This window comes from Setaria viridis, chromosome 4, assembly GCF_005286985.2.
Source record: "Setaria viridis chromosome 4, Setaria_viridis_v4.0, whole genome shotgun sequence".
NCBI classification, from domain to species: Eukaryota; Viridiplantae; Streptophyta; class Magnoliopsida; order Poales; family Poaceae; genus Setaria; species Setaria viridis.
In genome coordinates this window covers 2,995,173-3,067,073 of record NC_048266.2, presented here as the reverse complement: position 1 = coordinate 3,067,073, position 71,901 = coordinate 2,995,173, and the positions used below count along the sequence as shown (strand labels likewise).

General features: G+C 44.3%; 3 protein-coding genes and 2 pseudogenes across 3 annotated transcripts; 1 reads left to right on the top strand and 4 right to left on the bottom strand.

Moving 5' to 3' along the window:
- Positions 1 to 22,202: 22,202 nt before the first annotated feature.
- On the bottom strand, positions 22,203 to 23,105 carry LOC117852777 (uncharacterized). Its single transcript, XM_034735026.2, has 3 exons — positions 22,830 to 23,105; positions 22,603 to 22,727; positions 22,203 to 22,498 (listed from the first exon to the last, which is right to left on the bottom strand). Exons 1-3 carry the CDS (start codon positions 22,989 to 22,991, stop codon positions 22,435 to 22,437), a joined length of 351 nt encoding a protein of 116 aa, XP_034590917.1. The 5' UTR covers positions 22,992 to 23,105; the 3' UTR covers positions 22,203 to 22,434.
- Positions 23,106 to 24,682: 1,577 nt separating this feature from the next.
- On the bottom strand, positions 24,683 to 29,774 carry LOC117852776 (uncharacterized). Its single transcript, XM_034735025.2, has 9 exons — positions 29,567 to 29,774; positions 27,151 to 27,900; positions 26,948 to 27,040; positions 26,757 to 26,852; positions 26,485 to 26,643; positions 26,295 to 26,360; positions 25,684 to 25,749; positions 25,518 to 25,586; positions 24,683 to 25,265 (listed from the first exon to the last, which is right to left on the bottom strand). The coding sequence occupies exons 2-9, from the start codon at positions 27,805 to 27,807 to the stop codon at positions 25,029 to 25,031; spliced, it is 1,443 nt and encodes a 480-aa protein (XP_034590916.1). The 5' UTR covers positions 27,808 to 27,900; positions 29,567 to 29,774; the 3' UTR covers positions 24,683 to 25,028.
- Positions 29,775 to 33,788: 4,014 nt separating this feature from the next.
- Positions 33,789 to 34,489, bottom strand: LOC140222485 (uncharacterized; annotated as a pseudogene).
- Position 34,490: 1 nt separating this feature from the next.
- Positions 34,491 to 35,293, bottom strand: LOC140222484 (uncharacterized; annotated as a pseudogene).
- An 11,677-nt stretch (positions 35,294 to 46,970) lies between these two features.
- LOC117853147 (ethylene-responsive transcription factor 1) lies at positions 46,971 to 49,296 on the top strand. Its single transcript, XM_034735519.2, has 3 exons — positions 46,971 to 47,367; positions 48,005 to 48,832; positions 48,920 to 49,296. The coding sequence occupies exons 1-2, from the start codon at positions 47,115 to 47,117 to the stop codon at positions 48,790 to 48,792; spliced, it is 1,041 nt and encodes a 346-aa protein (XP_034591410.1). The 5' UTR covers positions 46,971 to 47,114; the 3' UTR covers positions 48,793 to 48,832; positions 48,920 to 49,296.
- Positions 49,297 to 71,901: the final 22,605 nt, after the last annotated feature.

The following is a 71,901-nucleotide window of genomic DNA, read 5'->3' as shown; positions in this document are numbered from 1 at the left end:
CAGAAGGTTTGGACAGTCCCAATACAGGGCTGGACACCGGGACGTATTTAACATGGAGGCTATGGCGCAAGACGCGTAGTCTACATGGCAAGATAGGAACTAGTCGAGGATTAGGAAAAGTACTCGTAGCAATCAGAGTAGGACTTGCCTAATCGAATCCGACTAGTATTCTTGTAAATCAACCGACCTGTAACCCTGCCCGAACCTGTCTAAATTGTGTGTTTGTGTTCACCTTCGAGTTCCTAATCTTAGCGAGCCCCACAAATCAAACACTACCTCGGGCACCCCCCGGTAGGTTGCTGGATCTAAACACCGACAACGACTTCAAGCCTCGCACGAGCCTTCCTTACCATCTCACCTACACATCACATGTGATGGAGGTAGATATGCTTTCCTTTTGAAGTAACCCGTGGAGAGACCTTTATTACTGGGTCATAACACCACCCGGTATTAAAAGTTCTAGGACCTTTAGTACCAGGTTATAACACCACTCGGTACTAAAAGTGACCCTTTAGTACCGGGTGGTGTTATAACCTGGTACTAAAAATGACCCTTTAGTACCAGGTGGTGTTATGACCAGGTACTAAAAGGCCTCCGAGGCCTCCCCAATTTGGACTCGGTACTAATGTCGGGTCAAAATGCAACCAGCACTAAGATCGAGGACGAATGCTCATATGTCTAGTAGTGCCTACTACCAAGGATCAAACCTTAGGTTTGACATCCAATTGTATTCTCATTGATACGACTACTTTTCAGTGGAATACAACATGCTTATTGCCAATGAGACGCTAGTTCTTTTTCTCGTAGAAAAAATAGTTGAACTTTAAATGGGAAAAATCATAATGTCCGAATAATACCAGAAAACTGGCCAAAATTTCAGAATAACATTAAATGACCAAAAGCAAGCCTAAGACAATGCGTTTCACATCAAACCCCTCCATATAAAAATAGAGATCATTTGGTGAAACTATTATTGAGATTTCTATATTACTGTCCTTATAAAGAAAAAGAAAAGAAATACTCTACAAGATGTCGCAATAGGAATGGAATAGTTTTGAACATTTGTGAAACTAAACGAGGGAAGGAAGTTAGGGGACCTCGCACGAAAGATCCAAGGGGACAAACTCTTACTTTAAAAATGTGCTATTACTATAACTAACTGCAGAAGTATAAAGCCATCTAATTCACTAGAAATCTGTGTGCTGTTGGTACTTGGTAGTCTTAAGTCTCAGAGGAATTCATCCTAAAGGGTGCTTATACATAATGTGTTGTCGTCCATTCTCAAGCTGGTGGATGTCACTAGTCCTATGAAGAACATGAAAACAAACTTTTTTGCCTTCTCCATGGCTGTTCTCAACTTAAACAAGCAACTAAACTGACCTATCCTCTCCCTTCAATTCATATGCAAAGCAAAGCATATGTAAAAGGTGTGACAGTACGACTTCGCCTAGTAACACCTACGGTTTGTGTAGAACAGCTGATTATTTACACGCACACGAGGCTGGTGAGATCGGCACACGCGCTAACATGGCTTGTAACATCTAGTACTGCGTGTGCAACGGCCAACAAGTACAGCCAAATAAGCTAGGTGCAAATGCTTATTGTGAGTTACTACTAGACAGTGACCAGTCCGACCTGCTGCTGAACCTTTTTTCGCATGTGCTTAACCATGATTCCATGGCCTAACAGAAATCTGAATGCCATATACTTCCAACCTATTTATAAATGCATGGATGCACGCCTTTGTCTCTCCCTCAATTGGTGGATCCGCACGATGCAGCATCTGGCCGGTTCTCCAGTTCTCCTTGCGACGTGATGGATGCATCAGAAGCTTCGAAATGAGTGGCATCGAGAAATTACATGGCTATAGCACTCGAACCGTCGAACGGAACAACAGCGCCCACAGCCCACAGGTACGACCAGTGGCTCGGCACCACCGTACCTTCTCGTCACCTATGACAAGTTGTACTCGGAGTCTAGCCTGGTGAGAGATACCCGGTCCAAGTTGTTACCGTGCTCGGAACTCCAGGGTGTATTTGAGTAATTTGATACATCATGGCGTGGATCCGTGATCTGCGTGAAATAATTCGAATAACTCTCTATTTGGAATTGTCTTAAGCTGTTAAGGTCAGGCATGATCATTTGCATCTGGAACTGTAAATTTGTTATGCTAACTTTATTATGCCCCGCATCTCAACAGGAAAAGGAAAAAAAAAACATTCCATCTTTGCAGCTCATGGTTCCCTTCACGCTCTATTGCTCCAACGGTACGTGATCAGGGATTGTGGAGTGACAAGGGGATTGTGACGTGCTCGTCACATCTGAGGTCTGTAATGGTTTCCATGATCTCTGAAGGGGCACGATCTTCAACTGCGTGTAGTTGTAGGTCTGGATGTGTACGAGGGGTGAGTGTGAGTATGTACATATGGTGTAAAAAAAACATAAAAGCAGTATTAGGTCCCTGTTTGGAAGCACATGATTTTTTTTCTTGTTCACGTGGGAGTGGAACTATTTACTTATAAAAATTCCGTACAATAATATATATTTCTCTGCTCTCCTTCAAATGAAGAATTTGAGTGATTTAGAGATGGAGTTGGTACAAATCCTAGAAATACTAACTCTTGCTGAAGTCCAAAAATACTTTCTTCGTTAAGCTGATAATTGGCACTAACAAGGTTATAGTTATCAAGACCGATTCAGACAGGCAGTCCGATTAGGAAAAAAAAAACAGAACTGTAGAGTGGAGACTCCGCTGGTCCAGTCTGGTTAAACACACTGGGCATGCAATCGAATCGAACTGATGAAAACCAGACGGCTTCATAGAGAACCAAGATTACTGGTGGTCTGACCGGAAAGGGAAAAATTGTGAAAATGAAGGGAAAAATCAAACCCAAAAATTCAAGTGTTATTCATATATGGTCAGAAGAGGGCATGAGGCAACATGACGATATCCAACTCTGTTGCTGCGAGCAAAAAATAAAAAATAAAAGAAGAAAAACGGTGCGTCTAATGTGATGACTAATGGAGGACTGAATACAGCCAGCTACACGCAAGCCTATTGTGAGTTACTCGCGAGTGGCGAGCCAGACACACCTGCTCGTCAACTTCTTGCCATGTGCTGCACTATATGTGACTCCGTAGCCCAACATAATGTTTTTATCAATGCTCGTCACATTTCCACCATATATTTATGCACATTTGCCTCCCGTGAGCTTCTCACTCACCATGTGCAGTTGTTCATCTATATTCTTGTCGCCAAGATTGTGCAAAGGCTTGGGTCGTTGCCATCCATAACCATAAGATCACACATGTACTGTGTGATCAAAGTATGAACCGCTTGGAATGCGTGGCACCCGGAAATCTAACATGGCGACACCAGAACCTTGCTCAGCCGGCTGTGGGGCGTCTGGTGCGGAATGGCACTGTCGACTTCCTTCTTTGAGTTTAGGTTAGGATTATGTAATTTTTTAAAAGATTATCACCGTCGCCTCATGGCTCAAATTGACGGTGATAATCAACATTATCGCAACCAACCTAAATCCAAATTCCCCTCTTGGGCCTCTCCCCTCCAAAAAAAAAATGGTGGTAAAGGGGGATTTGGACCCAGCAGTGATAAGACTGTGTGGAATAGTGTTTGTACGATTGTGCTGCTTTTTCTCTAATGTGTATTTATCATATCGAAGATTCAACTTTGAGAGCGATTCTACGATGTGTTTTGCTGCAGAAGCATGTTCTTATCACGGAACATGTTCTCAATTTTGAGCATAAAACAAAGGAACTCAAATGGAAAAAATAAATTGACTTTGGATTGAACGGCAATGCAATACGGACGCTTCTTCTGGTGTTCCATACAAGCTACACGCCTATATAGCCAGCAATTTGAACACCAAAATTACTACTCAAGTATTCAACAACTGGTATTAGAGAATTTAAAACTGACCAAAATTTCAGAATAAAATAACTAAACTGGCCAAAAGCAAAGCCAACGACCACATATTTTCCGGCAAACCAATTTTGATGTTCGTATGAAGACTGCAATAGTTATGAGGTGTGGGAAATGACACCAATTTCGCAGAAAAGGAGGGAGGGAAGTTAGATTACATATAAGTGCTTAGTGTGAAGGGTGGTATTCTCAAACGGAACATATTCGAATTTAAAATGTGCATATTTTCAAAACTCGAATTACAAGTAACCGCAAGATAATTATACAGCAATCTGATTGCTGAAATTCAGTGCATTGTAGTCCATCTTCAATCTCAAACAGCTTCATCCATGAGTGCTTGTGCAGAATGCAGTCCATTCTCTCATGCTCGCCGATGTCACTAGTTTCTTGAACAAACATGAAACAACTTTTATTGGTCTATCCATAGCTACTCAACTCAAGACAAGCAACTAAACTTATTTCTCTTTTCTCCTTCATATGCAAAGTGATGAACAGGTCTGACGACATAACTTCACTTGGAGGCTGCAGCACCTTTCACAGTTTGTGTACCTTTAATGGACCCATATGTATGCAATGAGATAGGCCCACATATGTGTAACAACTAACATGACGAGTTACTGCTAGCCAGTGGCCAGCCAGACTACTGAGAACCTTCTGGCATAATACATGTGATGCACCATGACTCCGAGGCCCTAACACTTCCACCCTATTTATACATGCGCCTCCTTATTTGTCTCCCCTCCAAACTTCTCCCTCGCGTCCAATCGTTCAACTCCTTCCTTTTTTTTAAGGTTTCTGGCGTACCATTTCTTTATGGGCAACCATGTCCAGCCGCCGCCTCCTTTGACGCCGTTGCCGAAGCTTTCTATCGGTGGATCCACATCGTGTAATGACTGATTGATCGCATGAGCTGCTGCTTCGGAATGCGCGGCATTGGGAAGTCAGATACGACGTGAACGTCTTCTGAAGTGAAACTGCAGCCGCAGCCTACAAGCACGGCAACGAGTGGCTCGGCACCGCCTTCGTATCCTGTGGCAAGTCCAATAACTGTAACTTCGTTGACACCTGCGAGTTGATGCAGATGTGCAAGAAAGAACTGTCAGCGATAAGTTGCCGCGTTAGCTGAGGTTCAATGTCTAATTGTGTAACGCGCATCATGGCTGTACCTCACGGTTGCGCTCTGTCTTCTCGCTCGAATCAGAATTTCAATTGGAACTGTAAGGACGCTCCGTTTAGAATTGAAGAGTCATCATGACCTGTTTGCACCTCTCTCTCAGTAGGCATTTGGCGTGAAGATTGAATCATTGACTTATGAAACTCTCCTCCAACTAAAGAACGTGAGTGACTAGGAGATGGGGTTTATAGTCTATGCTAGAGGCCGAGCGACTTGCTTCTTTAAGCTAACTAGTCCATCAATCCGTGCGGAGGCTAATATTTTTGGAAGCTATTGCATATAAAAATTATTTAAAAATTAAACTCTTAGCTAATAATTAAAATTGTTTACCTAATACTCTCTTATTTTCCAATACTTCAACATAATAATTATATAGATATGTACCTATCTTTGTCCAATTGTGATTGCTTTTTAATCAATAATTACTCTATGTACTTTTTCATCCATATTCATACTTTTTCCATTTTGTACCACACCTCCAATCCTTCATACATTATGTTTAGCATACAAATCAATATTTTTCATCGATTCCTCACATACATGTATAAATGGTCTAAATGGTGGCACTCATCATGTGTATATACTTTAACTTAGTATTTTTATATTAACAATGACATAGATAGGTAATTTAGAATCATATATTAATTTTCTTTTTGACATTTCTGTATGATGCACATGAAAATAATTAGATTAAGATTTAGGTGTCTACTTTAGGTTATTTTTAATATTGACGTACGTGGGTAACATAGATAAAATTTTAGAATGATTGCTTTATAATGATGTGTATTAGTAAATTGGATGAAGATTATGAGGTTACTTTATATTATTTTTATAATAGCTGAGCTCGGTAATTTAGATATAGGTTTAGAGCTTATTTTTTAATATTTTCACCATGATAGTGGCAGGTAACTTTTTAGAAAATATAATAGATCAATGGCTATGATTATTAGAGTTTACATGATTGATGTTTGATGTTTTTAATTTTTATGAGAATTTCTCTCTTTTTTATAGCTTGTCTCGTGGGAACTAATGTGGAGTCTCCAATGGAAAAAAATGTAGGGTTACCTCATATTATTTTTAATAATAGCATGTGTGGGTAATATAGATGCAAATTTAAGGGGTTACTTAAAATTAAGTAATAGTGGTAGGCAATTCAGTTGCAAATTAGGGGGTTATTTTAAATATTGTTTATAATGGCATAAGTGGGTAATTTTGATGAAGATTAGGGGGTTACTTGAATTAATTTTATATAATGGCAGAGGTGAGTAATTTATATATAGATTTAGGGGGTTACTTTAGTCTATTTTCATAATGGCATAGGTGGGTAATTTTTTTAAAACATAATAGATCCAATGGCTATAATGATTTGAATCTATCGATCAATGGTCAGATGTTTTGCTTTTTTGTGAGAATTTCTAGGATTTCTCTCTTTTTCTAGAGTGTCCACCTAAGAATCCTAGGTGGCTTCACCTGGAGGCTTTAAAAGGAACCTCCAATTAGTAATAGTAAGATAATTGATGTTGACAAGGTATCAAGGGATAATGGGATGGTCTGCGAGTGCCTCCGGTGATGTCGACATGCACAAAAGCCCTCCAGCAGCTTCAGGACCACACATGACCACATGAGACATTAGAGAGTTGCATTAACAAAAGGTCTGCAATTTGTATCAATATAATGCATTTCACATTCCCACCCTATTTATACATTTCGCGCTACCATGAGCTTCTCCCTCACCAATGTCCAATTGTTGGATTATCTCTCTTCCTGTCGCTTAGTTTTTGCAAAGGCTTCGGCCGTGCCATCCATCAGATCACACATAGCATATTTTCCCTCCATCTACGATACATCATCCAACCCAACCGATCGACTTCTTTACCATAGCCGAAGCTTTCAACCGGTAGACCAACACAACAAACACAAGCATCACAGTGCTATCTCCAAGTGACCACGCAACGAGTTCTTGGAATGCGTGGCATCTGGGAATCAGACATGTCGACAGTGGAACCTTGCACGGGTGGCCGTGGGGCGATCGGTGCAGAAGCCGCCCGCTGGGAAGCAGTGCACTCGTGTGAGTACAGGAACAGCAGGCCGGGCACAACTCCAAAAGGGCACGTAGGCTGATTAGATGTACAAAATTGGCTTAAGACCTATAGTGAGGCGGCCAAGTTCTCCCCATGGAGGTGATCGTCTATGAAGCCTGGCAGCGTGGTCAGCCTTCCTGGTAGCCGAATCCTCATTAGTGGTAGAAATGGAGGCTTTCTATAACAAAAGGCTTTGTAAAAGTATAAATAATAAAATATAAAAATTGGCCAAAAGCAAGCTGACGACAATATAGTTATGGAAACGGTGATAGTTAACAAAAATTCCATTATCCAGTCCCAACGAAAAAAAAAGAATCTACATGCCCGTTATTCCCATAGAGACTGCAGTAGTTACGAACAAGTGTGAAATGAAATGAACTTTTGCACGAAACGAGGGAGGAAGTTAGATTACATATTAGTACATAGTGTCGTCATGTCTGATTCCCGCGTCCTCTCTCTCTCTCTTTCCCCGAGCTAAGCGGTGAAAGCATGGTGCCGAAACGGACGCTACGTGTACCAAGCCCAGGTTGACAGCTTTGTGAGCGGCAATGTTCAGTGGAGGACCGGCAGGCAGAAGAGCACGGTGAGCTCCACCTTCCACCGCCGGTCACCACCCCGGTCCGGCGTCCACACACTCACCATCGCCGGTGACCACCCCGGTCCCGGCGTCCACTGCCTCCCGGCGACGACCACCTCGACCCCGCTGGCCACCGTTCCCCTCCCCCAACCTTTCACTGATGTTTGAACCAGCTCTGCTGAAGCGATGGCCTCCTCCTCAAGAAACATCTCCCCAAGTCAGTGCATTCTTCTCCGAGTTGGCAGCGAAGATTCTTTATCTATCCTCGCTAGGTGATGAATAAGCCTCTCTGATTCATCATGGATGTCTTCTCTAACCCCCCTGCTGGGATTGTTTGAGCACCCCACGTCTTTTTCTTGATCTTTGGCCTTCCCCCCTATGGACTTCTCTAAGCTGGACTTTGAATTGGGAAAGAACTTCAGTGCAAAATTATTTGCTCTTCTGGGTGTTCGAATCAATGATGATGGAAACTCAACAGATATGGGTTTTTCCCTGCTAGTGTCTTTCAGCCGAAATAGATTCCGATTGACGGAGGAATCAGTCAATATATGTCTACAATCAGTTTTGGGTGGTTTGGCCACAAAATTCATGGTAGAGCAGCTGGAGGATCAAATATTCAAATTTAAAGTTCATTCTTGGCAAGTGGGCTTTCTGATTTCTGATCTCTATTCTGCTGAATGTGAGTTTTACAAACTGGCTTTCTTCCTGTATAATGATGAGGTTTTCAAAAGGCTCTCAAATTCGCCAAAATGGACTCTGGCCCAGCTTATGCTTGGGAATTTCCTCGCTCTAGGAATTCTAAAGCCTCTTATGCCAATGTTGTTAAATCTGTTCTTGCACCCCTCTCAGGTGCTAACAGAATTCCTCTAGGAAAAAGAGTTTATCAACCCATCAGCAAAGCAGCAACCAATATTCTGGGCAATCATAACTCAAACAGCTCGGTGTTCTCAAGATTGCAATTTTCCCGTAAATCGGTATTTGAAAGGATGAGTCCTAATCCAGTATTGCCGGATCAATTCAAATTCAGGAAGGATCAAAGAGCTACATTGGACGCTGGATCGGAAGGCCCAACTTTTTCGAAGCCCCACTGTAGCAGGCTTTTTCATTAACTGCAGGCGCTGCTTATCCCCCAACCACCCTTTAACCGCGTGCTCAAATCAGATCAGGTGCTGGTGTTGCAATCAAGAAGGCCACGTCTTTAGGATGTGTGCCGCTTTTCACAGTCTTCAATGTTTTACGGCGCGGTTTAACTCTGTCACCAACTGTAACTTCTCTTCAGTAGTTCCAACCACTGCTTGGTCTTCGGACGTTGGGCTTCATTGGTTCAGGGAGAGGAATCAGTAGCATGCCCGGCCCAACAACCAAGGCCCACCAGTCTTCCCTTCCCTAGAGGCGCTTGGGCGAGCAGTTCAGAGAGCACAAATTGTTCCCGACCCTTCAGCTACCTCGCCCCCTCTGTTTCCACTCCCAACAGCGCAAAAAACCCCCATTTCCACTATAGAGAGCGACGCCGGTGATACCCACGAGCAAGGTGGCATGGCCTTCCTCAACGTTGACCTTGCACCATTGATACTGCCAGGATTCGCCAGGGTGCTCATCTAGGGGAGGCCCAAGTACACAAGGGTGGTCAATTAGAGGACAACACCGGCTAATGAGGACCTGGCGATCGTCACCATCACCGACCTTCCCCCTGGTGAGATCCCACTTGCTGAAGTCGGGAATATCATCCTTGGTCTTTTTGAGGGGCAATATGAACTCCGAGTGATGGACATTCAGAGATGCCCATTCCATAGGGCACAAGCTTATGTTCGCATGAATAGGGTCACTAACAGAGATGCATTAGTACACCATAATCCGCATCAGTTCTAGAATCTCAGTATAAAGGTGGTCAATCATAATAGGGGTCCGAATGCTCGGAGGGTCCTCTTTAACAAAGAATGATGGCTCATGCTTATTGGCTACCCGATTGATACAAGGAATGTAGAGGACATTTGTGATACGATCAGGTCCTTTGGAGGCTAATCTGCTGGTAGAAAGATAGCATACTGGCTAGAGTTATCATGAAAGCTAGGGTCACAGATTTGGAAGACGGCCCTCACTACATTGTGCTATCAGAAAGGGATGATTTTGAGGGGGTTTCCATCACTGTTCAGTGTGAGATCATTTAGCAGAACCTGCTAGGAGGGCAGCTTCAAGACGAGGATATCCCACTGCCGGGCTTTGAGGATAATTTCATCTTCCCAGGGATTGGTTCAATGCAAGTAGAGCACCAACAGCAACAGCTTCAGCAAGATGATCACATTCAGCATATTCAGGCTGCAGAGCTCATTCCTGATCTCAATGAAGACCCAATTGAAGAGGCCTAGGAACAAGCTCATCAGGGTCTGAACCAGGCTGCAGAGCCAATGGATGAAGATGGTAATGAAGATCAACAAGAGGAAATGGATCTTGAACTGAGCCTCTCAGCACCACGAGCTTCACATTCAACTTCAGAGAATAGCAGTGCATCCCAGGCTTCTAAAGCCAGTGTAGTTTAGAAGGCCCACGGGTAGGCCATCCAAGCCTAGTAGGAGCTAAACCCAGTACAGGGGGATAACCAGGCCGCTCCAATTGTTAATGATGACATGGACCAGGAAGATTAGCAAATGGCTCTACAACAGGTGGAGAATGATGAAGAGATTAACATGGTGGTTGACCAGGAGTACTTGCCTAACTTTCTTCCAGCCCTCCAGCAGCACAACATCAATGAGGGCCCTATCAATGTTAACCTCAACATCAACATGGCCTTAACAAGTATGAGTAGCAACACAAGGGCTGATCCAGGTTGGACTGATAGGATGACTCAGAAGCAAAGCTGTAACCAAACTTATCCTGATGTTTACAGACTATGGGCTAGATATTTCTCTCCAGTTGGGAAGCCTGACCAGGTCATTCAGATCCCAACAGATTGGGAAGCTTTCTTTGTAATGATGCTCATGTCACTAGCACACTTCGAATGGGCCAAGAACTTCCTGAACTCCCATGCCTGGAGATTTATGCTCTCATGCTCCACCACTTTCTCTTCGCTGTCTTTTGCTCTCCCAGCTTCCTGCCTAGTCAGCCAAGACGTCTAATGCCTCTCGTACACTGATAGCAGCACAATGGGCAGGTCTAGCTCCACCCCTGGCTCCTCTCAAGATAAGCCTAAAAGCACTACACCACATATTGAAACTGAGGCTAGGAGAAGCCCCAGAATCAGAAGCTGTAATGAAGGCTTCAAGCATTCAAGCTGTGCCAACAGGAACTGTCTTGCTTGTGCTGCCACCCCCCTACCATATCCACCAAAACCATAAAGAAGATTGGATCTGATCTATGCAAGTTTAGCAATGAAGCTGTGTCAGACAATACTCTCACCAGCAAAGGCAAAGGCAAAGAGGTGATTGGCAGCCCCAAGCTCACAAGAAAAGTCATCAGTTCCAAAAAGGAGAAAGCCAAGGGAAAGATGGAGGAGGCTGAGTCCCAGGAGCTGATCAAGAAGCCCAAGTATTAGTAGATCATGTCTACTAACCTTCCTTCAACTTATCTTTATTTCTTAATGGTTGTTATGGAACTATGGTCGTTTTGTAATGTTCTGGGGGTGTGGACTATTTTAACACTCCGCAGCACTGTTGGGTTGGTTTTTGTGGATCCCCCGATACTTCTCTGGTTGGTCAATTGTGATATCATGGGGTTGGATGTTGATTTAGCTCCCCTTTTATCTCCCTGGTTATTTATGATCAATGCCTATCACATTACCTGAGCTGCTCCTCTTGGTTGGGTTCCAATACCGGGGAATTTCGCGGGGAGGACTATCTACATTATGATGCAACCAATCTGTTTTGCTCCCAAACAAAGGCAATGAATCAAGATCAATACAAAAGAACTTGGAATATTCTATTCTTGAATATTAGAGGGATTAACGCCACAGAAAAGTGGGATGCGGTTAAAAGTAAAATTTATGAGTCCAAATGCGACATCCTTTGTCTGCAAGAAACCAAAAAGGAGTTCTTCGACGTTGCTACCATCAAAAAGTTTTGTCCCCCATATTTGAATGATTTTGTGTTCCTACCCTCAATTGGGAATTCTGGAGGCAGCATAATTATCTAGAACTCCTCCAAATTTGCTAGTGCTTTGGAGTTCGAAAACTAATTTGCTAAGTCAGTCAGACTCTCATGCACCTTGACAGGAAGTAATTGGATACTAACAAACATCTATGTGCCATGTACATCAGAAGGCCAGATGATGAAAAATGGCTTATTGTTGGGGATTTCAACCTAATGAGAAAGCCGGAAGATAGAATAAGCCAGGAGGCAATATCCAAGAAATGTTGGTCTTTAACTCAACTATTAGCAGTCTAAAACTAGTTGAACTGCCACTAAAGGGATGCAAATTCACATGGACAAATAAATAGCAAAATCCCCTCCTAGAGAGACTCAATTGGTTCTTCACCAACAATTCTTGAACTACTGAACTTCCAAACTCCTTTGCATCAGCTTTATCTAGAGATACCTCAGATCATACACCATATCTTATCTCAGCAAGTACCAATGTCCCAAGACCAAAAATCTTCAGATTCGACAATTTCTGGTTGCAGCACGATAACTTCATCCTTGTAATGAACCATGCATGGAATCTACCAAATTTGCATAAGGACAGTGCTAAGAGAATAACTGCAAAATTCAAGAATCTGCGAAGGGTTTTAAATGCTTGGAAGGCACAACTACCAAACCTGGCTGCTACAATCAGAAATTGTAAGGATTTGATACAACTTCTTGATATTATGGAAGAAACTAGGGATCTGATGCTAGAAGAATGGAATTTCAGACAAATAGTCACAACAAATCTCCAAAACCTATTACACCAACAAAGAATCTACTAAAAACAGAGGGGGACAATCAAATGGGTAAAATTGGGAGATGAGTGCACCCAATTCTTCCATGCTAATGCTTATATGAAAAATAGGAGGAACACAATCACTTCACTTATTGACACTTTTGGAACAGAAATCTTTGACCATGACACTAAAGCTACACTCCTCTGGAATAGCTACAAAGAGAGAATGGGAGTTTCAGATTTCACACATATGTACTTTGACCTCGATTCTTTGCTGAGGATTGATAACAATTTGGAGTGGCTGGAGAGCCCTTTCACCAAAGAGGAGATAGAAAGAATAATAGCAGAACTTCCAAATAACAAATCATCAGGGCCAGATGGTTTTAATGGAGAATTCCTCAAAAAATGTTGGAGTTTAATTTGTCAGGACTTTTATACACTCTATGAAGACTTCTATGAAGGAAACATATATCTCAGCAGTATTAATGCCTCGTTCATCACCCTCATCCCTAAAAAGGATTGCCCCGCAATGGTAGGGGATTACAGGCCAATCTCCCTTCTTAACTCTATAATCAAGCTTATTACCAAAATTCTAGCCGACAAATTGCAGCAGGTAATTCTGAGGCTCATTCACATAAACCAGTACGGCTTCATCAAAACAAGATCTATTCATGACTGTCTAGCATGGGCATTTGAGTACCTGCACATCTGTAAAACAACTAGGAAGGAACTTATGATCCTTAAACTCAATTTTGAAAAGGCTTTTGACAAAATTGAGCACCACGCCATTCTGTAGATCCTAAAGCACAAGGGCTTTGGAGAGAGATGGATCAAATGGATTCAGGCAATCTTAGGATCTGGGACATCATCAATTCTTCTAAATGGAGTGCCAGGTAAGTGTTCTATTGCAGAAGAGGAGTGAGACAAGGGGATCCACTCTCTCCCCTCTTATTTGTTCTGGTAGCCGACCTACTGCAATCCATCATTAACAATGCCAAGGATCAAGGTCTTCTTAAATTACCAATTCCAGAAAGAGCAGTAACCAACTTCCCAATCATCCAGTATGCAGTTGACACCCTCCTAGTGATGGAGGCTTGTCCAACTCAGCTCCTGCACCTCAAAGGCCTCCTGAACACTTTTGCAGCCTCCACTGGGTTGAAAGTTAATTATAGCAAATCAGTTATGGTGCCCATAAACATCTCTGAAGAAACCCTGCAACACCTGGCCACAGCCTTTGAATGCCAAAAAGGTTCCCTACCTTTCACTTATGTTGGCCTTCCCTTGGGCACCACTAAACCCAACATTGCTGACTTTTTGTCCCTTATTCACAAGATAGAGAAAAGGCTTGCTAGCACCTCAATCTTCCTAAGTCAAGGGGGAAAACTGGAGATGGTTAATTTAGTGTTCTCCTCATCAGCAGTCTTTTATGCAACCACATTAAAACTCCACAAGGGGGTGATACATCAATTCGATAAATATAGGAAACACTATTTGTGGAGAGGAGCAGACTTGCATTCTAAGAAACCACACAAGGTAGCCTGGACCATGGTTTCGGTTCCAAAGAAACAAGGTGGACTGAGAGTTACCAACCTATCCACACACAATGATGCCATGCTCCTCAAATTCCTACACAAATTTTAAACCAAAGCAGACATTCCCTGGGTGAAGCTTGTGTGGGATAATTACTATGACAATGGCAAACTGCCAGGACAACAAAGGAAGGGCTCCTTTTGGTGGAGGGACACAGTTAAATTGTTGGATACATACAAAGGAGCCTCTCCTATAATTGCTGATGGATCCATGATGCTTTTCTGGCATGACCTATGAAATGGTTCCGTACAATCACAAGCATGCCCTCACCTCTTCTCCTTTGCCAAAACTTCAACCTGCCCATTTCAATACAGGCGCACAATCAGCTAATCCCCCTGCAACAATCCATTGAACAAATGACGGTCCTCTAAGGAGATAATAGATGGGCCTACATTTGGGGCAACCTTGCATTCTCTACATCCAAGGCATATAAAGCTATGATTGGACATATGAATGTTCATCCAATTTTTTCGTGGCTATGGAGATCTAGGTGTTAGATGAAGCACAAGGTATTCTTTTGGCTACTGCTTAAGGATAGACTCAGCACACGTGATCTGTTGAGAAGGAGGCAAATGGACCTGGAATCATACGCATGTGAATTATGCATTCTACAAAAGATAGAACGAGTGAGATACCTTTTCCTCATATGCAACTTCGCAAAAGTCTGCTGGAACTCAATTGGCATCTTAGTTACCACCACAAGATCGGTTAACTTTATTTTCAGGCAAATCAAGGATAAGTTGGTAGTGCCCTTCTTCATGGAAATCATCATCTTGATGACCTGGTGTATTTGAACAACTAGGAATGACTGGATGCTTAATGGCATAGATCCATCAATCTAGCAATGCAAGAGGAAATTCATCTCTGAATTCTCCCTAGTTCTACATCAAGCGCGTCCGGCCCTAGTCTCCAGCATGAAAGTCTGGCTGCACACTCTGTAAATCTTTTCCTTTTCTTCTTTTCATCTTCCTCTTTCAGTTTTTCTTTCTATCCTTCTTCTTCTTCGGTTGTTTTTTTCTACTTATTCTGTTTTTGTACCCGTACTTTGTCGGTCCCTTTTTCTTTTAATATATAACCAATAGGGGATGCTCCCCCTCCTGCTTCTTCTAAAAAAACATAGTGTCGTAATTAGTGTGACTGTGTGATCGAGGAGTGGTATTCAACGAACATATCCATTGAATTCGAAATGTGCCATGCAAATTTTCCAAAACACCGATTGTAAGCAATCGCAAGAGAATTATGCAACAATCCGGTTGTTCAAATTCAATGTGTTATAGGTAGTTTTAAACGCAAAAATGGTTTGTCATCCTAGGGTGCTCGTGCAGGGTCGCTCGGCTTCAGCGGCTCGGGCGGCACCACCTCATGCTGCCACCAACCACCACTTCGGCCGCTCCTCCACCTTGCCGCTACCTGAGCGGGCTGTAGGAAGCCCGGCAGCTTCAAGGACGGAGGCAGCAAGGCCACAACTCCTTCTTTTTTTTCCTTTTCCCTTTCCCTCGCTCTCACATCTCACAACAAAACCTAGATCCAGTTGCGGCCGGCGGCGGTGCCAAGGGTGGCGGTGGCGGCCCGCGGCGGCATGGGCGATGGTGGCAGCCCGAGGTGGTGAGGGTGGCAGTTGCCTTACCGCGATGGACGGCCCCAGAGCTCCGGTCAGTTGGAGGCGCCGTGGCGGCCTCCACACGCGGGGCTCGTCGCCGGTTGCTAGAGATCGGATCCGTGCTTCCCCTGGCTGGATCTGCCTCCCACCGCCGAATCTACGTCCTTTCCATTTGTTGTTGCCTACCAGCGTCCGAGTCGGGGGGGGGGCATGGGATGCGCTGCCACCTCGCCATTGGCTAGGGGGCCGGCCCGGTTGGGCCTTGTCTCTGGTGGCAGCGCCCCTCTAACCTGCTGTCACCCTGCTGCCCCGACTCCTCTGGGTTGGCAGTGTGCTGTAGGGGATAGGTTGCAGGCGAAACCTTTTGCCGGTTTGCAGGCCCATGACGGCGACGCCCTAGGGCGCCGTTTACCTTCTTGAAGGTGTCATCTGTAGCTCCTATTCCCTCCTCTCCGGTGAGCTTTCCAGATGAAGACCTTGACTAGTTTGGTCGGACGATGGCGGCGCAGTGGTGTCGTCCTCTCCCTTGAGGCGTTGTCTTGGAGCTCTGCCGGTTGCCACTGCTATTGCTGGCACTTTTGGGTGGTTGTGGAGGTTGTTAAGAGGGTGTGATGTGAGATTGCTTGAGGCCATGATCGATATCAACTCGGTTTCGGTTCCTCCACGACATGGATTGACAAGCATCACGTGGCTATTTTACTGCAGGACGTTTCTAACATCCAGAGTTTCTAAGTAGACGAGTGCTGTGAAGATTTGTTGCTGCATGAGTACAAAACAAGTTCGAAGCAAGGACCTAGAAGAACTTCGAAACTTAGTCTTTGTAGCTTTCTTTCTTAGTCTTTTGTTTTTTCTCTTATTTGTTGGGTTTCTCAGTTTTGAGATTGGAGTGTGGATATAGAGGCCGGATGTTATCCATTATCTAAAAAGGGGTGCTCGTGCAGAATGCAGCCCGTTCTCGTGCTGGCCGATGTCACTAGTCCTGACCAAACATGAAAACATTTTTGTTGCCCTATCCATGGTTACTCATCGACTCAAGACAAGCATCTACTCTCCTATGTATGCAATAAAGCCGAGCAAAATGATGTACAGGTCTGAAGAAATAACTTCACCTGGAGGCTGCAGCACCTTTCACAGTTTCTGTACCTTCAATGGGCCCACATGTATGCAAGGGAGGCTTGTGAGATGGCCCCACATATCCTGAATTGTGTAGCAGCTAATATGACGAGTACAACCACCTAAGTGTGTTGGAGAGTTCATCCTACCATGTGCGAGTTACAGCTAGCCAGTGGCCAACCTAATTGCTAGTGCTCACCGAACGCCACACACTTCTACCTTATTTATACATGCATCTCTTTATTTGTCTCCCCCCTAAGCTTCTCCCCCGTGCGTTCCATTGTTCATCCCTGCTTGTTTTTTAGATTCTCCGAAGGTTTCGACCGTGTCATTTTCTTCCATGCTCCAGAGGTCTTCTTTTCTCGTGTGATGACTGGTTGAACACACGAGCTGGTGCTTCGGAATTTGGGAAGTCAGACACGACACTCTAGTCTTGTAAAACGAAACTGCAGCCCAGCATCACCCCCATGGCAAGGATGTCGGTATCTGCAATCCTACTGTGCTTACACTCTTGACGCAAATAGGCAAGGAGCTGCCGGTGACAAGTTGCCGCGTTAGATGCACTGAGAACGGACTGCAGTATGTTTACCATATCAAATATTTTCTTTTTGTTGCCCTCAAAAAAATATATTTCTTTTTATGAGTGCATTTCCATGGTTTAACGATGTTATTGCTGGCTAAGAAGAATTGGACAAACAAGAGTTCCTCACTGTCAGACGACGGAACATGATGATCTGCAACTCTCATGTGGCCATGCTCTGATTATTCAGATCTCTTTTGCTCGCTTTGTACCAGCAAAAGTAGGGTACAGGCCATCTCATCCTTGCAGAATTTTTTTTCCATTTCATAAGTATTAAACCGGGGAGAACAGTAATTCTGCTGAATCGCTGTGCTAATACAGCCAAATCAACCAAACTATATGTGTTCAGAGTTTAGAGTGCCACTGCAATGCCATATCTTCAATGCACGGCTTCAGTTCCTCTGCTCCATCCCCTTTCGAACTAGAGGGGAATGAAACCGGAAGACACATGTCCTGGAGTGTGTAACAACTAACATAACGAGTACATGCACCTAGCCAGTGGCCAGCCAGACTAACACTTGCACCCTATTTATACATGTGCCTCCTTATTTGTCTCCCCTCCTAACTTCTCCCTCGCGTCCAATCGTTCATCCTCTTCTTGTTTTTTAAGGTTTTCGAAAGGTTTGGGGCGTGCCGTTTCTTCATGGGAGTGTTTATCTTTCGCTCAGCGATCAACCAGGTCCAGCCACCTCTTCTTTGGTGCCGTTGCCGAAGCTTTCTACCGGTGGATCCAAGTTCATCGTGTAGTGACTGATTAATTGAACGCATGACCTGCTGCTTCGGAATGTGCGGCATTGGGAATTCAGGCACAACGTTCTTAGCTTGTCCAACGAAATTGCAGCTGCAGCCTACAAGCACGGCGACGAGTGTCTCGGCACCGCCTTCGTCTCCTGCGGGAAGGATTCCAAGATCTCTAATGGGGTAGGCTCGTCCGAGTTGACCCAAATGTTCAAGAAGGAGCAGTAGATCGACAAATCGCCGCGTTAGATGAGCTAATTGCGCAATTGCGCCCTGTCTTCTTGCTCGAATTGGAATTTTAGTTGGAATTACAACGACGCTTTGCTTAGAATTGCAGAATCATTATGCCCTGTTTGGCTTCACAGATTTGCTACTTGAATCGTTGACACATTGATTTCATTGTCATTTCCTCCCTTTTATTGATTTTTTATTTCTTTTTCCATTTACAAGCGCAGGAAATGACCAAAGTGCCCTTGGGACAGTCACACATTATCTGTCTGCTTCCTGGTTCGAGAAATCCTTCATCGCTGCATCTGATCGCTGCTCTTGAACAATTTCACCCAAATGTCTGGCCGTGCGCAATGCAATTGAGGTCACTGCATGCAGCAGTGAAATTGGATAAAATGTGCTGTATTGGCATGCTGGCATGGCTTCGAATGGAATTGGATAGTATGGTGTGACGTATACATTTCAGAAAGCATCTCTTTGTGCTATACAACCTGATCTAAAATCTGAGGCATAAATTTGGTGCCTGACACAACGATCAAATCCCTCGAACCACGATCACAAACCCCAGCCCTGCAGATTGGAGAGAGATGGGGAGAGAAGAGGGGGAGGGCATAGGAGGAGGAGGACCGGACCTGGCAGCGATAGCGCGAGGCGTCCTTGCCGGCGGCACAAGCGTTCACCATGCGAACCGTTCAATTCAAGTGACCCAATCCCAAGCAGGTACGTACAAATAAGTAAAGGGTGGTTTGGTCCTTTCCCCGTTTCCTGTGCTTGTAAATAAAAAAGAAATAGAAAATAGAAAATGGCAAGGAAATCAATGTGTTAATGATTCGAGCGATAATTTTACGAAACCAATCTTTACGGAGGCAATTATGCGAAGCCCATTATTTACGATGGCAAAAATCCAATTTTTTTCTCAAAGACGGAGTTTAGTCTTGGCTAAAGTGAGAGGAATCAGTACTCGTAGCCTAAAAAGGAGGGGTGAATTAGTCAACTTAAAAGCTAAACTTATGGCTTCCACTAGTTCCAACTAATCATGCTATCTAGATGTGCAAACTACGGTTGATCTAGTGCGAAACCCTCATCCTAAAACAAGTTTTGCAACCTATAGCCAAACCTATCAAGATACTACTCTGGGAAAGTAAAGACACATAAGTTGCAAGTATGAAATGCGGAAACATAAGGAGGAGATGAGGGGAAGCAAACTCTTAATACAAGGACTTATCCCGTGGTATCGGTAGGCACTAAGCTACCACTAGTCCACATTGTTGAAACAATCACACAAGAGTATTGTTTCCTGGTCACCAAGTCTCTCCCAATGTGCTCATTGACTTGCGATAAAGACTCGGCCACTAAGGCCCATGCCAAGTTCCTCGGTCATCTTGAGGCCGTCTTCACTAAAGAGCTTGTCCACGAAGGAAGGGGGTCCTCACGTCCCCCGCACAAGGTCGTCGACGCTGCTCCATACCAAGCCGGAGGGTCGAAGACTTTCCGGCGAGCCACCAAGGCTCCAAGGCGCCGACACACCTCTTGTACAGCGGTGGTTCACTCTAAAACCTGATCACAAGCTCGGCACACCTTGCACTCACTCCTCTCTAGGCCTGTCCTAGCACTAATCACTTTCCTAAACTTGTGCTAAGTCTTTGATGGATCACTTAAGCACTTTTGGTGGCATGGATGTGTTCTTGATGAGTCTTGGTCTTCAATGCATCCTTGGACACTCCTATAACTCCAAACAAGTGAGTGGTGGGGGTATAAATAGCCCCAAGGGCTCAAAGAGCTGTTGCTCCAACGGCTAGTGAAAAAGGATACCATCGGATGTTCCGATGGTCAATTTTTAGCCTGCATCAGAACATCATGTGCAATTAGCCGTTGGCTCCCCACACACAAGTTCCTCGGGAATTCATCCGACCCTTTATCCAATGCCCCCATCGGATCTCCGGTGTCACTGTTCACGTCACATAGCCATTGAATCCCCCTGACGTCATTGCTCCGACGTTTTCTCCGATGGAGCCGTCGGATCATTTGGTGCTGAAGGATTTTTGCCCAAAACCTCTCTGGAACTTCTCAAAGAGAATATACTTTGTCCAATGGTCAACTTCATATGGCATCAGAACATCATGTGCTATAGGGTTTCCTCTGCCTCCTTAGCGAATTGCTCTGACACTTGTAAAATTAACCCATCAGATCATCTGATGCACTTGAGATTTTTCCTTATTTTTCCCATTATACCAATTACTCCGATGGTTGCTCCGACGCTTCTCAAGTGGGTTATTGGAACATCCGATGGTACATTTTTCATTCCAATTCATCTGATGCAAGCGACACCAAAACCTTACAAACACCTTAGAACTTTTTGGTAGTGCTTACTACGGTTGGCTAACGATTCAGCTCGGTTTGTTATGGCTTGTTTGGTTGCGAGCTAGCTCAGCTGGGCTCATTAAGGATTACAAGCTAAAAATTAAGTTTGATTCGGTTTGTTAGCAAAGTTCGAGCCGGCTCATTCGACTCATGAGCTGAGTATTGTTCAACATTAATATTAAGGTCAAATGAGATGTTAACTAATATAGTAATATATAATAATTTAATCATGTTTATAATATATAAAAATATTGAACATAAGTCAATAAATTAAAATGACATAGGCGTTTGGAGACTTAAAACAGACTTAATTACTACCATATTTGACTTAAAAGTTGAATAGCAAATTTATTTTAGCCAAATAATAATAATAATAATAATAAGATAAAATTTTGGTATTATTATAATTATTCAGCCTCATGAGTTAATCGAACACCTCACGAGCATTAAGAAAATGAGTTGAAATCAAGGTTTGGCTTGTTTAAGAAGTAGAGCTGAGTCGAGCCGAGACGAACCTCCATCAACGAGCTAAGTCGGCTCACGAGCCTTGAGTTTTTCTGCCAGCTAGTGCTCACCCTATGCCACACTTCCACCCTCAGGGGAGCCTACGTTGAGGGGAGTGAGGGCACAGGCCCTCGCTCAATTTTTTGATGCTGTAGTAATTAGCAAATTTCACCATGTTAAATCTTTCTTAATCTTGTTGCTCTCTTTTTCCTAGGTCCGCCCCTGTCCTCTGCTGTGCTTAGACTCGTCTGTGTTGGAATTGCAAAGTCATCATGCCCTGTCTGTTTGTACCTCATGGTCCTCTCTCCTCATATTAGGAATTTCGCTTAAAGTTCGAACTGTTTACTCATGAAATTCTCCTCCAAATTAAGAATTTGGGATACTCAAAGATGGGGTTCCTGCAAAGTTAGGAAAGTAAAATCTTTGCTAAAGGCCAAGAGCCCAAGAGACTATCTTCTTTAAGCTCATAACTGATGTTGACAAGGTATCAAAGGATACTGAGATGGCTGTGCCTCTGGTGATGTCGACATGCACAAAGGCCCTTCAGCTTCAAGACCACACATGTCCACATGAGACATGAGAGTTGCATTAACAACAGACTGCAGTATGTTGACCATATCAAATGGTTTCTTTTTGTGTGTGCATTTCCATTGTTTAACGATGTTATTGCTGGCTCAGATGCATTGGACAAACAAGAGTTCCGCTCTGTCAGATGAGGGAACATGATCATCTGCAACTCTCATGTGGACATGTGGCCATGCTCTGATTATTCAGATCTCTTTTGCTCGCTTTGTACCAACAAAAGTAGGGTACATACCATCTCATCCTTGCAGAAACTATATATGTAAATTGGGAAGATAAATGAACCAAACTATATATGTTCAGTCTACCGTGCTACTGCAATGCCATATCTTCAATACACGGCTTCAATTCCCCTGCTCCATCCCCTTTTGAGCTAGAGGGGAATGGAACAGGAGGAGCCATATAAGCAACCAAGTGCTACACCTTTGCAGTTATTTTTACACATCATCACTCTAGAGTCTAGATAACTATGCTTACATGATCAGCTCCATGTTCAGAGCTGGCTCTTGTGATCACTCTTGAAAAACAGGGAGCGTTGTAAGCTGGATGAAATCAGTGACCTGAACTCCCACAGGCCTACAATTTCACAACATAAGAAGGACAGTAGAATATCTAATCAGACAACACTCTTGCCAACATACGAAGTATGAAGAAGCAGTGTTCAGAATTCAGATTCTTACCATGGGAAGCAGGCCTTCTCCAGCAACTGCATTCCAAGCCTGGGGCCTTCGTCGTACCCTTCGCAGATCATCTCCCCCTTCTCATCTTTGTAGCATACTATGCCTCTCAACTGATCTTCAAACACCTACCAATTTGTAAAACAAATCAGAACAGCTGAACCAGAGCCCCTAGTTGCATACTTGCATACCTCCCTCGATCATGTTCTACTCTATGTGCATGTGCATACCTTCTTGTTGTCTGTTGCAGCAGCAAAGGAGAAGTGTGATGAAGAACTACTGCCATGAGCAGAGGTGCTGAGCCTTAAGGCTGGACTCCTTGTGCCAAATCTTGGACTGATCATGGCCATGGTGGAAGAAGGGTGGTGATACCAAGAGCTCCTGACTGCCATTGATTTGGGCTCTGGTGAGAAGAAAGGTGTCGGGGCCTCCACTATGCTGAAAAGAATGCATTTATAGGAAATGGACAGGGTAGAGGAAGGTCCATTACTTTATTGTACGACTCAATAAGGAAGGTGTTACTTATAAGTGCAATAAGAGTGTATTTTCGTTTAGACCTCAACATTGTACCCTCGGAAGAGTAATCTAAGCAGCTAATGGTTTTTTTGTCGCCGCATGACACATCTTGCCTCGTTGCGTTTCGTGGGCCCCGACCTTGACCTCATAGACATTATCATCATAGTATGTTAATGCTTTTTTTTTCCTTAATCGACCAGGCACCAATGACCACTTGGATATCCTATCTGGTGACGTGGACTCAGTAAACAATTGCTTGGCCATCCAATTTTCAACGGCCAATGATCAAAGCGAAGGGTGTGGCAAACTGGCAAACCTTTTTCACTTTGAGGACCTCTGCATTTTCTTGGTCACAAACAAACGTTGAGGCATGTCAAACATGAAAAGTTATTTGACATAGTTGGCTACAGCCCTACAATTCTATGGTTTATGCCGATTTACATGAAAAGAAAAAGATGTTGTTTGGCTTTAGGACTGTCTAATGCTGTAGCTTCTGGTCGGTTGGGAGACACTCCACGTAGTGGCAAATAGTTTTTTGACTTATTAGGAGAGACAAGTGATTGGAACTTTGAAAGTGACCTCCAATGCCCTCCTCTACTCTTCTTCTTCTTCCTCAATCTGGTTAACAACAAATTGCTTCTCCAACAGAATTTATAAGCTTGAGAGATGGGGGTTAAGCTTCATCGTGGAGAACGAAACAGCCCAGATCATCAGCTAAGCATCTGAGACAAGTTGTGTTATCTACTTATCTCGTCTCCTATAACAACACCCACAAACTGATTTTATGTATGGTGGCCAGTTTTGCAGAACTGTTCTACATTGTTCAGCAAGAAACTTGGTAGTTTTTATTGAGAAAAAGAAATGCACTCACTCCTGATGACTTGAGGCATGTCTTTATCATGCTGGCTGGCAGCTCAGCTTCAATAATCGGATGCTAGCTGCTACATGCCTGCGACGCTACGAGTAGCCGTGACACCATCACAGGAAATGGTCTTAATCTTTCATGCTCTTGTCAGGACATGTTGGCTGACGTGTCATGTCAGGCTCGGTCTGGCGCCTTAACCTTTCTGACTGACGGGGTGCCCTCAAAAAAAAACTTGTTCACTGTTTCAGTAAGCTGATCAGTCATCACTCATCAGTGCCTCTATGCCTTGATCACCATTCAGGCATTCACTACCCTGCAGTCTGCAGGCGTCGATTCTGAGCATCACATGGGTTCCTCATTGCAAGTCCATCATCACTCAACAGGTGCGCACCAAGCCAGACGCCATCATTTTCCAGGACAAGATTCCTGGAAAACCAAGCGTTCGCTGCCAAAACTTTACATCACATCATTTGGAACTGATGGCAGATGGCTACACCTAACAAACCGAGAGTGAAAGCCGGCCAAGAACTCACATTGGCAAGGAACCCACACGTACCGGCACAAAATCAGTCTGGTCCCGTTGTTCTGTGTGTCGCTCACCAGTCACCACCTTATGATGGCTCTGAAGATTCATGGTAGCACATGATCACCTGCAGCAACCACCAACACGCACTTCGGATATGTCTGGTCACAGTTGTCACATAGCAAAACTGAACCGGTAGATTTCGCATTTTGTATGCACAAAAGAGAAACTTGGTAGATCCAGATACAAACTTTCCAAACAGCAACTATCCCCTGTCCCTGTGCACCCTGAGTCCCTGATGCAATACGGCCAAAAAAGAAGAACAGCAGAAAGGGGAAAATTACACATCAACTGATGTGTAGCAGGTTCTTAGAAGCAGATTAGTAGATTAAGCCATGAACTGGAATTTGGTCAGACTAACTTCCTATCTTTGTACTCCATGGGGTATACTCGCGTCTTCAGCCGCTGAGTTTTGTCTCCAGCAGTTGTTTCCTCATGCTGATGGGAGGAGCATGTGTCTTCACTTCACCGTTCATGAGGGGTCGCAGCACCGGACGCGCCTTTCTGGGTGGATATGGCGGAAGCGAGAGCAACTGGCATCAGGCAGAGGCCCTTGTTCTGAAGGTACTGCATTGCGCTCGTGATGCTTGTTTCCATCAGCTTGACCACCTCTTCCTCGAAGGCTAAGGCATCTTCCAAGTCTTGTGTGTCCAGCAGTCCTTGTGCATTGGTTGCAGCTGACAGAGGTTGACCATGGCAACCCTACATGAGTCATGGCAGTGCATGGATGAGTGGATTTGAGTGAATTACTGGTATCCCAATGAAAAATCAGAAGGCAAATCTATATCAAATGCAACTACAATGCAAGTGGAACTATAGAACTGTTCATAGCGCAAGTTATTTGAGGCAGTGCAATTTGATATGCAAATGAAAAGATGTTAAGTCTGTAGTAGCAATTATAGAACAAGAATGCAAGGATTCATGGAAGTTGTAGAAAATAAAAAGGTTCGGCACCTCAGTTTGGGATTCTGCGAGAAGGGGAAGCACTGCTCCAGGAGCTCCAAGCCTACTCATGCTCAAGACCTGAAATCAAGCAATAGGAAAGAAGAATGTTCATCATCTGGAAATGGCAAAGCTACCAGTGCTTGTTTCAAACATCTGTTCACAATCACAACCATACCTTGACCTGAAGCTGAAGAAATTTCACATAATCAATTATTTCATCCAGCATGGATGCCTTGTCTGCCTGCTTGCATCAAAAAAAGATTTGTCACGTTATTTTATTCAACAATTATTTTCGAAGCAAAAGGTAAACTGTCATATTCTTTGGTATGTTATTTAATCCATATTAAACAAGTTCTGCATCAATAGCAACAGGGAGTTTGAATGGTGGTATTTTGTTGGAATGTAGCATTTAGTTCAACTCCAATGAAATACAACAAATATAAACATGCCCTAAACATCTATTTCTTTCAAGCTGCACCACATTGGATTGAACTAATGGCTAAACAGAAACAGGTAATGACTATTGTTGGCCTGAACAGATCAAAAGTTAGATCCAGTATGTTTGTAGAATTACAGACTTGAAACTATGTACTCCAGAAAGCACCTGGAATTCAATAGTTGCTTACTTCTATTGTCTTACTCTGTGGATTTTTCTTTTAACACGCAAGACAGTTGTGTGTCATTGTATTAAGAACATAGTATTAGCTCAATGACTAATTCTAATAACTTCAATTGTAGTTGCAATCTGAAAATTAATGGCAAGTTCAACAAAAACAAAAAATGTACCTTATTGGAATTAGGGACAAGGTCTTGCAGATTTTTCATCCTGTCTGAAATTTTTTCCCTGCGAAGCTGCAGCAAAATAAGAAATTGCAGTTACAAATTTAAGCTACAGATAGCGAGCAAAACAAACAATTCAAAAATATTACATATCTTTTCAATTTGTCCTGAGGTGTGATTTCATTAAAGAACTCACCCGTTCAGCAATACTGTGAGGATCAGTTGCCTGTCCTCGACGAGCCCTTACTCTTGGCTTCACACCAACACCATTTGCAGCTGAATTTGCTTGGTTTTGCACATCAGGAGGACGGCTAACAGGACACTCACTTTTATTTTCATTGACCCATGAAGGCATCTAAACATTGGCAAATAGGAACACCATGTCAGGTACAATCTGATAAAGGCAGCACAAAAGGAATACAGTGACTGAGGATAATGTTTATTTTTTCTAAGAGTAAAGGCAAAAACCTTTTGAGGAACCTGTGCTCCTTGTGTTGTGGTGACTGTCATCTGGTTACGAGCAGTGAAAGTAGGGATAGGCACATTACACATTGGATTTTGCTCCTGCAGTGTGGAAGTTGAGTTACTGGTACAGTTCAAATGAATTGTAAGATGCAGTTGAGATACTGTTCTTTAGTGGCACTGTTTGAAAATGAAACCTGCTTATGAATCTTGAAACCACTGGCAACTACGCTTGTTTCCTGGACATTAGCAAACGAGGGAAGCCTGCAACTGATGAACTCTTTGCTATCCTGTATTACGAAAAGAACCCAAAATTAACTGAATGAGATAGGTAAGGTAGCAGTTGTATATGTATGTTTTTCCCTTTTAAAGAAAAAGCCATTTCTGTAGTGAGCATTACCTGTGGTGATGCCAAGGCGGCGTTGTCAAATACTGAGATATTCCCATTGGGATGGCTTGTTTTGTTCAAAATAGCATCACTTTGTGCCCCTTGAAAACTGAAAGCTTCTAGATTCATTGGTTCCATGAATGAAGGATGATTTTGGAATGTGGGACACAAGGTTGATGCTGAAGAAACAGCATTGATATCAGCGAGAAAAGCAGAAACTTCACTGCTGTTACTATCAATTGAACTGGATAAGGCATGAGGCATTTCTGAAAGGCTTGTATTCAGTTGCTGATGAAACCCTCCCGGTGTTGAAGTGCGCTTTAGTACCCCTGGGTTCACTAAATTACTCTGCAGATTGCCATTGTTCTCCAGTCGTTGCAGCTCCAGAAGATTTTCAGGAAGCTTATCCCTAGATAGAAGCTCACCAGGTAACAGATCAGCATGTCCAGCACCCGTATAGGTCAATCGTTCATTTGTAAGCATAGCGGAATCCTGTTCATGCCCACTGAATTTTAAATTGTGATCTGATCTAGCTGTCATGAAATAGCTTGAAGGTGTCATGCTTCCTTCTCCTCCAAATGATTCCACTGAACCATCAGCCAAACTGTAGCCCTCAGAGGCAGAATTGACAGGCCATGTTGAGAAGTAGGAACCAGCAGAATAGTCCATGTTAATCAACACTAATGCTAGTCGCAACAAAATGTTCTTTATAAAATGGCTTCTAGAGACTTAAAGTATCCACAGTTGACAAGCTGGTCATGCCTACATTCAAAAAGAGAAAAAAAATCAGTTAATTATGAAAGACAATCTTAGATTGCCAGAATATTTCCTTTTATACAAAGGCAGCACATAATGATGCTAAAAGAACAGCTGTCAGCTATTCACAGATTGCATGCATGGACCAATAATGCAAAGATATAATCAAATGTTCCTTGGGAGCTTAAAGATCTTGAAGAAAACATATTATGGGCACATGCGTTAACCACTCAAGGAAGCTAGTATATTAAAATATGCCTGAATAATTTGAATTCTCTCGTGTTTTTTGCATACAGTTGACAGGTGCCCCTCAAAGCCCCTAAGGTCCTCAGCACACGTCACTGTCATGTTCATGACAGTCAAGCATACCTATGGATGGGTGATTGAATTCTTCAATATTTTGGAATTTTTCCATTGGAGCATGAAAAGTTTGGATGAACAGTCAAATCAAGCACATAGTACTTCATTACTATTAGGAAAGAGGAACAGAGGAATACAATTCTTCATTATAAAACAGATACTATATGACAAGTAAAAGCATAATTGCGGTTTCAGCAATCATGTTAAATAAATTGTTCTTTGATCGTGGTGCCAAGTGAACACAACTTCCCTGCTCTGTTCTGCAGTCAATTAGACATCGATTCCCTTGGAACAAAGCAACAAGTGACTACTGACTCAGACATTCACTCATTACAATAAAACGATAATTAGGCATTATTACCATTCATTTTGTTACTGTCTCACTGACACGACTGAATATATACGAGCTTATGATTGAACCCACTGAATGTATAGGCCAACTTTTGCTACCCTCAATTGCTCAAATGGTACTTCACATTCTGCTATATACTCATACCAGTTTATTTTCTCGTCGATCAGTAGTCAGAGAAAGTTAAACTGGCACAATAATCATTTATCTCTGACACTACAGTAACACTTTAAAGCCCCTGAATGTCCACCATGAAAACTCATAACTAGGCTATCAAGAAGCATTTATGTCTTCTGGCTACTGAGAAACAGAACGCTGTCAGCCAATAAACCGAGACATACAAACAAGAGTGGCTGACATCACGCGTTATACAACTAAACTGTAATTCCTCTCACATACAGTAAAAATTCATGACACAACACCCTTATTCATAATCGGAGACCACAAAATCGCTTCTTGTGTTCCCCTTTCCATTCTCTCCCCCTAAGATTTAACAGATACTGCAAATTTAAGCAGAGAAGAACAGGTCCTATGAACAAGAAGATATAATTTTCAGTTGGGAAGATAACCATCCTTATCCATCTACTACGAAGTTTTGAGAACTAGGAAAAACATCACGAACAAAGAAAACGAACCACGATCGGAACATTATGCCCGCATCAATCAACCCCAAGCGACCGTCCATCTCCATCTGGACCATCTCTGGCATTGTTCCTGCCCCTTCGCAGCACAACTAATAAACCCCAACTAAGAAACGGCAATCACCATGCCGCAACAGAGCGCACGCCCCACGGGCGACCAAAACCCCATCTAGAACAGAGGCGGTCGCGAAGAACAGAGGCAAGACGGAGCAGACGGAAAGCATGTAGCAGGGTCATACACGTGCAGTGAATCGCTATCGAAAGATCACGGTGGTACTGAAAGTAGGAGCGCCAAGGGGGGAGAAGCAGACTGAACACTTACCAGGGAGAAGAGGATCGGAATTGCGATGAGCGCAGCAGTGAAGCCGCCGGTGCGGGGACTTCTGGAGGAGGAAAGCGCGGAGGTGACTCGGGTGAGGAGAGGGGAGGGGACTGGGGAGGAGGAAGAGGAGGAGAGGAGGCGGGCGGTTTGGGCGGAGGAGAAAAAGGAGTGGCTTTTGCGGTCTTGCTTGCCAGGGGCGAAGACTGGAAGACGCGTTGGACTGCTGAATTTCTGACGCTCAGCCAGCGGGTGCAGTGCAGCGCAGCGCTAGCCGGAAAGCCACGGCATTTTTTTTTTTTTTGATAAAGGAAAGCCACGGCAGTTGGTGCTTGCTTCAGCCCTTTTTACTTATCAGTACCCCCTCTTTTTGTTTATTTCTGAAGGCATCCTTTTTTTTTTAGTGTTTTTGGGCTGGATGGATGGATTTAGTTGGGCGGAACACATTGACATGCGGTTTTTCCGTGTGTTATAGTCTCGCGCGAAACCACTTTATTGAGTTGCAAATTATAGAATTTTGTAACTATTTATAGTAAGCTGCTAATTTAATATGTCGGGATAGTTATTTATGATGTGTATTTTTTAAAAATGGTAGGGCATTTACCATAATTAGCAATATGAAAATAAGTTTAGTCGAAATAGACATGCTTATTGGGACGACGTTGCATATAAAAGGTAGCCAACAATATTGCTTCACACGTATAGCCAAAAATATGATCCTGTTTTCCCCTGTCACGGCGTGAGTCGAGCCGACGGCTGCTCTCCCTCTGTGTCTGCCTGTCTGACCAGGTTTCGGCCGCGCCGTCGCTGTGCTGGGTGGGCCCCCCAGTCAGCATCCCCTCCGGGCCCGCAGTTGTTGGCAGCACCTACGGTGCACAGTACGCTGTTCCGTTTTGTTCGGGGCCTAGCTGAGGAGAGGACCGGACAGCCTCGCTAATCATGCATGGTTCGGTTGCGGCAGGCAGCGGCAGGTCCCTGCAACTGCTCGTGCAGACTCTAGCTCCCCTACCCGAAAACAACAAACAAAGCCGCGCACCCGGACGTCCCATCACCAATTCATCATCATCGCCATTGCGCAACCAACCCCTAATCCCCCCGTCCCTTGATCAGCAATCCATCTCTGATCTCCAAACAATCCCACTGGGCCCCCGGGAGAAGAACCGGCACGAGAGGGAGGGAACGAAGGCGGTGGCTAAATTAAGCGCGGCCGTGACCCGAGTCCCGCCACGTGCCCGGCCGCCATTGGCCCCGAGCTGGCTGAAAAACGGGAGCTGGCTTTGACCCCGCCTTGGTTATTCCACGCGGCTTTGATTTGAAGCGGTAGTTGCTCGTCCCTGCTGCATGCGCGCGCGGTCACCTCGCCTCACCGCATTCTACCCCGGCAACCGCGGCGCTCGGTTGCCTTTGCCTGCGGGCTGCGGGGCGCTCGGTTGTTGCCTTTGCACCGCACCGGCCGGGTGAAAAAAACTCGCAGCGCCGGCCGCCCGGGAGACGCGGGCGTGTGGCCGGGAATCGTGGCCTGGGAACGGATGGGATGAGCTCGATCGCGCTGGGGATAAGCCGCTAAGACTAACTAACCACTTGGCTGTTGACTCGGCACGGTTGGGGGGGATTAGTTTAGCCTGGAGGGGCGGGTTCCGCGGCAAGTGGCGGCGGGCGGGCAGGCGGGGTGGATTGGGTTGGATGATGTCGAGTGGTTTGGGTCAGCTAATCACGCGGGAATTGCGATCGCAGCGCTTACAAGCAAAGCATTACCTAGCTATAGTCTTTCTTTTGTTTTCCTTTTCCCTACCGAGCGTACGAGCTGCGGCGTCAGCGATGGATAGATGTGTGATAAGTGTGTTTGGTCGTCTGATCCACTGACCATCATTCGGAGACGGGGGGGCCTAGGCCTAGGTGGCCGCATTGCGCTGTTGACCATCATGAAAATCAAGGGCTGTTCGCTTCAGCTTGTTCAGCCGGCTTATCAGCCACCAAAATAGTGTTTTCCTCTCACAATAAATCAGCCGTTTCAACTTTTCAGCCGGCTTATAAGCTGAAGCGAACAGGTCCAACACGGTGTGGGGTTTCGGTTTGGCCGCTGGCCCGAGTGGTCAGTTTGGACTTTAGAGCGGTTTCATTACGCTTGGCTTTGACAGCTCTCTTGGTTGGCGTGGACACGAGCAAGCGCAACGAATTTTTGTCCGCCTGGTGCAGCCACGTTAGGATTAGGTGTTCCGAGCTTTGAAGGCTGTTTTATATGGGCCTACTGGGTCCAAATTTTCTGTTGTACGGGCTTGGCTCTTGTATGATGGGCCTTCCTCCGCTTTCCTTTGCATTTTTTGACAATGGGCCGTTGGTTGGATTGGACGGGCCATATTGGACCGCTAAGGCTAGACGGTCAGCCCAGCACTCTCTGTTCTGTGTGTTCCCTTCCGAGAGCCTTTTTTTTTTGGCAGAAACCGTCCGTTCAGCATTACTTGAGTGGGCCGGCCCATTAATTAGTGCGGAATGCACATTTCTTTTCGAGTTTCACGGATGAAATGGTAGTGTTAGCATTAGCTAGAGCTACCTGGCTGACCCAAACGCACGCACACGCAGTTGCCTCACCACGGCAATGAAAATCCTAGAAGGAAACGGGGACCGGCCGCCCGGGGGATGCCACACCGGACGTGACGCTGAAGCTACCAGCGACGACGACAGTGACCTCCGTACAGTTTGTTGGGACACGCTGATTGATATATGTGGATGGATGGATCAATAGGTAATAGCTATCGAAGTTTGACAAGAAGTGCTGAGATATCCTATTCGCGTGTCCATCTTTCAGTATACTGTCCTAACAATCGAGAACTGTATATTGTGTGATAAATCGATTTATTGCTAAGGTCGGTTTTAGTGGAGATTTCATCAAGAATTTTATGACCATTAAATAACATGCTACCTTAGTAATTTTGCTGATGTGACATGATTATTATAAGGAGAGAGAAAAGTAAGTTTCTTTATACGTGAGAGAAGTTTTATCATCATAAAATCTATCCGTCACAGTTACCTGAAGCTCACCTAACTCCTCCTTCCTCTACTGCATACTAATCATTCGGCCTGCTGATTAGATATTAATGAATGAACGGATGAATCATTGAATCCACACGAAGAGCAGGGAGTATCTAGTGGAGTCCGATGTCTGTATCCGGTAGCTACTGCTGGCCTGCTGCGACGTCGACATCGATCGAGTCATCGACACACTCACACACCTGTCCAGCAGCCCATCATCATCGTCCCGTCAATGATATTGTATTGGAGATGCTTTCGGCATGACCGTATCATTGGCCCCGATCGCATAGGACGGGTCGAGGCGATGATCCACGTGACAGGCCCCCGACCCGTACGTCCTGAATCCTGAATAAAGATAAACTTTAATTAGTTTAAACTAATGGCTGACTGATGTTGCCTGCGGCGCCGCTCAGGCGCGTACACACGTCAGTACCTCGTCACGGCGCACACTGTTGGTAGTAAAAAACAGCGAGCAGGGCGTACCCAATCGCCAGTGGCTGTCTCCCTGCCCCTGGTGCGGTGGTGTGTCCGCGGGTGACAGCGGCCGATCAAAGAATCCAAGGCGATCTAGAACGCGCGGCGAGCCGGTCGAGCGCGGCGTCGGACGCCATCTTAACAGGACAGACACATGCATCCGTCAATGCATGTGCGGCATGTGCCGCCCTCCTGTGCCGCGCGCGCGCGCGCGCCAGGGTTCGCGCGGCCGTGACTTGCCGGCCCGTCCCCTGGTGGCCATCTCACTCCTAGTACTCGGCACCGTTCGTACTCGCTTGTTCATGGTCAGTGTCGAAGCTTGACCGAAATGGAGGGGTGCAAGAATAAAGAAGGGATAAATTTATCTATCAAATGGAAGAATTCCACAAACAATATTTATTATGACTTGGTGTGGCACTAACAAAATAATATTAACATCGGCAAAATACATCAATTTGACTTGACTTTAAGTCAATTTGACTTGACTTCAAGTCTTCAGCATCCTCAGCGATGTAACAATGCTGAAAAAACAAACAAAGATTGTGACTCAACTTCATTTTTTAAGAGAAAAAAATGAACCAATGAAAAAAAATACAATACATTACCTTTAATCTTCATTATCAAATCTACGACCTTCCATTTTCATGAAGCGATGAACCACGGTCTTATTGGTGACTTTCAACAACTCTTCCTTTCTCCAAATAGCAAATAAGACTATTGCTTATATATATATATATATATATATATATATATATATATATATATATATATGACCAATGCGATTGCGCAATTCTGTTTTCGCAATTTTCATAGCTAAGAAACACCTCTCAACTGTAGCGTAGCAACAGGTAGCACTAGCACAAGCTTCAAAAGTCGGTAAACCATTGGATAACGTTCGTGGTTTCTAGTCTTCACCATTCTTTGATAAAGCTCGGCAACAGCTTGTAGGTTGGAGAACCTTTCATCATTTCTTGCATCATACATGTAGAGGCCAAGTTCGTGGTTAAGATTCCTCAAATTCCCATAATCAAAATAATGTGGATAAAGTTTTGCTAGGCTCATCAAATTTTCTATACTAAAATCATGGAATGAGTCTCTTGGACTAAAAGCTGCTGAGCAAATAAGCAATTGAGAGCTTGTCTCATTGAAGCGGCTGCCAAGCTCTTGAAGTAGCCCATCAATAACATCATTAAAACAATCTGCTTGATAATAATAATGCTTGTTCGTAATTCCAAATTTATGCCTCCGCTTCTTTGGATCAATATATTCATCTTCCATTTTCAATTTGCAAATATCATTCTTGCCACAAAATCCATGCATATCATCTAATATTTTCCTCCACTTTTCTCTTCTAAGTTCATCCAATTGGCATTTAGTTGCTTTCACACATTTAATAGCATTCACTATGTCCTGATGCTTTACTCATTTCTTGAAGATTAATATCTCTAATCATATCCCTTCTCTTAGATGATCCACCCACCACATTCAATAAGATAGAAATCATAGTAAAAAATTCACTAACCCCTTATGCTTTCTCACAATGGCCACAAGAACTAATTGGAGTTGGTGAGCAAAACAGGGAAAATAATAAGCTGAACTATTTTCTCTCATGATCAATGATTGCAAGCCGTTGAACTCACCTCGCATATTGCTAGCACTATCATATCCTTAGCCTCTAACTTGCTTTAGGCTTAACTTAAGATCAGCAGTAGACTTGAGACTTGCAGAATTTGTTTCATTCACATGAACTAGACCAACAAATCTCTCTTTAATAATTCCACATTTATCTACATATCTTAAGGCCACTGCCATTTGTTCTTTCCAAGAAACATCTCTCGACTCATCACCTAGCAAGCAAAAAACATCATCCCCAATTTCTTCTAGAGTAGAGTGTAGCACTTCCTTTGCAAAATAATGCACAATATCCTTTTGTATTTCAGGAGAAATCAAAAGGCTATTATCCAATTTCTTTTTATCTACTGCCTTTCTTAAGGTCGGATTTTGCTCCTCTGCAAAATTACGAAATTCCCTAAAGTTCCCTTTATTTAAGGACTTCTTCGACTCGTCGTGGCCCCAAAACGGCAATCCTTGCTTCACCAATATTCTAGCAACATCAATAGACCCATTCAAACGAGTAAAATAGTTCTTCTTAGCAGATTCACTCACATCACGGAAAGCAACATCAATGTGCTGTTTTGTTTGTAAGAGATCATCACATTTCTTCATTGCCAGATAGTGTGGGCCACCAACATTACCAACATAATTTGTAGCCTTTTCTTTCAACGATAACCGTTTCAACCATTTTTAACAAATGCTTCATATCCGCCATCCTTCTTTTCTCTAAACAAGAAACAATAAGAGCAATATGCTCTACCTTTGGACTCACTATATTCAAGCCAACCTCCAAACTCATCGAACCCTTCTGGAACAAATCTTCTTGGAACTCCTCCAATCTCTGTCACAGGAAAATGAACTATGCGAGGTTGGCAAGGCCCATTCTCCAAGTACTTTCTTCTCACCCTCTCTCTAACATTAGGATGATAATCATCAATTTGTTTCCTTAATCCTGGATCAGACTTAATCTCCTCCTTCCAGTTGATATCATCCAAACATGAATTTCTAGCATTATTACTACTATTCGGCTCTGGTGCTTTCCTTTTATAAAATCATTCCATTAATTGACCTGCCATTAGTAACCTAATATTTAAGTATGTACTAATTTGCTGGTTGCATAGTTTAGGAATCAAGAACAGAACCTATGGGAAATTGGAAATAGGATGACATGCCAAATGTTTAAGTCTCACCTTTAAGGATTCAAGACTAAATTCTCTTGTGCGATCACTCCAATTCCCAAATTGAAACCCGGTTGTACCAATAAACCATACAGTATGAAAAAGAATACCCAATCATTAGGGCTTTCCGATTATGTATATAACAAATCAGATTAATTGAGAAAGAAATGATAAAAAAGAAACATTAATCATCTATTCATACACTGATCCTTGAGCCCCTAAAGATTGCGAGCAGCTGCCTGCACAACACAAATGCTTTGGTCTGGAGCCCCTGAACGTCAGCGTGCTGCTGTGCTGCGGAGCCAGGCGGCGGCCACTAGCTAGCACGAGCTGCCGTCCTGTTGGCGGCGAGATGTGCGCAAGAGGGTGAGGAGGAGAAGCGCGGTAGGCCAATCGACAACCGCTATAACCGTGAGACGAGAAAAATGAGCGGAGGTAATATGCTAGGCCTGCTCGTTTAGTCTTCCTGGCTTTCTCATGGACATATTTAGGGCGTGTTTGGCATGGCTCTGGAGCTGAATTTCAGCAACTCCAGCCAATTTTCCAGCCAAACACCCCATCTCCAAAACTCCATGGAGCTGCTAACTCCATAAAGTTGTAGTGCAAATGGGGGTGGAGTTTTGGAGCACCTCTTTTGCAGCTCCAAAACCACCCAATATGAACCTCCGCGTGGAGTTGGTGGGTAATTACCCACCAATACCATTGATTACACAAAAAATGGTTCGCTTCTTTCTCCCGAGAGACCCCCTCCCCACACGCGTCGTGACTCCCCTCCCTGCACCTCCTTCTGTTCACCCGCGGGCTGCCGCCGGTGGCTCCCGCTGGCCACCGACCCCCGCGGCCGTCCACCTCCCGCCACCTCTTCCCCGGCCCTAGCTGAACCCTTAACGCCGCCCAGATCCAGCTGCCCGACACCGCCCGCGCCAGGCTCGTCATCCCCCAACCTGATGCCACTTGCCCCAATATCGTTGCCCCGCTGCCCGACGCCACCCGCCCCAAGCTCGTCGCTCCGCTGCCCAATGCCGCCTGCCCCAAGCTCGTCGGTGCGATGCCCTAAGCTCGCTCCCTCCACTTCACCGGCAAAGTTTCGCTGGGTCCAAGCATGAGCTCACCTTGCCATGCTCTCGCCCCTCTCCTTCCTCCCCGCGACGGCCAAGCACTGGCCTCGAGACCCGGCCATGCGCCGCCGCTTGGCCGCCACAACCCCGTCCTGCTCGCAATTGGATAGCACCGCCACGTCTTGTGTCAAGCTCCACCGGGTTCAAGTGCAATCGGCATTCTGATGAAGAAGAAGATAGGGTGGAGAGGATGACATGTGGGGACGTGAGTTGGGAGTAATAATGACAATTCATCCTAAAAGTTGTCTTTTTTGGAGCTGAAGGTATCCTCTCAGCCAAACATCTCCATCAGATAGTTCCAACTCCACCCAGAGCCGGCTCCACCTGGAGTTTTGGAGTGGAGCAGCTCCACCTAGAGTTGGAGCCATGCCAAACAGGACCTTAATTGGGTTGCAGGCTGCTGGCTTGGGAAGCTGGGCCGTCGGGGTGCAGCTTGTTGGCCCAAGGGCGGTGCATAAAGGGCCAAGATGTGGGGGTAATCACTGAATTTTTTTAGGGGGTTCATCTGCATCCATGTCCTAGTACTGGGCTTCGCCCCGGCGCGTGTCGCCGCAGCGGGCCGTGTAGCGTGCGGCTTTTCCCATTTCTTGTTTCCTCCGCCGGACGGACGTGTCGATTCGGCGAATTGAATTAGCACCGCCGGACCCTGTCCCCTTGGTGCATGCACCATTCCACGCCCGACTCAAGGAACCCCGTCGTGCTCCTCGTGACGTCATTCGTTGCTTGCCAAGCCTCGTTGAGGCGAGGCCGCGAGAGTCACCACTCACCACGAATCATGGTGAAGCCACGCCCTGATCGGGTGACTAATATGAAGCCACTGCCGGGGAATCCACCTTCAGTACCAATCCCAAACCTTCCTTTAGTACCGGTTATGCAACCGGTACTGCTATATCGATATTAAAGATGGTCCTTTAGTACCGGGTCAAATAACCCGTACTAAACAGGTATTAAAAAAATTAAAAAAGAAATCCGTCGACCGGAGCCCCGGCCTCACCCCGCCGCTGTCCGCCCGAGTGTCGGATCCCCCGACCGCACCCCATCGCTGTCTGCCCGAGCGCCGGAGCTCCGGCCGCACAACACCCTGCACCGAAGAGAGAGAGAGAGAGAGAGAGAGAGAGAGAGAGAGAGAGCTGCCCTTCCTCCTTCTCACCGCTGGCCGCCCTTCCTCCTTGTCGGCCGAGCCTGGTCCCGGCCCTCGTCCCCGTAGCCTCGCCTCCCCCGCGACCCCTGCCAACTCCCTCTCCCGACCGGCTACCCTCGCGACACGCTCTGCTAGCCCCCTCGAACCGTCAGCCACCCTCGCCTAGGGAGAGAGAGAGAGAGAGAAGTGAGGCCACGCACCTTGTCCTACCGCGCCTCCACGCTCTCCTACCACGCCGCCCTGCAGATCCCGCTGCTCCACGCGCCATCGCCCGCTACTGCTCCACGCGCCGTCGCCCGCTGTAGCTCCTCGCGCCGTCGCCCGCCACTCCGCCTCTGCGCTCCCCTACCGCTATGCTGTCGCCTCACCTCGCCCCACCGTCGCTCCTCACCGGCGTCGCAGTGAGGGACGCGCGGAGGGGAGAGGGGAGGGGCAGTCATGAGGGAAGGGGAGGGCCGCGCCTGGAAGAATGGGAGGAAGAGAAGCGAGGCCGCCGTGAGGGGAGAATGGAGAGAGGAGGGCAGTTCAGGAGAGAGAGGGAGGCGTGCAGATAAGACGGTGAGAAGTGGACACGTGCGGTGGACTTCAATCTAGTGAAGTCCAAATTAGTACCAGGTGGAGGTTGCACCCGGTACTAAAGGTTGCACATTAGTGCCGGGTGAAGCCTCACTAACCTTCAGTACCGGATGGAGGTTTCACCCAGTACTAATGTGCAACCTTTAGTACCGGGTGAAGCCTCCACCCGGTACTAAAGGTTCACAGGGATCTTGTCGGAGACTAGCCGTTAGGTGTACTCACATTGATATCGGACCGGACGAATGTTCAGTTTCGCAGCAGTGACCCGCTGACGCTTCCAAGGAATTTAGGCGACCGATGTGGACAGCGCACGGCCATCATCAGATCATATCACACCCCGGCCACGGCCATCGGTCTTTCGAGATGCTTTCGGCAAGTCCATGTCCTCTGCGCCGTTATTGCAGGACGACGGGCGAGCGGATGACCCACGTGACGAAGCCCTCTCCCTACGTACTCGACCAAACAGTTCGAGAACCTACCACCTGCCACAGCGCGCCCTTCCCATCACCGTCTATCCCTCTCCCGTGTCCGTCCACGAAACCTCCATTACCTCAAGCCAGCGACCTGCCGATCTGGAACATCGCTGCAGGCCGCGAAAAGCACGGCGCGCACGTACGGCGCCCCGACGGTCGAGTCGACAGGTGGATCGGCTATCGATCGACCGAGAGCCCGCGCGCGGCGGGCTGCCACCGTGATACGGCATGGCATGGGCCGATGGGCGCGGCGGCCGGCAGGGTAGAGCACGTTTCGCGCGGTCGACCGCCGCGACCCGTGCGCCCGGGTCGTGCGTCGGCGCGCAGGCAGCAGGTTGGGTGTACGAATCGGCTGGGTTGTTTTTCCCGGCCCCTGCACGGTGCTATCCCAAGGAGTCAAGGACGATTGGCTGGGTGACCCGGGGAATCATCCCGTCCGCTTCTTGCAAGTTGCGACACCTGCAGACCGCTATCGTCTGCCGTTTTCACGGGACGGACACGAGTCCGCTTTCGACGCGTCGCTGGTACCAGACTGCACTGCCACCGGCACTGCTCACTGGCTTATCAGAGATCCTGTAGAAGGAGACGACAAAGGATGCGGATCCTGCTGGGAGGATCTCCTCCGATCTTCCCGTTCCTGCACGCTACTCCTAAGCACGAGTAAAAGTTCACGGTCGATTTCGCTTCCGCCACCGGCGGCACACGTCCACTCCGCGCGACGTGACAGTGGTGATCCTCACCGCTGGCAAGCTAAGCAGCAAGCTAATGACCGCGCGCTGCCGCGTCGCGAGTCGTGCCGAGATCGGCCCGGACCGGACCAGGATGGCGCGGGGCCCCGCTGGCCTGGACGGCGGCGGCAGCGGCACGTGGCCGCCACGCGAACCCGTACGTCACCTTGCAGGTTGCCGCCCTCGTCGCGCGCGCGCACCCGTGATAAGATGACTCATCAGATGAGCCCGGGTGCGCAGCTTTTCCTTGCTACCCCTGACGCCGCGGCACACCGCCGCCCCGGTCCCCTCGGTTCATGCACCTTCTTCGCTCGTTTTCTCCTGACCAAAGCCCGCGCGCGTGCCTGCCGAACCTGCCGTGTCGTCTGTCCCCTCCTCCTTCGTCACAACTTCAGGTCCAAGTCAATCCTACGATCTAGCGAGAGTTTGTCCCCCGGAATAATGTATATAAAAATAAAAGAAAGCCTGAGAAAGGGAGCGGATGAGCGAGCCGTGTCGCATTGTGTAACCACACGTTTTGTCGCCACCCAGCAGTCAGGTTCATCATGTTCATCCGACGCGCGCGCGTCGCTCCGGCCTCCGGCCACCGGCTGTTAAGAAAAAGATGGCCGAAGGAGCACGGGCCACCGGGCGGTCAGCTGCTGCATGCAGCCAAGACGCTTGTCGAAGTAGCAGCCGTCCGGCAGTCTCTTCAGTCGCCGAGCAGGAGCAGTGCAGTAAGGTCAGGAGTCAGGACGAATGCGGCGGCTGGAGGTGGAGTACAGCGTTCGGAGCAACAGTCTATTCCTGGGATTTTTAGCACCGCGTCCAGATATTTGTCTACAGCAGTCTGATTGGTGTACAAAATCATAACTATAGCCCCTATTATCAATACAATATGTTAATACTTAGATTGTGTCACAGAAAATGAAGTATTGAAACAGCAATTATTGGACAAAGTTTTACCCTGATGGAGCGAAATAAATTTCTATGTACGGCATACCTGGTTACTAGTACTAGTGCGCAGTGGCGGACCTAGGAGGCTGCAGCCTGGGTCCAAGGCCAAAATCCCAATGGTGATTTAGAAAAAATTAGTTAAATATCAAAGAACAAATACATACTCCATAAGTTTGTACTAAGCTGGGATCAGCCCCGGTCTTTGTCTGTTCCTGGGTCCGCCCCTGCTAGTGCGTGCTACCTTATTGTTTGTTGCATCAAGGCCTCGACCCTCGAGGGTGTTGGCTCGTGTCTACGGATTGTTTGCTGGCAGAGATGTCACGTCAGGAGCAAGGTGGGTAACTTGACGGGCCTGTCAGTCTCTGATTTTTGGGTGATCGAAAATCACAGGAGAACTTTTCTTCAATATAATGTTATCTAAAACCTCCTCAAAGACTTCAATTAAAGTGCTAATCAACCCTCTGTTGCAACTAACACATGATAGACTCCAAATATTGGATTCTCTCTTTCCCGGGACGCCTCCATTATTGGACTCATGTTGTCACCTGGCTGTCCCAACTTTTCAACTGACGGATCGATTGCCCATGATCAAATCCGGTGAACCTTCAGATTCATTGGGTTATTCCATGATCATGATGGAGCCGTCAAAGAATTTTCAAAGCCTACCAGCTCTGAGCTCTCTAGAGTTAAGGGCTTAAAAGGCACAGCTAAGAAATTCTGGGTGGCACTGGTGGTACAGCCAACTCCTAAACAACCCTCGCCTAACGCAGGAGGAAACTGATGCTAAGCGGCCCGTTTGACATATTTTGGAAGATGACGGGCTAGTTTATAGCTTGTGAAGGGCATGGTTGATTAAAAAGAAAGAAGAACATTTGCTTTTAGAAAATAAAACAAGGCAGAGGATTGGTAGCCTAGAATTTTGTGACACCAGAGGAACTCTTCCTGATGCCAAGAATCATGTACCTTCACCTGCAAAGTGCCAAGATCGATCAGGGAGCGGGAGGGTCCTCACGCCCACTAACGTGTGTACTCCTAGGCCTCAACGCAACCAGGCCCACCTGTCAGTGATGAGTCCCTCTATAGTAACCGTAGAGGAACCGTCTTCACAATCGTGGACCTACTTTTGCGTCCCTTTGAGAACGAGTTTCGCCACACAATTTGTTCGAGATCAAAGTTGTCATTGTCATTGCACACGATATATTATTTGGTCAAAATGCAAGTAGGCACTCTTTTTTGCAAACTTTAAGTTTCGTCACGTGTCTTATTTTTAAGGGGATAAATTCAGGAGATGTACATTTTCAACCGCATCATACACGAGTGCTCGGGTCCAATTGCGCTCCAAGCTCCACTTTAGATCACTTACCACGCAAAGAGGTTTGATGTTCAACACTTGTCAGAATTTTTTTTTATGAAACATAGTGCAGAAAAAACTATCATCAGAGGTTTGCGTCTCCAACAATTATAGTACTAGAGTCTTGGATTTGCTATATCTCCAACAGTAATGGCTGCTAGCCCATCAAGCAGTGTATCTCTTCACACAATAAGACAGGCATGTTTTTTAATTACCTTGGACCTCCCTTAGGTGCAATCATAGGTTCAAAGGCATTAATGGACCTTCTGATATTATTGACAAAATGTAGGAAAATCTTATACACTAAGAGATTCGAGGTATTATTTAAATATGTATTAGTGACCAAATCTAGGCAAATATTATGTCTCCAGCAATTATATCTTAGTTGGACCAATATTTTATAAGAACATCTCCAATAATTATTATAGCAGATCACAAATGGCTATAAAATATGCCACAATATTTATTAAAAATATTCTTATAGATAACATAAAAGATCTCTCTTCACACGGTCCGAGGCACATCTTTTATTGCCTTAGATGCACATATGTGCAATAAGGGCGTCTCCACATTGTAAGTTAGAACTAACTCTAAGTCGGCAAACGTGGAGGGGAGAGAGAGCACAACATACATCCTTGAATATCATGCTGTGAGAAAGTAGTGCATCGGGAAATAAGCGAGACTATCTCTCCACTCCACGCTAGTCTCTTATCTTTTACACTATTTAATGAGTAAAAAAATTGAGTATGTTAGCTTAGAGCTAGATTGTTGGAGACGCCTAAGAGGTTCAAATAAAGGCATTACTTGACCTCTCAATTGTGCACCAAAACTTTTTTTACTTGAAATTGTGCTATTTACTTCTTTGTTGCAACTTTGCTATGTTAGATTAGGAAAAAATCATATTGACCACCCTAGACAGATTGTTTTGGTGAAACATAGTACAAATGCATGCATGCACACAGCTTATCGTGAAAATCTACATGTTTCAAATAGCCTTGAGAGAATGTTGATATTATCTTTAGTTCTATGTCCTATTATTTTCGGTGAGAGACTAGTGGTAGACAGTTCTTTTGATACCATTGGGTCAAGAGCCCCTCTTCTTATCATACGTCCTTCTGACCGCCTTGTCATTCCCTTTGGCTATACACCTGTGCTTCTGACCGCCTTGTCATTCCCTTTGACTATACACCTGTGCTGATGGACCCTCTTGCTTACATCTACACCCTAGCTACATATATTTTGAGCCATTGTCTTTTTGGACTCCAACTGAGCACTCCTAATGCCAAGGCCTCCTGCCGCAATTTGGCGGTGGCACCACCCTCCTAAACCGCCACCAACACGAAGATTCTGCCAACTATATCCACTTTCCTTCTCAATCGCCTACCAGTTGTTTCCCACCACCACGGCGAGTAACAGCTTTGCTGCCTCACCCCTCTTTATCTCTTTCCTTCTTATCCTTTCCACTTATTCTTCAACCCTCAAATTCTTATTTTTACTCTTTTCTTCCTCCTAGACGGAGCTCCGCACCCCTCCACTTGCTCCTATCGCTCACCTCCCGCAACCCCTCCCATTCACTAGCCACTCCTTTTGCTCTCTTGCCACCAGCACCACCTATTGCCAATCCTCCACTACTTGTTGGTGGCACCCAATGGCAGAACTGGGGGTGGCCAGCAGGGGCCATGGCCACCCCAACAAAAATAAAAAAAAGTACTACCCTTTGCTAGTCAATGGTCAACAGGCCACAGAGGCCAAGCCCAACTGCCCAACACATACAACTGCCTGGAGCCGCTTGCTAAGATGCTAAGATCTTGTCCTCGCGATGTTTCGTTTTCAATCTCGCAGTCGCAACGGACTCAGTGCCAACGCCTAGCGCCGTACCGTGGACTCTAGCTCTGCGATGGTGTCATCATGCCAATGACGGCGGGCAGGTAGGTGGTCGCAGTCACGATGGAGGGCAACATCAACGACACGTCCTGCTCTTGATGTTCCTCCAACTCAAACCAATGTAAAGCGAGCTCTATTTCCCTAATCCATATCCCTAAACTGGTTCCGATTTAATTTCTTATCTGATATTGAGAGAGAGAGAGAGAGAGATTGCAATAAAGTTCATGACACAATCAGTTATTGATGATACAATGAAGAATACATAGTGAAATTTAAATGAACAAGATATATTGATCACTTTTGCAAGCTATTTGCTTTTGTGTATTGCCGTTGCATAATTAATTACTATAGTCATGGCTAGCTAGTGTATGTTTTGGTGAACAATAAAAATTAGAGTTAATTGTCAAATTCTTGAATCAACAAATGTTTGTCTGGTCCCCCTTAATTTTCTCGCCAGTTCCGCCACTGGTGGTGCCATAACCATGTGTCATCACATCGATCCGGCTTACCTCTTTGCATTTCTACTCCTACCCAAATCTCTGAAATCTTAGTCAAAAGTGTCCTTCTCCACCTTTGTAGCAACACAAGTGCGCTTTATATGATTTTTTGGATTTATACATATAATATCAAAAATTCATCAATTCTCTATCATAAGGGAATCGATGAACATTTTTGTGATCACAAGATGCCATAAAAAATTTCTTGATGATAATACATTGCAATCGAAATCCAACGAAGAACTGCAAATTCTCCAAAAGAAAATTTATTTTCTAGCCCTATCATGCCATAATCACTCGATCCTGGCTAGGCCCATCCCTGGATAGGTGTTGTTTTTGCGGCTGTGCAGGCTCCACCAAGTTCCATTGGTATAAAGCTATAGTAGGCTTCTTTTTTATTTTTTTGCATCCCAATTTGATTATTCAACACATATTGAATAATTTCTTTCATGGATGAAGGTAGGAGATTGGTTTGCCAATCAAAATCTGATCTGTCATTAGCTATGGCTCTGTGGCATGAGTGACCTCTGTCATTTGTTGGCATGTTGCCCCCTTTTCCGCTCTTGAACCTCATGGTTGCCTTTTAAGCCTCATAGGTCTTGCATGACCTTTGGAGTTTGTTGGTGGGTTTCCATTTTCTCTCTTGCTCCTTGCGTGGTTGCGTTGAAGCCTCTTGGATATTGCATGACCTCCGTCATTTGTTGGCATATTGCCATTTCCACTCTTGGCCTCATGGTTGCCCCAAAGCCTCCTGGGTGTTGCGTGACCACTGGTGCTTGTTGTCATGTTACACTTTCCAATCTTGCGTTTTGTCGTTGCCTTGATGCCTTGTGAGTCTTAGTGACCTCTAGTTTTTATTAGCATTTTGCCCTTTTTCGCTCTTGCACCTCGTGATTGCCGCAATGCATCTCAGGTCTTGCATGAGTTTTGGAGTTTATTAGCGTGTTGCTCTTTTCATTCTTGTGTATTATGACAGCCTTGAAGCCTCGGGGTTCTTGGTGACCTCTTTCGTTTCTTGGTGTTTTGTCCTTTTCCGCTCTTGGCCTCATGCTTGCTCCATAGCCTCCCAGGTGTTGTGTGATAGCTGGTGTTTGTTGGCGTGTTGCGCTTTTTGCTCTTTGCATCTCGTGGTTGCCTTGAGGCCTCGCGAGTCTTGGTGACCTGTGGCGTTTCTTGGCATTTTGCCTTCTCCGTTCTTGCGGCTCATGATTGCCACAAAGCATCCCGAGTCTTGTGTGACCTCTGGCGTTTGTTGGCGTGTTGCTTTTTCTGCTCTTTACGTCTCGTGGTTGCCTTGAAGCCTCGCGGGGCTTGGTGGCCTCTGGCAATTCTTAGCGTTTTGTCCTTTCCGCTCCTTGCGCCTCATGAAGCGTCTCGGGTCTTGTGTGACCCCTGACGTTTGTTGGCGTGTTTCTCTTTGTCACTCTTGCGTATCATGGTTGCCTTGAAGCCTTGCGAGTGGTGACCTCTGGTGTTTCTTGGCATTTATCCTTTTTCGCTCTTGGCCTCATGATTGCCCCATAGCCTCCTAGGTGTTGCGTGACAGCTTGTATTTGTTGGTGTGTTGCGCTTTCTGCTCTTTTGCATCTTGTGGTTGCCTTGAGGCCTCGCGGGTCTTGGTGACCTCTGTCGTTTCTTGACGTTTTCCCCTTTTCCGCTCTTGCGCCTCATGATTGCCACAAAAGCATCCTGAGTCTTGCGTGACATCTAGCGTTTGTTGGCGTGTTGCTCTTTCCGCTCTTTACATCTTGTGGTTTCCTTGAAGCCTCGCGGGTCTGGGTGGCCTCTGGCGTTTCTTAGCTTTTTGTCCTTTTTCGCTCTTGCGGCTCATGAAGCATCTCGGGTCTTGTGTGACCCCTGCATTTGGTGGCGTGTTGCTCTTTTTCTCTCTTTTGCGTCCTGTGGTTGCTATGAAGCCTTGCGGGTCTTGGTGACATTTGGTGTTTCTTGGCGTTTTATCCTTTTTCCGTTCTTGCGCCTCGTGGTTGCCCCCGAAGCTTTCTGGGTCTTGCGTGACACTATAACGTAGCGCTTGGCGTGTGCCCAAATACCCATCAATCAATGAGACGGACGGAGGAGATCCAGTGGCCGTCGATCGGTACCTTTATGACAACAATGAAAATCAGAGCATTCTATTTTTCCAACATGTTTTTACAAGTTTTATTGAATAATTATATTGATTATACAAGTGCATCCATTAGTTTGGTGCTTCTCGGATATGCGTGCATCAATTGATCTAGTATTAAATGTTTACTTGTTTTTGAGATGGATGTGGTAGCATTAGTATTTGCATCCTGTTTAGATGTTTTAGAGTTTTGCATAGAGGCCCATAATTTTCCAGGATTTGCACCACACAGCCCCGCCACTCTCACGCCTATAAATAAGCCCTGCCCCCAAGCCCATTCCTTCCACGCACTCCACATCTCTTCTGTCTTCTCCCGCAGACAAGCAAGAGAACAACACACCGCCAGCCACCGTCACCAGCTTCAGATTCCCCTCGCGCACCGGGCCGTCCGCGGCCCCACAAGCCAGCGACTACCAGCAGCCAGCCATGTGCGGCGGCGCCGTCCTCCGCGGCTGCATCCCGCGGCGGGCCAGGCCGGGCCAGCGGGTCACGGCGGGCCAGCTCTGGCCGGAAATCAAGAAGCCGAGGAGCACCGGGGCAGAGGAGAAGAAGAGGGCCCGCGAGGATGAGGAATTCGAGGCCGCCTTCGCTGAGTTCGAGGTGGAGTCCGGAGAGTCGGAGGTGGAGTCCGAGGACGAGGCCAAGTCCCTCGCCGCACCCAGGAGCGTTGTCGCCAGAGGTAATCACTTGGCTCGGCGTCGATTTTTCCTTTGTTTTGGCGGCAGATTGATGCGATTTTTGGGTCTCTGGCTTGGTATTCATACGATTTCTTATCCTAGTTTAGCATTCCGGATGCAGATTTGCATCAGAAGTGAGAAACTGAATTCACACAGCTTGCTGTTCCCTCCGGGTGCTTCGAGAAGTTGTACTAGTACTTCTTTTGTCCATTTGTTTGGTAGGGCTTTAATTTCCGCGTCCAATCTTGGTTAATGCAGTGATCCCCTTTTTTCATGAATGATCGGTGCTATGTAGATCCTAACCTTGTCATGAAAATTTTTATCGCCTATTTGATTTGGCTCCTTTACCTGTGTTTAGATTTACCTGTTAACTTGGGGAAAAAAGGGGTCAATCCTATATTACAGACTAGCTATAGGGAAGCTTTGATATTTCTGAATGAAGATAGGGACATAGAGGGATTTCTTTCTGAAGGTCCTTTATAAACACGGTCTGAATTTTGGCGGCAGTCAAGTAGAGTTGACATGCTCTCGTGCATCATTAATGCTTCAGTTCTAAGTCTATGCTGTGGTACAGTTAACATAGTTCCAACTTTTCATGAAATGATTGATGCCTTATGTTGATCTCCTTCCTTTCTTCAGATGAATTAAACACAATTGCAGCTGGTGTTGATGGCCCTGATGCTAGGAAGAAAAAGAACCAATTCAGGGGTATCCGCCGTCGCCCATGGGGTAAATGGGCTGCTGAGATCAGAGATCCTCGCAAAGGTGTTCGTGTCTGGCTCGGTACTTACAACTCTCCTGAAGAAGCTGCCAGAGCTTATGATGTTGAGGCACGCAGGATTCGTGGTAAGAAGGCCAAGGTCAACTTCCCAGATGAGGCTCCAGTGGCTTCTCAGAAGCGCCTTGCTGAGCCTACATCTGTGAAAGTGGCCAATATGGGCACTGAGGAGAATCTGGTTATCAACAACATGACCAATGCGAATGCAAACCACACCATACCTGAGCCAATCATGCAGACTCAGAACATGTCATTTGCTCCTATGGTGAATACTGCTGCCTCCATTCAGGAACCTTTGGCGAACCTGTCCTCTGACCAAGGTAGCAACTCCTTCAGTTTCTCAGACTTCAGCCTGGAGAATGACACCAGGACCACTGACATAACATCAGCTCTTGCACCTGTTCCCACTTTGACAGAGGTTGATGAGTCCGCATTCCTCCAGGGCACCTCCAAAGCTGTGGTGCCTCCTGTGACAGGGGATGCTAGTGTTGATCTCCCTGAGTTTGAGCCATATATGAATTTCCTGATGGACAGTCCAGATGAGCCAGTCAACCCAATTTTGGACTGTGATGGATCCCAGGATGTGGGTGGCAACATGGACCTTTGGAGCTTTGATGACATGCCCATGCCTGGTGGTGGCTTCTTCTGAGTTTGAGGCCTAGCGACTGGTGCTTGTACATAGGGCTTCGGTAAGCATCTGCAGTCATAAAGATCGTCTCTTTCTGATACTTGCAATTTTTCATTCCTTTGATTCTTTGTTTTCCGCGGGGTTTCAGGAATAATATTCCAGAGATAATGAAGCGCTCATGTCAGGCGACTGGCTACTGCAGGCGCTCAGTAGCGAAGCTAGTATATGTTAGATAGATGTTCAGTTTATTTTCTTAAGTAGTCATTGGCACTGGACATGTACCTTATTACTATGTAAGGTGACAACTATTATGTGTCTGGAGCAACCTATCCTTTTTTTTCATGTCTTTACTTCAAATGGCTCTAAACATTGTAAGTTTGAAGCCAATATGGTGCTTGGTTTGCTATTAGTGTGGTTCATATATACTTCTCCACGATGCGGAAGTCTTTTGTAGTAGTCTTCCGTTGTTGTAGGGGATGAGCACCATCTATCTATATAATCTATCATCTATTATCTATTATCAAATGTATGGTGTACTGTGATGTTTTGCCAGCATAAGTTGCAAAGTTTGTCTCTATGTAATCAGGCTTGGGCCGGTAAAGTGGTAAAGGAAGATTAGTTTTGAGGACAAATAAACTTCGCTCAAATGGAAATGTGAAGACAAAATCCTTCCATTAGCTGCACAAATTCTAAGAATATTCTCAATCCACAGTTGCATAGCTTCCCTGCTGTCACTTACCTGCACGTAATTTGTTCAGCAGGTGGTACTATTGATGTTTATTATTACTTTCTGCTAATGTTTGGTAGGTGAAAGCTGGCCTGTTAGCTTTTGATCAATATTGGACCTTCGTTGGTGAAGAGTTGGTCTTTTCACTCTTTCAACGCTGGTCAAATTGTGGTTTGCATGATATACTTTTTTAGTAGCAACTGATGACTTCTCATTTTTCAAAATTGTAGAGATAAATTGTTAATGCTCAATTTAGCAAATACAAGACGAGTTCAATTCTTCATGTACAACACATTACTGTATACGATTTGTTTTTTTCGAAACCAAGAGCAAGAGTTCTGCCATTCATTTTATGCAGAGGGTTGTTACACCCGATCTTTACATGGAGAAGAACAAAAAGACTCCTTTTTTTTTTTGATAAGAAACAAAAAGACTCCTTGACTGGAACCACCAAATCAAAGGAATACTCTCCAACAAGGAGTTCTCAGGAGCGGGTAATTGTAATAAGTTCCGTGAAGATGCCCAAGTTGAACACTAAAGAGAAATTGACTACCAATATGAAGTCGGCAAATGCGCAGCATAAACAACTCAAATGCTTATGCTTACCCCTGCTGTGACATTGCACGAGCCATTCCTGCAGCCTCAAAAACACCGTACGAATTCTGCTACTTCCGTTCAGAAACTTTTCATGAATATATCCATAAATAAGGCACACACCACCACCAGATAGTAGCGCTGATAAGCAGGGCAGTACATTAGGGGGTGCAAGTGGGGGCGACCGCGCCGGGCCTCCAATTTTCAGAAGCCACTCTAAGCAGCAATTAGCCTATTAAGCATGTTATAATCCAATCTTTTCCACGTCGAGCCCAATAGTTGACAGTGGATGCTTAGCCAGTTTGGGTTTCAATTTTATTATCCTCGTATTGCAGCATGCATTAATGCTTATGGTAATTACATTATGAAGTATAAATACATTTTTGTTATTTGCATTTTGGAAATATGGAGCTACCATTTTGTATTTCGCACCAAGACTTCGTAAACTTAGGTACGGGCCTGCTGATAAGGCACCACCACCACTGCCACATGATCGATTTACTGCAAACATAGTAGCGCTGATGTTGCAGGTAGCATTAGCAACTGTTAGATAACTTAGGGTCCTTTTGGTTGGACTTTTCAAAATGCTTTTCACTTTCAAGTGTGTGTTGTATGGCTATTTTGGCCTTTCTCCTATCTTACTGTAATGATACGCAGTTCTCCTGCATATTCAAGAAAAAAAGAAAAAAATTGGTAGATAAAAGGTCGCATATGCAGCCAAAAAATAGAGCAATGATGAGACCATAAACTGTGTGGTTCTGCTGTAGTATGTTCCTGCAATGAACTCCTGCTTGATATTACTGCAAGAAACCAATGTATAGTATTATCATGAGCCACAACTTATATATTGCATATAATATACATGGAACTTTTACTCTAATACTTGTAAATACTTGTAATTTTTCTATGGTATTTCTTGGGAGCTCCTGCCAAAATGATCATGTCCTGCATGAATCAGACCTTGTTCTGTTCATCTGTTGCAGCCTGAGATGTATCATGCGTTGCATTGTTTCTCTTTCAGTACCTTCAATCTGAACAGAAGATTAAAGCGCCCCCCCCCCCCCCTCTTTTATGCACCATTATCAATCTTGATAGCCCTAGACTCATGTCCTTGCTGTAGATGCTCAAACAGAATTTCACTCATCGATTCGCGTTGTGCACAGATTCTGAGCAATGGTTTCAGTAAGATGTAGAGCGCATCTCTGAAAAACATGCTACAATACAGTTCAGACCAGTTTCAGCATACGACAGTTCAGAAAAGCCACTTTCAGACCAGCTTTTAGAACATGATTAGTTTCAGAGCATGCAAGAGTTCATTTCAGAGTCAAATAGTTCCAGGAGATGTACATTTCAAGCAGTATGCTGAACTCTCAATCACACTTCTCTTTCGCTTCTCCTTATGTCGCGAACCCTGCAAGCAGTTGACCTCCCAAGCTTATATCCAAGAACATCAACACATGATTGAAGTTCCTTCACGGTCTTTCAGCATCCTTGAGGTGGGTTTTCACTGCTCTCTCCTCGTGCATAATGCTGTCCTGTAATGCTGTCCTGTTTAGAGCCATCTGACAATGGTTCAAAAATTCTGTGCGGGTTAGTTGACCACTTACCAACATGATACCAGATATACATGTGTAAGAATACAAGGAGGATGAAACTAACTGGCCAAAATCTTCTCTTCTCGCAACTCATCCACATATACTGGCCGCGGCGAACATTGTCACAATAAGGGGCACTTGGTCGCTGAGTTCTCTGCTACCTCTCAATCCTAGTTCATCAATGTTCATCATTAGATAATAGCACCCGCGTGGCCCAATCAACTCCATGTTGATTTATATGGATGACACATGACCTCTATCTATTCTTAGGAAAAATGTGACCTTTACATGGCCATCTCCTCCATGCTCACTCAGTGGTTTCTCTGGAAGGTTGGGGGGGCACATATATACTTGTTATTTTTAAAGAAAGCTACGTGCCTGCAAGGTGGTGGCTATATATGGAGCCTTCTAAACACCAGCTATTATGGACTACGAATAGTCTTCAGGCACTTATTCGCAAAAAAAAGAGTCTTCAGGCACTTGGCGCTTCAATTTAAAGCCCCACTGTACGTATCTTATAGAAAATCCAAACCTTTGCAAAAGGAGGTACCAAACGAAATTTTATAATTACATCAGAGAGTCTGCACATTTTCCATTGTCCCAGGAGTAAGCACTCAAATTTGAACTGCAACAATGTAAACATCAACAAAAATCCAAATTACTCGTATGTATTGAGTGTCAATACAGGTGTCAGTTTGTCAGTTGTTTGTGCTTATTTCGGTGAATATAACAGAAGGATAGAAAGGATGATACTACTCGTTAAAAAAATCTTTGCAGCAAAGTGTGGATTTTTTTTTTGAGTTCCAGATAACAAATCAGCTTGATCCCCGTCCGTGGCATTGCATCAGGACATAATAGTTTGCATCCATTTTAGTTCACTGGTTTAGCCCCACTGGGCAAAAATGCAGGCAAGAATGCGCAGTCGCGCAGACATCTCATACAAGAGAACCAAAATAACAGTTCTCCAGAGACAGGTTGCGAACTCAAATCTGATCCAGTCAAGCTGGTTCACTGCCATACGTGCAGCTGGGAGCACGCATATCGTCCGGCCGTCTTCGGAGGGCCTGTAGTTGAACTCCCGATTGTCGCATAGCTTCTCCGGACCTGCAGAACCTGCTAATTGCTCCCTGATCATCGTCAGCATCCCCAAGTTGAGGCTGTGGGCGTTCACCAGGCACCATGTCTGCCAAAAGGCCACGATAGAGCCTTTCTTTAATGGAGTTGCAATACTCTGGTGGGCTGCGCTGCGTTGTTGCATTTCCTATTACCTCCTGGTCCTAATTCTGCGATGCGCATCTCTAGACGGTTAGCATCTGGGTCTCATTGGCATGACTGACCAAAATTCAGATGTGGACATGGCATGGATGATGTTTGTATCTACACCCCGGGCAAAGGCTGAAAGACAAAAACAATGTGAATGCAATAGATCTTTGTTACTCCCTCCGTTCAAATTATAAGTCATTCTAACTTTCTTGGAGAGTCAAAACATCTCAAGTTTGATCAAGTTTATACAATAAAGTACCAACATTCATAATACCAAATAAGTACCATTAGTTTCTTCATTAAATATATTTTCATAGTATATCTGTTCGGTGCCATAAACCTTTGCCGATTCTCTTTATAATTTTGGTCAAATATAAAATGGTTTAACTCTCCAAGCGACTTGTAATTTGGAACGGAGGAAGTAATTCTGAAATATGAATACCCTTCATCGGCATATCCAAGTTCAGTGAACTAATAAATGCACTCAATGAACTAAAAAAATTGCCTTAGTTGATAGGAAAATTTCATTCCATGCCACTGATTGAATTTGCAGGGTTTTGCTTACGCCCTGCCCTGGCTTATATATATGAACGCAAAGTTTACTGGCTTGCAAAACTTGACCTGTTCATGGTACACTCTAGTAGAAATTAACTGTTTGACCGGTCAAAAGCGCAATTGATACAGTAACACAGAATGGAATTCCTAATCGCGAGGGAGTACGTGTATATAAACATTTAAAGTTCATCTTGTTTCATAATTTGTTGCAACAGTCATTTAGAGTGCCGGATCCAGGACAAAATTAAGTGTAGACATGGCCAGTGGACCATGTTTAGTATGTTGAAGCTGAATCGACCAATTGTCGTGAACGTGAACGCATCGTTAGTCCGCTAAAGCTAATACAAGAAATCAACCAACACGGTAAACTAATAGATGCATCTAAGTCAGCTATAGAGCACAACATGAAAAATAAAGGAATTCACGTGGCCCGTTTGTTTTTGTGGGACAAATCTTGAATGGTAGAATGCCTTTTTTTTTCTAGACCGAGGGAGTAAAACCCACAATCTAAGATATGCAATTTTAAAAGGTAGTAAGAACCACAACATAACGAATGGAAAGCTAAAAGTGGAAGCATGAAGTCCAAATTTCAAATATGAGCAAGCAAATAATCCACACTACGAGTGAAGCATTCGGACAACAAGCATTCGCTCATGGTCAAATAGAGAGCCAGAATTAGGTTGATGCTAGGTTGCCGGTGCCTTCGCTCACCAAAGGGAAAGCAGCCAAAAACTACAGTGGCTTTTGAGAAGATGGTGGCGTCCGCAAGCACGAGTTCGCCGCTGCATTCTCTGATACTCCTACGTTTTTATAAGTGCATAGATATTTACACATAAATATAGTGTATGTCTAGATGTATACAAATATTTATGAACTTAGAAAAGCTAAAACGACCTACAATTTGAAACGGAGGGAGTGCCTCCCAGTCCCTACCCAGGGTCCTACTGTTTGTATTACTATATAATAGCTGCAAGATGCTGTTTGGCTGGACTTATAAGTCGGCTGAAAAGCTGAAACGACTGATTTGTTGTGAGAGAAAAACACTGTTCGGTGGCTGATAAACCGGCTGATAAGCTGAAGCGAACAGGCCGCAAGAAATGAAGCCTCCCTTGTGCTATCTAATAAGACTTAAAGAGCACACTGGCAATACACTGGATGTGGTTCGACATTCATGTCTTATGAACAGTTCATTGAGCGAACATATGGACGTTGGCTCACGAGTCTCGAACTCTGCTGCCTCATGCTGCAGCTCGATCGGTAGCATGAGTTGGCTCGCACAAATGTCTAGGTGCAAGCGTAATCTCTTACCATTTCAAAATTTTGTCTGAGTAAATCGACCACTACCAACACGATAACCAGTGGCAGAGAGTGGCTGCAGACCTGCAGTGAACACCTCCATACCGAATGGCAATAGATCCCTGATACCTCCTGGTCCTATAGTTTCGCAATGAGCATCATTAGGTAATAGTAGCACCTGGGTCCCTGTTGACGTTGTCCAAAAAACTGCTGTGAGATGTGTTGTCATTGGTCAGCAACCTTCACAAATGACTTGATATTCTTAGAGCCAGCGACAGCTGTGTGGGGAGAGATGGAGAGTGGCTGTGGCATGCTGCTGATGTGCTCGCCCTGCTCGGTGGAAACAAGATTGAGGTGGCTTGCGTATGCTGTTTGAATTGGTGCAAGCATATGCTTGCTCTGCTCTGACCTCTGATTGGAAGGAAGGGAAGCGGATAAACTGCAGCTGGAGGCTTCTTGTTCGTGGGAGGAGAAGAGAAGACAAAACAGAGCTACCAGTGGTGGCTTGTGGTGGGGAAGAAGAGAACAGGAAAGAGGGGGCGGCAGGCAGGGAGGGGAGAGGAGAAGAGAGAGGTAAGCCAGCAGCAGGAGGAGGAAGAAGCTGGCAGATGTTGACGATGGTGGACGACATGGTCATTAAAACAGGCAAATTCACCTTCTATGTGTACATTGGATGTCAAAGGTGAAATATGAGCTAGTTTTGAAAATATGGAAGGTTAAGTAAACATTTATTTCAAAATGGAAGGTTAAGTAAACATTTATTTAGTTATAAGGGTTATATGATCGGCCATAGTTGGTGGGAGTAATTTGGACTTCTCCCTAGAAGGAAATGTGCCCATAATTTTTTTCAACATAGAAGGTCCATTTCTAAATTGCATCCTTAATTTAGTGGAAATAAAATTTTATCAGTTATAGTTCCTGATAAAGCTTGAAACTAATGATGATCTCATTCAACCGGCTAACAGGATTTAACCACTCAGTCCTTGTGTCTCTAGAGTCTGAAAATCATGTTTCAAATCCTAGATTTGTTTTAAGGATAAAGAAATCGTGTTAGGACCCGAGGAAGAATATCAAAAGAACATCACGAAATATGGTCGGGATTCAAATATACACTACCGATAGATCCAGATACAGGATGAACTAGTTTACTCTTGAACCAGGGTTTGATAACTTTCTCTTCGATAACCTACTAGATCAGCTGGCGAGCCTTATATCCACATCACCAGGCATTACAAAGATTAATAGTAGTACTATTTAACAAGTGCTAAAACATATTAGGTGTTAAGCAACTGGAATTAAAAGATACCCATCGATGTTGCATCCAATGCTCCATGTCGAAGTCTTTGACTTGCTCCATCTCACGCTGGCTTCAGTGTTAACTAACGAAATTGAATGTAAGATTGATCAAACTACATATTCACGATATATATATATATATATATATATATATATATATATATATTGTGTGATTTAGGAAGAAACTTATAACCAACATAAATATGTATAACTTAATTTTTCCAGTATGTATTAGAGCTTCGTTCTATGATTGAGTTAGCTCTTCCACTTTTTTATTTAATATTTTTATTATGTTTTTCACAACTAGAATCATATTTTCTAATTGTACTGATCCATGAAACAAAAAACAAGTATATAAGTTCGTGAACTAGACAATAGTTCCAAATATATGCAGGATGATCCGGTTATTAAAATCAACGAAACAACCAGGTCTGGTATGGCGCGTTGATCCAACAAGTTAAGAACCCATTTTAATGATTTATCAATGTAAACTTGATCCAAATTGATCAATTAATGTTGAATTTGAGTATAAGAAACTAATAAAACAAGATATTTAGAAAGAAGTGATTGAGCACACAAACTTACAAATAAAATGGAAGAGACTAGAATATGCATGTCTTCATGGGGATCTTTTTGTTGCAATTGTATATCAATGATGGGAGACGATATTTCTAATTTCCACGTGGTTGGTGGAAAGATATAGCCATGAAGGGAAGGGAACAGCGTAAGCGCACGGATATACCGTTGTTGCATTTCATCCGGAAGTATTCAAGGTATCGTTATTTATATTATCTCAAAAGATGACATTAGTATAAAAGAGTTTATCAGATACATATCCAGACCAATATGTTTAAGTAATAGACCAAAGATCATACATGGGTAAGTCATTATAAAGATATGAGGGTAATGTGATATATACACAAGCCAATCTCATAAATAAAAAATAAATAAATAAGCCTAAGCTTAGCGGGAGCAAGGCATATAAGGGTCCTAGTGGTACCTAATTAGACAAGTAAGGGTTATACAAATACATATACATGGTTAAGACTAGCTCTAAGCACACAACATTACGGGAAGAATATCCTTCCCTGATCTGCCAAGACAGGATATCTTTTAGAACTCCTACGTTATACCCGAATGTGGGGGACTACGAGGATGGAAAGGGCTATCACCACCTGCTGCCTACCCCTAACGAACCGTGGGGTACAGCCATATCCGGAGGTTGCTGCAGTACCCGAGCACCACGCTCGTGTATCTGATAACTACCCTAGATCCCCCGGGACTCTGATCCTAAGGATCGACAAGTAAAGAGCTAGAGCAAGCTCGAAAGCACAACGAACCAATGCCGTGACTTAGATAAACTAGCCTAACCACATACGTTTCATAACTTGTGATAAGGCAAGACATGGTATGATATACTATAGGAATAGCATAACAACCATACTCAATATTATGAATAAGGTACCGATAAATTGAGTACAAAACCATACCCAAGGCCGAAGGTTGCATCCCACAACGACCCAAAGATAGCTTAGCACTACAAGAGATAGCTCTAGCCTAGCTCCACTAGCTTAAGGATTACAAATCTAGCTTGGAGAAAGAGGGAGAGAGGCTTCAAGTGTGGTGTGTGTGAGAGAGGAGGCTCTCCTCCTCCCTTTATAGGTGGTAGAGGGCGGTTTCCGAAAGGCATCTTCAGGAAATCTTCCTCCACCGCCATCAGGAGTCAACCAGGGCTTGCCACGTGGAGGATGAGGACGAGAGGCTACTGCCTTGGTTCGGCCGACCCAAGGTGACGCCTCCTCGCGACCGCCTTCGCAAGGTGGGCGTCAGGTGGGCCTTGGCGCTGTCCCTTGTGGATCCCCGCTGGATTGAGCTGATTTTCCCTAGCCTGTGGGCCCTTTGATCTTCATGCTTCGCGTAGAGTGTTCTTTGGTGCGTTTCTCCGACGTTTTAGCACGTTTCTCTTCTTATGCAGACTTGTTCCTGAAAATACTTATTCACCAATACATGTGAAACTAGGTTATTATAACTAGATATGCAAGTAAGAAATGATAGTTTCCCTCTATTTGTTGAGTATAGTCTGATTTTGCACTTAAGACTATATAAAAAAGACATTGATGGGATGCTAAAAGCAACGCCAGCATGACCCTATTTCATATTCCGAATTTAGGAGACGAGACGAACTCCAACAAGGCCCTTGCAACAATCCATATTTTGGGAGGCCTTCGATTCCGGGTGCGATTAACCATAGCCTAAATTGGTAGAAAAATTTGTTGTTACATGAAAGGTCTCCCACCGCGCATAGGCTTGCTACCTTCTCTTTTCATATTTTGGCCCAATCAACTAATCTAGATTGGGCCGTACTAGGTAATGCGTGCATAGAGTTCGTGAGCACGTGCAAGAAAGATAAAACTAGTGACATCACCATTTATACAAGAATTATGGGGACTAAAAAAATCGATACATCTTAAACCGAACATCAAAATTAAATTACAATTGCACCATTATGTTTCTACAACAAGATCTTCAAAACAAGAACATACTGAACTATGTTTAAATGATATTTTTAAGAATATTTTTTATAATAAGCTTGACACATATTGACTACTGCCAGTGGTGGAGTGGTGGAGCTAGGATTAAGATCAAGGGGTTTCTTCTGGATCTCAACAACCTATAACTCAAGTGCTATATTATGTAAGCGCAAACTAACTTCATAAAAATATATTATAAGTAGTATGGAAAAGCAATCAAATATATGAAGGTCTCAAGAAGAATCGGCAATGATTTGCATATAGCTGACATACTTAGAAGTCAATAAAGCTAGCTGAGAGAGCAAGCGCTAGAAGGAGACATGCATTGCAGCCATGCAAATTTTCAAAAGCACTGCATCAATAGTAGCTACTCCCTCTATCCTAAATTGTAGATCATTTTGGTAATTCTAGATTTATAATTTTAACTATCTAGATATAAGTGTATATCTAGATGTATAGTAAAATCTATAAATCTAGAAATGATAAAATGACTTACAATTTACAATTTAGAACGTAGGGATGAGAAGATAGTGCGCTGGCCTTTCATTTCTTCAGAACCTTCTCCTGAGAAGGGGGGCCATGGCCCACCTTGGCCTCCACCTAGCTCCGCCAGTGACTACTGCAAATAAATACTTAAAAGGACTCTACGTTTGTTTCTTTTGAGAAAAAAGATATCCACCCCGTATATTTGGATGGGTTCGCCGGTGGCCAAGCCTGCCAGTAAGGCCTCTCCGGCATCTCCGCCAAGCCTGGCAGCGAGGATGGGGTCTGCATAGCTTGGATGGGCGCCCTGGTTGGTTCCCAGCTTTGACAGGGTCGATCCTCCAGCAAGGACGACCCGCCTATCAGGCAGATCGACGGCTCCACAGCTTTGAGGAGTGCCTCGGGGTGGTTCGTAGCTTCGACGTGGTTTGGTCCTGGGCAGGGACGAGCCCCTGCTCTATTCAAACTAAATATTTCAAGGTACAAGTTGAGTAGGGCAAGAAGCGCAGCTCTAAAAGAGGTGCATGGTGAAGTCTTGGATCAGTATGACTTTCTCTATGACTATGGGCAGGGAATGAGAAATTATAATCCTGGGGGCACATTTTGGCTAAGTCTAAAAAGTTGTTCTAAGATATAGCATATACATATTGGATGTTAGGGATACGCCTATGCTCACAATGTTTGAGAAAATTAGATGTCAGCACATGAACATGCTCACATGAACATGATCAATAAACATGGAGTAACCATGCATTGTAGCATCTACAATTCCGCTGACCACAACAAGAAAGGGCACTTCAAATGCGCTCAACAGAAACAAGGTGTTTTAAGGAGGAAATATGGAGGTTACAAATGGCGTTATTTGGGAAAAATATGATAATCCAACAGACTTTCATGTATAATAAGCACAGTGTGCATTGCCAATTTCATTTGTCTTTGTCATAACATATGGACTCCTTGTGGCATAACATATGAACTTCTTGTGGCATTGCAGAACATAATACCAGCATGAGTGATCCCATGAAATTATCCAAGTCAGAAAGGTGTGGGAGCATGGTCTTCGATTTGTTCAACGAGGTTAGTACATTTTCGACTAACTCATTTTTTTTTCAGTACATAAGTGAATGCCAGCCTAATGTATTCCTATTGCAGGATCTACTATAAGCTAACTCTAGGCAACCAACTAGTTCATTACCAACAGTCTTTTTTTGTTAACAAGAGACATATGCTATGCTTCCTCCAAGACTGACAACTACAATGGGAGGACGATGGAGATCATTCAGCCTTCGCTGGCCGCACGATCTCCAACACCGGAAGCTAAGTAGTTTCCAAGCTTCCGGAAGCCACATAGGTTTCCCGGGTCATTTCCTCCTTTGCCTCGATCCTGGCCAAAGGCCCAATATCGCGCCTAGCTCAATTCCACCGCTGCTCACACAGTGAAATTGCCGGGCGCCTCTCTGCACTTTCATCATTCGATTTTCGAAACCCCAACTGTGAGCGCACGGCGTCCGACGGCCCGACGGGGCAGGCATGGCGTTGGGCGCTGCGTCGGCGCGGGTGCACTCAGGGGCGCTGCCGTGGTGGGCACACTGCGCCACGGCGGCTGGCCGACGTCGCGGCCTCCGGCACACGGGTGCAAGGAGTCGGCTACAGTTCCGCAGACTGCAGGATTGCAGCATTGAGGTGGGAAATTTGCGAATATTTGTGAATTTTTATAGCAGTTTGCAAATGTTTGTCAATTTGTGATTGTAATTTTGTGAATTTGTGAATTGTGACAACGTGATAACTGATAGCAGATAGTGAGCATTAATTGTAAAAATTATTACTATGAAACTTTAGTGGTTTTAATTTTTAGTCTGAAACTTTATCATTTAATACATCTACATGTTGAACAATTCCAAGTTAGGGTTAATTTTATGAATCTACGATATTGGTACTTAATTTTGTGTTATGAATCATTTTAGCTGTTAAAAAAAATTACCCTTCAAAATTTTGAATACTCATACTTCAAAGCCTAGACCCGCCCCTAATTATCCAGAAGGTTACTGGCTAAAATCGGATTTTCTGTTTTTTGTATGGTGAAAATTTATGTTCACAATAGCTGTACCGTTAGCCCCTAATCTACAGCAGAAGGTTACCTCCCTGCGTCACCGTGCCACTATACACTATGCCACACCCTGACGGTGCGACCTGCTGTCACCGTCACAGCGCCTAGGCGGCTCATGCTCACTCCACCACTGAATTGGTACGTGGTCGTCACCGTGCATATGGCTTCTTACTCTGGTAGCTCGATGGTGTTGGGCCGGCATAGGTGTATGCGACGTGAGCTCGCTCTGGTGGTGTCTTATTATCCAGGGTCATCATGTTAGCGTTACAAAATTCTGGGTGATGGTTAGTCGACTACTTACTGACATAATGCTAGATCGATACATAAGAATAAAAGAAAGATTGGACTAGCAGTTTCAAGAACTTCGCCGCGAATCCTCATACTGCAGGAGAGACTGGCCGCAGCGAACATTGCCACAATGAAGGGCACTACACTGCTGCATTCTCTGCTACCTCCCAACCCTAGATCAGCAACATGCATCATCAGGAAATTGCACCCGGTGGCCCACATGCAACTTAAAGTTGATTTGTACTGATGGTATTCCTGGCGACATGACCTCTATCTATTCTTAGAAAAGTATGATATGTCTCTCTCCACCATGCTCAAGTATGCATGGTTTGTCTAAAATGTTGGGGAACATGTCTAGCTACTTGCTACTTTCAAAAGAAAGCTATGCGGCCGCAAGCCTCTGCAACCATGTGGTGGCTATATGGAGCCTTCTGAGTTTTGACCACCCCAGCTCACTCATATTATGGACTCTTGAATAGTCTTCAGTTTAGTCAAGCACCTAGCGTTTCAATTTAAAGCACCAACGTATGTAGCTTGCAGAGGCAGCTACTCTGTCAAACTAAATTATGTAATCACATTAGAGAGCCTGCACATTTTCCATTGTCTCAGGAGTAAGCACTCAAACATAAAAGCTTGCCTTAATTATTTTTTTTTTGAAACGAAAAATCTTGCCTTAATTATTGATACTGTCCACAATGGATGTACTGTAATCATGTAAACATCAACAAAATTATCTTTAGCTATCGAAAGAGCATGTGTATGTGTTGTGTCAATACAGGTGTCAGAGTTTGTTTGTGCTTATTACATTGTACATAACAAAAGGATTACAAGGGTGATCCTTACAGTTCAAAAATCTTTGTATATTTGTAGCAAGATGTACATTTATTTTAGTTCCAGAGAGCAAATCAGCTAACCCGTCCATTATTTTGCATCAGGTTTGTCAGGTTTGCATCAATTACAGTTCATTAGTTTTGCCCCACTGTGCAAAGATTCAGCTCTAACGTACACACATGTCGTACAATCACTACACCAAACCCAAAATGACAGTTCTCCGGAGACAGGTTGCAAATACCTTGCGAACTCAAACCTTCCCCAGTCAAGCTGGTTCACAGCACGTGCAGCTGGGAGCACGCACTCCTCCTCGAGTGTGGTTGTAGCTGAAATTAAAGGTGTTGCACCGCTTCTCAGGACCATCAGGCCCCGCTGATTGCTCATCATCAGCATCCCCAAGTTCAAGCCGTTGGCGTTCAGCAGGCACCATGTCTGCCAAAAAGTCACGCTAGAGCCCGTCACTGTGTAAGGCATTTTCAAAGGAGTCACGGGTCAAGAATCAAAGGAGACGTTCACGTCTCTAAATTTTCGTCTCTGATGACAAGTCATCGGAGACGCGGAAAAACTGCGTCTCCTTTGCGAGAGACATCGGAGACGCGGATTAACCGCATCTCCGAAGTCCTTCAAGCCATGTCTCTTGTGTAAGTTATATGAGAAGCGGGTTAAAAGGAGAACCCGCATGCTGGTATCAAAGGAGACACGTGCTAAGAACCCGCATCTCCCATGCTGATGTCAAAGGAGACGTGTGTTTAAAACCCGCGTCTCCCATGCCGGTGTCAAAGGAGACGCGTGTTTAGAACCCGCGTCCTTGTTATTCTTTATCAAAGGAGATGCGTGTTTATAAAACGTGTCTCCTATTATACTCCTATGGGTAGGATGCAGATGCGCCTACAGCTTTAATTAGCTCACTCCAGCATCAACAATCAGCAAGTTCACAGGATAATGAACAGGCACATCACAGGCATAGAATAATGAACACCTGAGCAAGTTCAATACATCACAGGCAAATCATTACATATACTTCACATTCACAAGTTCACAAGTTAAGAAAGACTACCACTGGTTCACAAGTTCACAGGATCATCCACTGCATATTGTTCATCATCTCACAGTAATATTACTAAACACCTAAGCAATTAAATATCAATCCCTAGGTTGGGGTGGTGAAATTCTCCTTTCGTCGAGATCACCTGGTTGACGATGAACGAGGCAATTTTTTCGCGAATGTGGACCAACTCATCGATGTCGAGGGGGGTTGTCATCACCTCAAATTCCTGATGGGAAAATATAACAAAGTCAGCACACATGCATGATTACCAAACAAACATACAAAATGGCTTTATGCACCATTAGTTTGGACACCCTATCCCCCTTGTAGAACAAAGCGAGGCAATAGCCACAGCACATGGACTCTAGGAATTGAGAACAAATAGCTACAGTTATGCAAAATAAAGCTTGAAACAGTGTATGTGTTTCAATTGACCAACAACCATTTGTACAGAAACTGATGAATAATTTGAGCATTTTCAGTTCCAAGTGTATTCCTCATCAAAAAGCTAAAACACATATACCCAATATATTTCCATTTCTTAGTGATTTGTCAACCATTATACATTCCACTAGAGTGCCCTACACCATCAACTTTGATTCCTAGGCAACCAAAAGAAAAAAGAAAACTCTGCAACCATTCACAAAACAAGGAAAAGCTTCCATAGCCAATAAACTGGTGCTGGCTGGAGCCATAGAATGAGGAACATACATCTATCATACCGCAGATGGTTCAACACATCATTAACTGTGAAAAATGAGCATCTAAGATTGAGTACCATAAAACAAAACCAGGCCAAGGCCTGTGTTGCCATAGTTAACACCTCTTGCAAATTAATCTCAGTATACGCACTCAAAAGAAAGTACCTCAGGATCATCATCCACAGCCAGTAATCCTATTGCTTCCACCATGTGATAGGTAGCATAGAAGCCGTAGGAGTTTCCAGGAGTTTGCTGGTGGTACTGCAAAAAAAATATATAAAGAAAAAAAGTAGTGAGAAGAAAGAAACGCAAGCTTCATTACTAGCTTTCACAGCCAGGTACCATACCGGGAATTTTGTGACATGTTCCAAGTTGCTACTGTCCAGCTTCTTAATGGTGCAGTAAGAAATAAAAGCCCTACAACAAACCATGGAACATTGGTTAGGTCACAGTCAATAAAATTTGTAGAGTTTGTTGAGGAAAAAGTTGGAGGTTAGGTAAGAACTTACTCATTAAGCACATCTTTCAACTTGCTATGATCACGCCCTCTGCCCCTGAGTGAATCAATGTAGAAGACCTTGCTACATTTTGGAATGACTACCACTGAAATCCAGTGGCCACCTATGTTATGCGCAAATATGACCATTTTCTTCTTAGCATAGTGTTGGAAGGCCTTTGTAACATATTCCACCACATAAGATTTGTTAGAAGTTATAGTGGACAAGGACATCAACTCGGGATCAAGGAAGCCCACAGCCACGGCCTTTGCCTTAGTTTCTACAACCATGGACCTAATGTTAAGAAATAAAAATTGTGAGGCAAACTACATGGTGCAGATGAACTGAAGTAAAAGCACATTTAGATAGCTATATATCCTACAAATGATTAGTGAGAAGCAGATTAAAGTTTCAAGCAACTTACAGTGTGAAGCAGCGGAGAAGTGACACATCCAAACCATCTATCTTGAAGAGGTCATACAAGTCATTGAAACCCACAAAGAAACACTCGCTGTCCAATGATCTCAGAAGATGGGAACGCTTGTACCTGACCATCATCCCATCCTTCTTATTTTTCGCACAACATTTCATTTAGTGTTTATGAAGAGCAGTGGTTCCAGGTCCTGCACTCTTGAGTTTAGCAGTTGTTAGCATTGGCTATCCAAATTTGAAATGTGGGTTTGTCTGCGTCCACGCTGGTGCCACACTTGCCACACCTATTAGGCTGCCTCTGAGAGCTTTTGGCAAGTTGCTTCTTACTGGCAGCCTTCTGAGAGCTTGTTGTGGGTTATTATTTTTGTGCACTCTCACAAGAAACCTTTGAATGCTTTGGTGGGTTGCTATTTTTGTGCACTCACAAAGAGCCTTTTGAGAGCTTTTGGTGGGCTGCTGGTTCTGTGGACTGTCACCAGAAACCTTCTTTGAGGTGTTTGCTTCAGTGGCTGCAGCAGGTTCCTTTGGCTGCTGCTTCAGGTTCCTTTGAAGGAACAATGGCAGCACTCTTGGTTGCTGCTATAGGTTCCTTTGAAGGGACACTGGGAGCACTCTTGGCTGTTGCTGCAGGTTCCCTTGAAGGAACACTTGGAGAACTCTTGGCTGCACCAGATGCACTAGTTTGGCTGTCCTTTGGCCTTGGGTAGGGTGGTGTGGATGGAAGCTGTGCCACAGTTTGTGAAGAAGCTTTTTCCTTTGGTGTAGTCTTGACAACAATGTAAGCCCTCTTCCACTGTATCCTTTGCAAGACAGCTTCTCTAAGTTTCGTGATCTCATCATTAGGAGGGAGTTCCAGCACATGATCCTTATAGACACCAAGTGCATACTCCACTTTGACCACTGCACAGTCATCAAGAATTGGGACTATATGTAGCTTAGTTTGCTTTGGATAAACCTGACCCCATGCAGCCTCAATTTGTTGACCCCCTGATTTGATTAGTAGGGCACACGGTGTGGGCTCAGTCAATAGGTCTATACTATCAGGGTCTAGATCTGGACAGACCCCTAACTCCATCTGCGCAAATGGCTCTTCATCGTCCTCCCGACCTGCAGGCTTAGAGGCGGACGCACGCTGCTCCTCCATATGGGTGTAGGGCTTGAGTTCCTGGAAACTGGTGTAAGCTGCAATCCTTGTGCTACAAGCATGTACATGATATCCTGTGTCACCTCAACCCTGAGTTCATTCTTTAGCACTTGAATATCAACTGAGTTGGTCCTTTTCCTTTTCCTGTACATACCCGCGTACTGAGGCCATGCATACTTCTAGCCTTGGTAGCTGGACACACCACGCACGCAACCTGGTTGTTCGGGGCCCAAGCACTGAGTTAGCACATCATTCTCCCTTAACTAATATGAGATTCCTAACGATTCTACATGTGCATTCTTTTCTTTAATGTCTTCAGCCAATTTAAGTGCTGAATCTTTGTTCCACTTGATCTCCGCAACACCTTCTTTCACTTCTAGCCTACTCCTTCCTCGCAGCCAATTCCTGGACCGCCCTTTAAGGAAGTCATCCCATGGGTTGTGGATCCCTAGAGCAGTTAATTGGTTGTCCTCTTCCTCCCATTGTGCTTGTTTCCCAGCATAACCAACTGGACCCATGCTGTGCTCGTGTGTGTTCCGTCTTCGAAGCGCCATGAATCTGCCACTATCTGCTACGGGCTCTTCAGTTTCCTTCATCTAGATGAACTCTACCCAATCTTTCGGCTCGATATACGGGTGTTGCACAAATGGCTCACATCTTTTTGGATATAATTCTGCCTAAAATTGCTTTTGAATGTTCTCCATGCCTTAGCTGTTATCTTCATGAGAAGCTTAAACGCCGCCTGCTTCATCTCTAGCTAGAATTCCAAGTGAGGTTGCACATATTTATCAAACAAGTTCCACTTCTCCCTACAGCTGAGAGTATTGAAACCTGGCATAACCAAAGAAAGCCTTTGTCTAGCAATGAGACTAGCAAGCGCCCTAAACCTGCACTTTTGCTTCAAAGGTTTTGGCATCCCCCGTTCCTCAATCCCAGAGACTATCATCATGTCCTTTGGCCACTTTGTGGCTGTCCTTAGCTTTCTGACTCGGCGCACAATCCCATCCTGCTGTAGCTGTTCTTCACCATTAGTGTCATAATTACCTTCCTCAGCTTTGGAATCCCCTTCGCAGTCATGGTCGTCGCCAGATAATGAATATTCATCAAAGAACACCTGTGAATTAACAATCAAGGGATTATGAGAGTGTTATATAAAAATTTAGACAATACAAGAGCATAATAGGTGCAATCATGGGAATAAATTTACACTAGTCTTGTTTTCAAATTTACACACCATTTTACTTTGAAAATATAGTTGCATATGAGTATAACTCTGTAGCTTATGCTATCAAAATAGCTAAACAATTTTAAATTGTCCCAACACCGCATTATCCAATTTCAAACAGACTTAATTTTCTAAGAAATCATAAATTAGATTCCTGCTATCTAACTGTCAACAGATGACAGACCATAGGCCTCAAACACCATGGTACTGTATCAGAACTAAATTCAGGAAATGACAAACTAAAACTTGTAGGATATCATAGCCAAAGGGTCGAATTGTCCATTGACTAAGTAGGAACTTCAAACATCACAACCATAAAAAGTTCAAGCAAAATCTAATAATGCGCAAGCACAAAGCAACACTCCCCCTTGATCAAACTCATAAACAAGTTATCGATTGGTAGCTACTTCACTGCTCAACTAGAGACAAGTAAATCGCATTTTTTATCAAACATGCAGAACAGCTTAGCATGTATCTAATCAACAACCACAAAACTATATATAAGACCATATTGCTAATTAATAAAAACAAAGAGACCATTATAATAACTAGTTTAGTCCAACAACATCTCATTGGTTCTATGGTAAACCATAATGAAAATGCAAAATTCAGAAACCAAAAATATGTTCAGGCTAGGCAATCTTACCATTTTAAGGAGGCAGAGGTTGGCAGGTTGGGATCCCGATCTGGTAGTTGTTCAACTTGGACAAAATATAAAGGGTACATGCAACAAGAGCATAAGGTATCAGTTTTAAGACTTTAGACAAACAGAGAAAAGCTTTTAACTGTTCAGACTGTAAATTCTGACCAACAAAAATATCAGAGCAAATGGAAAATCAGTTTGTACTGATCCTGATGATTGAGTGAACCATGTAGTGCCACCACACGGGAATTACAGGGCATAAGTGATAAGAAAGAAAATAGCCCATGACTGCATACCACTCCGGTGGATTTTTGTTGGTAAATGACTATATAGTTCAACCAATCATTAGGCTAGTTAATGTTGAGCAGATCTAGGGAGAAGTGAACAACCTCCAGAAAAAGGCTAATTATTTGAAGAAGTACAAGTTGTGGTAGAAGAGAAGATCCAAACCCTAGTAGATGCACTTGCAAAGGTTTAATTTAAGATTACTGCACTTCAATAGGAGCACAAGAAGAAGGAGGATATGGCCACTAAGCTTGCTAAAGCAGAAGAGAAGATTGCTGCCCTGTCTAATGCGCTTGCAAAAGTAGAATCAAAGATGGCTGCTCTTGAAGAAACAACAAAGAAGCCAGTTGAAAACTAAAGGGTAGCCAATTGATCCGGCCTGCTAGCTAGGTTATTTTGGTCATATGGAAATCAAGCTAGCTATATGTTTATTTTGCTGATGTGCATTGTCATATGGTATGACCAGTCTAATTCAAGAAAGTCTAGTAAATATGGAAGTGATGGACAAGTTAAGTCTTGTAATGATCTATATCTATGTGGATGTATATATACTGTTGCATATGGCTATCTAATTTTTGTTGTTGCATATAATCTTCTATTGTAAAATGATCTCTCTAATGATATGTGTGTTGTGCCTGAAATGAACTCTCTAATGATATGTGTGTTATGCCTGAAATGATCTATCTCCAGATGAGGAAATTTATGATCTTTCGATAGAAACAAAGGAGACACGGATTGCCTAACTCGCATCTCTAATGACTCATCCGAGACGCGGATTAGTTGACTAACCAGTTATTTTCATAGAAAATCCCATATGGCTGTGAAGGAAAACTCTTCTAGTTGAGATCTCAGCCAAATAAGCTTGGTAAAGAACATAATTTATTGCAAAAAATAAAACATACATCCCAAATAAAATTGAGTTGACATCTCATCCCAAATGAACTAATTTCACACACATGCATCATATTCTACCATATTTATCTTACAAGACATGCCAAACATCTTACAAATTATCGTAAAATATTTGAGACATAGTTTTTCTTACAATAATATTTGAGATATAATTTATCTTACAATATTTGAGACATGCCAAATATCTTACAATATTTGAAACATAATTTATCTTACAACAAAGACATCCATTCTTGTGATAGCAGCCCCACTAAGGATGCAAGAATGCATCATCTTTTTTTGCCCTTAGGTTTTCACCATGTTTTGCGGCCTTTTGGCACGGTGACACCTTTATGATATGCTTTATGGCCACTTTATAGGTAGGGAGTGGTCTCACTTTCAAGGATCTTTGGAAGTTTGCAGGTACCAAATGGAGGGACTTCATCAAATGGATTGTACTCCTCTTCATCCACAACATTTTCAACACCAACAACCCATCTTTTTCTAGGTAGAACCACGTGTTGCTTCTTGTTTCTCGTGTCAGGCACATAGAAGACTTGCAAAACTTGACCCGCTAGTACGAATGGCTCTTCCTTGTACCCAACTTGTTCAAGGTCAACCGTGATAAATTCATACTTGTCTTTTATGACACCCTTCGTGCCCTGAACCCAGTGACACCTAAAAATTGGCACCTTAAAGTCCACATACGTCAGCTCCCAAATCTCCTCTATTTGTCCATAGTATGCAGCCTTCTGCAAATTGTTGTCAAAGGCATCTATACGAACACCGCTATTTTGGTATGTGCTTTTCTTGTCTTGGGCAATCGTATAGAATGTGTAGCCATTTATGTCATACCCTTGATAGCTAGTACTTGTGAACAGAGGACCGTCGACCAAACTTCTAATATCATCATTTGTGAATTTGCATGAAGTTTGTATTCGGTCCCTGGACTAGACGTTGAATCCCTTCATATGTGCCCTACCTATCGAAGCTTCACTCCGATCCGGGTTCCCTTGAAGCAGGTGCCCTTTATGCTCTTCAATGTATGGGGAGACTTTTGATGTGTGTTGCAACACAAGAAAATGAGCCTGTCGGTATGAATTCACGTCAGGATTGAATGTTTTCTCTCTAAGAATCTTTGTCCCTGTTAACCTTCCCTTGTGGCAAGACTTGGCAATGCCAATTGGATTTTGAGAGTCAATGAAACCAAGGCCCCAATCAACTACCTCCTCAGAAGAGTACCCCTGAACCATGCTTCGCTCAGGATGAACCTGAGTCTTTGTATACTTGTTTAGAGTGCTCATGAATCTCTCATACGGATACATGTGGTGTAGGAACAATGGTCCAAGGTACCTTATCTCCTTAATCAGGTGAGTAATCAAATGCATTGACACATCAAAAAATGATGGTGGGAAATACACCTCAAAGAGACAAATTGTCTCGAACAAGTTCTTTTCCAGATCATCAAGTGTCATCTCATCAATCACCTTCTGAGAGATCGTGTTAAAGAAGAAGCACACACTCATGATAGCCATGCGTACTTTCTCTGGTAATATGTTCCGAATACCAACTGCAAGCATAGTGGTGAGCATGACATCACAGTCATGAGCCTTCATGGGGAGAAATTTCTGATCCTTTGGATGGACAAATTTTCTAATGTTTGATGAATACCCAGAATGAAATTTCACCCTACGTAAAAACTCACATAGTTCCTGCTTCTCTTCCTTGTTTAGATTTATGGCAGATTCGGGTAGCTTTGTACTGGTGCCATTGGGACGAAGCTCAGGTCTTATGCCCAAGTCTTCCAAGTTAGCTCGTGCATTTTCATGGTCCTTGGTTTTATGCTTGTCGTTCATGAGTGTACCAAGTAAACTACCACATAAATTCTTTTCACATGCATGTCATCGATACTGTGGCGGACGGCTAAGTCTATCCAGTACGACAGCTCCCAAAGAAGTGACTTCTTTTTCTAGTACCTCAGATCTGGATCGTCTTCTTGATTGCTTTTTTGCTTTCCAAGGGTACTTTTCTTCCCATGGGCAGCAGGGAGATCCTTGACCTGGTCGTAGACATGTGCCCCGTTGAAATGCCTTGGAGCATCTCCTCTCTCCCTTGTGCCATCAAATTGATGTTTCATGCCTCGGTACGCATGGGACTGAGGAAGGAAACGCCAATGCTGGACGTACACATGCTTCTTTGAGTTGTTGAGCCAAAGGGAGGGAGATTGTAGATTGACAATAACACTGGCCAGAAGCTATGGGAGCTACTCATGTGGCTAAATGGGTTCATCCTATCTGTGCTTAGTGCAAACCGAATGTTCCTTGGATCATGTGAAAGCTCTTTATACTTAAAATCAATGACATGCCATTGGGTCCCATCTGTTGGGTGCCTTATGAAATCATCCTTCTTGCGCCCCTCCTTGTGCCAACGCATTAGTTGTGTGTCCTTGCTTGATGCAAACAAATGCCTCAAGCATGGTATTAATGGAAAATACCACGCCACCTTCTGAGGAGATCCATGCACCCTCTTCTCATCACCCCCATCATTTCTTCATTTGTATTGAGGAGCTCCATACTCGGGGCATTCGGTTGCCTCTGCATGATCACCACAGAATAGGATGCAGTCATTCTTACAAGCATGTATTTTCTCCACCTCCAGTCCCAAAGGGCAAACATTCTGCTTGGCCTCATAGGTGGTC

Excerpts from the sequence above, each read along its gene's own strand:
- LOC117852777 (XM_034735026.2), bottom strand. The coding sequence starts at position 22,991 with ATGGCAGTCAGGAGCTCTTGGTATCACCACCCTTCTTCCACCATGGCC. Across the intron at positions 22,728-22,829 it reads CTGCAACAGACAACAAGAAG|GTGTTTGAAGATCAGTTGAG; the intron begins GTATGCACATGC and ends ACAAATTGGTAG. Across the intron at positions 22,499-22,602 it reads GAGAAGGCCTGCTTCCCATG|GCCTGTGGGAGTTCAGGTCA; the intron begins GTAAGAATCTGA and ends GTGAAATTGTAG.
- LOC117852776 (XM_034735025.2), bottom strand. The coding sequence starts at position 27,807 with ATGGACTATTCTGCTGGTTCCTACTTCTCAACATGGCCTGTCAATTCT. Across the intron at positions 26,644-26,756 it reads GAGCACAGGTTCCTCAAAAG|ATGCCTTCATGGGTCAATGA; the intron begins GTTTTTGCCTTT and ends GCCAATGTTTAG. Across the intron at positions 25,587-25,683 it reads TTCTTCAGCTTCAGGTCAAG|GTCTTGAGCATGAGTAGGCT; the intron begins GTATGGTTGTGA and ends GCTTGATTTCAG.
- LOC117853147 (XM_034735519.2), top strand. The coding sequence starts at position 47,115 with ATGTGCGGCGGCGCCGTCCTCCGCGGCTGCATCCCGCGGCGGGCCAGG. Across the intron at positions 47,368-48,004 it reads CAGGAGCGTTGTCGCCAGAG|ATGAATTAAACACAATTGCA; the intron begins GTAATCACTTGG and ends TCCTTTCTTCAG.